The 72,089-nt window shown below is 41.6% G+C and overlaps 1 protein-coding gene across 1 annotated transcript; it reads left to right on the top strand.

Moving 5' to 3' along the window:
• Positions 1-19,237: 19,237 nt before the first annotated feature.
• On the top strand, positions 19,238-32,280 carry thbs1b (thrombospondin 1b). The gene is made up of 23 exons (XM_069161759.1): positions 19,238-19,476; positions 19,637-19,721; positions 19,935-20,494; positions 20,748-20,823; positions 21,171-21,254; positions 21,415-21,524; positions 22,356-22,481; positions 23,491-23,587; positions 24,464-24,637; positions 24,826-25,002; positions 25,107-25,280; positions 25,514-25,641; positions 25,770-25,922; positions 26,201-26,419; positions 26,567-26,674; positions 27,084-27,243; positions 27,370-27,488; positions 28,639-28,873; positions 29,014-29,241; positions 29,407-29,678; positions 29,769-29,866; positions 29,973-30,112; positions 30,234-32,280. The coding sequence occupies exons 2-23, from the start codon at positions 19,658-19,660 to the stop codon at positions 30,239-30,241; spliced, it is 3,510 nt and encodes a 1,169-aa protein (XP_069017860.1). The 5' UTR covers positions 19,238-19,476; positions 19,637-19,657; the 3' UTR covers positions 30,242-32,280.
• The last annotated feature ends 39,809 nt before the right edge of the window (positions 32,281-72,089 follow it).

Below are 72,089 nucleotides of genomic sequence, written 5' to 3' on the forward strand. Positions count from 1 at the left end.
TGTTCTGGTATGTTTTAGTTTGTTGTGTTTCCTACTAATGATTTTGTATCCACAAATGTGATAATTGCAAGTTAGGTCACATGAGGAGCCTTCGAATAGATAATATCCCAGAACATTTAACCAGATGACTTCACAGATACATAATGCTCCCCTGTATTGAGATGCATCTTATTTCACATATATTTCATGCTTACAGTCTCATTATATCACAGAAAGTAAGAACCTGCCACTTTAAATACAGTTACCGTATGAGCACACACATTTTCTTCTTTAAGATTTACAGTGCTTATGGGTGTGATATATTTTCTGGCTTTGACTGATGACTCCCCATAATGAAAAATAACAAACACTAAATGACCCACCGATTTGCAGCTCGGCTAAAAATAACTTCCTGCCCCGTTAAGGAGGCTTGACGAAAAGCAACGGGGAGCCTGGCAGAAACAAATTCAACCTTGCGCCCTGTGTCACACACTCTGGATCAAAGCGGAGGACTTGACTGCTATTGTGCGTAAATCCTGTTGATATCCACACAAACATGACCCCTGTGACTCCTACAGCACAGACGCAGGGCCACAAACCTCTCCGCAGACATTTCCATTCAGCGTTCTGCTGCTGTTGGGGCTGGGCCAGTGTGCCATGAAGAGTGATTATTTTGCAGCTTTTTTTTCCTGAAGAGACCCCCGTGGAGAAGATGAAGCCGGCTGGATGCCAAAGAGACTGCAGAGAACGGTGCACAGTTGGTTTGTCAAAATCAGGACATAAAATGTAAAGAAGCAAAAAAAAAATTACTTACTTTAAATCAAATGTTGCCTTTAAAATTATTTTACATTCAGCTAAATAAGTAGCTTTCAGGTCAAGTCAGAGTAATCGAGTTTCTGACTTGTAAATAACATTTACAAAAACGGTCTGTTTGGTAATAAAGTGGTAATTATTTCTGTTAAACCCGAGTTTGTCTGAAAGCTCTGATATATCTAACTGTACACTTACTATGGAAGTGCTTTAAAAACAAACAAATTTACAAGTGAGCTGTAGTTTTTTTTCTCATATAAATTACAGAAAGACTACATTTTTAATAATAATTGTAGTAGTGGATTCTGATTTCTCTTAAAATCCAGGAACAAACAATAAACACAAACAACAATGGACTGTAGTGTGGCGGCATGAGTTGCCACACAAGGTGCTCGCCCTCCATCGGAAGCAACTTGGGGTTCACCGTCTTCACCTTCTGCATGTGGACGGGAGGAACCGGGGATTGAACCGTCAACCTTACGATGAGTGCGCAACCTGCTCTTTAATCTGAGCCACAGCTGCCTCTGTTTGTTGTTGAATGTAATCAGGGGCTTTGCAGGATTGTCCATTAAACAGTACTTGTTATTGTCTGGCAGTAGGATTGCATAATCATGGCATGTCAGGATGTTTATCTGCTGCATCTTCAATTTTATTGAGCAAAACAGACTCAAGGTCTCATCTAAAGCTTTAAATGCTCCCAGACAAACAGAAGCTCTTCTCTTTTAGCAGTGTGTGTGCTGCTGTGTGTGGGAGGCCCCATAAAATGGACGAAGCAAAATAAATACAGAGGGAGGCCTAATTATATTAAGATTAACCCCTAAAGCACCAGTCTGGTTTTTGTTTTTTTTATTTACACCTGAAAAAGCATCTCAGTCAGGAACAGCTACAAAACTCCAAGTCCAAAATGAACAATCTTGGGCTTTTTGGACAAGAGGCACATGGGAGAATTTTTTTTTAAATATAATATGTTTAAATGTCCTCATTAAAAGGACAGAGTGAGATTTAAAAACCTACAGTGAGAATTTACATTTTTACTTCCACCAATAAAGTGTCAGTGACACTGATGCTACTGAATCTGTTCTACTAAAGTTGATGAAACAGAAATAAAGCACGACAGATTCTGCATCCATTTTTAGTCATAGTAGTTCTGGCGACCTCTTCATGCCAAACTTGTCAACCTTTGAATAAAATGGCGCCGATTGATTGCAGTCTTATAATACGGCCTTGTCCTGATACAGCGACCTCCAAAGAGGAAGGGAACTATGCGTCTGGGTGCATAAAACCTGAGCAACTATCAGGCTGTGCTGTTTGGTCTCTGTATTGACCAAAGCTTAGTGCTACTTCTGCTCTAGAAAAATGATTAAAAGAAGCAGAGACAGTGGCACCAGTAGGACTCCCATTTTGCAGCCATTAACCCTTGTGTTGTCCTTGGGTCAAAATGACCCGCAGCTGTGTTCAACCAAGTTCTATTTTATTTTCATATTTTTTGGGATCATTGGTGACAAGGAGGCTGTGAGGGTTTCTTTTAAAGAATGATGACCAATGATCCCAAAAAATATAGAAATAAAATAGAACTTGGTTGAACACAGCTGTGGGTCATTTTGACCCAAGGACAACACGAGAGTTAAGTTCACATTGCATTGGTTTTGTTGACAAGAGCAAAAAGTCTGAAAAGTGCTTTTGAATCATCACATATCGGGAATGAAAATAAACTGATTTAGAGTAAAAAAAAAAAAAAAAAGTAAATAAAAAAAAAAGTAAATAAAAACATTCTGTTGAGTCATTAAAAGTCACAAGGGGTTATTTGGATTTTGCACTTGGTTCCAAAAGCTGTAAAATGCATTGCACAAAACCGCAACAGCAACAATTACTGAGATTCTTACTGGTTTTATTTGCTTCCATGCGAATGTTCAAAATGGCATTAAGAGTCACTCCACCCAGTCGTGTTTGCTAATGGCTCCTTCAGGAATGTAATAACCAGCCTGAGGAACCAACAGAACAAAAGAACATGCTGACAACTTAACGACAAAAGACATTTACATCTCCTAATGCGTGTCTTTACACAACAGCAACACTTTGGTTTTATAAACCACAATCTAGCCTACATTGCAACTGATTAACACTTTTTTTTTAATTACATTTGCGACTTGCACTGGCCAATAATTCGTCAAGTCATTATAAACATCATTAATGACTGAGATGTTGTGTGTACGGAACAAGTCAAAGTATGCAACATTTTATCTGTCCTATAAACAACTAACTGCTTATGATAACGCATGGCTTTGCTTGTATTTATTTAGGGAAACAAATTTTGTATGACACATCACTTCCTCTTCAGTTTTCCCACATACCAATGAAATAAGTGTTTACAACAGTGATGTAGAAGCTGTTAAGTGAACTAAGTGAGATTTATTCACGTAAAAATAAAAACTGCTTGTTTAGGGCAACCATAAGGACAACATCAACATTTATCATGTCTTCTTTTGGTATTACCATGCAACAACAGACCAGAAATAGGACCGCTTTCAAAGGTGATGGGCTGTACGTGCCAATGAAAAGACAAAATAACATTCAGTGAGAGTAATAAATCCATGCGCTCGAAGCCAGATACCAAAACACTACATAAGGTCAAATACTATTACAGCCCTTAAAAAGTTATCCTGACTGCAACCGTTTTATCCTGTTTGTACAACTTTAAATATAATGAAAAACGATCTAAGAACAATGTGAATATGTTCATGTTAAATCATCTGAATCTGAAGCTCCCCTCAGTTTTATAGGGAATTTCATTTTATAGTTTCCGGATCACAACTTTACGCAATGTCATCGCATATTTTTTGTTTTTAGCCATAACAGGCAGATGGATCCACTGCCCAGGACCTGATCAGCTTCAAATAGCTAGTCTGACTTTTAGATGCTGGATGTCGGTATAAACCTGCCATTGGCCAACTATTTTAGACAAAATTGTCCTCCCCTTCCACTATATCTGTTTTACCGTTTTCAAAATCCCTGTTGCTACCGGAAACGACAACAACGACAACAATAACCTCCGAGCAACAACCTACTGCTAAAAGCGGAAAGATCTGATTCATACTATAGGGCGGACCTGCTTGGCTCTCTTGAGCCTTTTGTAGTGTTTTGAGCAATTTTAACTTTAGGGCTCGCCTCCCCCACGTGCACATCTTCCACCAAAACAAGGCTCCTCCCAACTCTATTTTGCAAGGGCACCATTGCTGTACCTTGGGGTCAGCGTCGCCCAAGTAATTTCTGACCGGTTTAAGTCAATACAAAAAAGCCAGAGAATCCCCCCTCTTCCCCCGCCCCTCCATATATAGACTGATATACAGGTGCAGCCAGCCAATTCTCCAGCACTGACACAAGGCGGTGAAGCTACGTTTAGCTATACGAGATTATTTAACGGACACAGTTAGTGTCTCGTCGATGAACATAGTAGGGCATTTACAGTAGAGATCAAAACACAGCTCAAAGAGAGAGAACAGTGGACTTGCTTTTGTCAAGTAGCCAGAAAACACAACTCCCACTGAATGATAATGTTGCTGTGTAACTACTGGATAAGATAAATAAGAAGCTGCATGGCAACATGTTTAACACATCAACTTAGAAGGTGATGATATGCTGTGATTTGTCTTGTTTCCGCTGAACACATGTAGTCAAAACAATTAGTTATTTCATGTTTAAAAAAAAAAAGGCAGTAGACATATTCCAGAAATGCACGCCTGCATCTATTTGGACAACGCAGTACTGTACACTGATGGATGACACCGCGTTGCACTGCTTCGTTCAACGACGTACTTTTTTCCAGGCTGGCTCCTCCACTGTGTCAGTGTAATGAAATAAAGGTCGTTGAAAGGATTGATTAAAGCTGTACTGTGTGACATTATTGTGAATATCCTTAAGTCTCAGCTGAACATTTATGATTGGTGAATAAATGAAATTATCCCACCACAAGACATGAAGCACGACTCTCTTCTGACAAGCCACATCCTCCGCTCCCTGCGGCCCGGATACACGACCTCATTCTCGTTGCGGTGCAGGAAGTGGAGGCTGACATGAAATGACCTTTGCTGCTTCCTCCCGTCGCAGCACCGAGTCTGACACGCTGAACTCGTGACCTCAAAGAAAAGGCCAGACCGGCCCGAAGAAACGTTGGGAGATGGGCGGAGAGGCAGGGGAATGCAACCAGGACAGGTGGTGGTGTTTGTGCTTCACATGAGAGGTCAGAGCATTGGTGCTGGCTGTGTCAAGACTGACTGACCATATAAAGTGCAGACGGAAAGCAAAAAGTGCATGTTGCAAAAAAAAACAAAAAAAAAAAAAAAATATGACAAGCAGGCTGCAGCAGTTGATTAAACAAGTCATTTTGAAGACTCCTCAAAACATGAACATAATATCGCCGCACGGTCAGGTGGGCACAAGGAGTATCGACATGAACATCCATTTCTGTGTCACAGCGTATCCTCAGGAGAGGTTCCAGCGGATGAAAGGAAAACGTCAACTTGGCTGACGTGTTTTCAGTGACCTAGATCTGTTAAGGAGCTTTAAACTGGACAAGTGACAACAACTTCAGGTCTGATGGAGGAGTAATAATGTCAAGAGTGGGTGGCGTTACAGGGAATTGTCTTAAGGAAATATCAAAGACATCAAAAATGAGGTTATAATTAAATTAGTACAATGGAGTCATTCAAGCCAATCTCTTTTCATCATTTTTCGATCTCAGGCAGCACACTGTGTCAGATTTAACCAAATATTTCAGACTGACATACAATTGGCTTGGGCTGGTGACTCTGCTGCAGACACGGGTTCATTAGATCACAGATTTTCATGATATAAAACAGAGATAAGCAGTGAAATGTGATAATTGAAGCTGGATCCACAATACATTTTGTGTATTGGTTTGATAGTGGACTTGTGAAGAAATTATGAAAATTGTTGTAAAGTACTCAGCACTACAAGCAACACCTTTCTTGACTTCTGTTTTTTTCTTTTTCTAAATCTCATCCTTATACGTTTAGAAGATTTTGGGAAAACAGTGAAACATAATGGGTAATATACACGTCAGTAAGACAGCTTTTCCTATTTATTTTCCAAACAGACTGTGTCAATTCGAACTGTTTAACTGTGAAGTTTACTGAGGTCAAGCTCAAACTCCTGTTTAAAGACAAGACAAGGGTGTGCTGTGTACGTGTCAACATCGTCACCCATCTCTTTGGGTTTGTGCCCTTTTCTCTGAGGTCATGACCCTGAAACAGCTCCCTGTGTCACCCCCGCAGTCCATCCCACTCATTCCCTGTATCCTGCTGTTGCTTAGCAACCTCATCAACAGAGCTGTTGATACGGGCCTGGTTAGTCTCAACTGTGGCTGAAGAGGAGGAAAAAGAGGAAAATATTTTGTGAAGCACTTCCTGAAAATATTTTGGCAAATTTGAAGTGTTTCCAAAGTAAGCAACTCTTTACTGAGAAACGTGGTTTTAACAGATATTACAGTAATCGCATCACTTCACTGTCGACGAAGAGTTTGATTGATGAAGCCCAGAATCACTGACACATTTCCGCAAAGATTTCTTTTTTTTTTTTTTTCTTAATGCAAACACTATTTCACATGAAGATGATACATCAAACTGAACTGAGGCAGGAGAGACTGAGAGACAAACATCAAGGTGAGATGTGAGGAAAATGTTAGAAAAAGGCAGTAAACAGACCAAACGAGTTAAATGTGACTTTCTGAAGCAGCTATAAAATCTCCCTGCCTGTTACCTATCATTCCCAGGGTGTCAAATAATGCCTTCATGTCAAAGCCGGTGGCGTCAGTGAGATGCACACAATGTGCCCTTTGGCATCTAAATTATACGTACAAGCTAACTTATGTTTTATGCACCGTGACGAACTGGGACAAAGAAGGTCACGTGCCGAAGCACAATGACGGATTCGGTCCGTGCGGGGAGGAGGTCGGGGTGGTTGGATATGGGAAACAAAAACAAAAACAGGACGTTTACACAGGACACAAGGGTCCATGTTCTTGACAAAGGAAAATCATAATTTTTTTATCTATCTTATTTCTTATATCTTATACGTATTTGTAAATTTTGTCATATTGTGTGCACCTTTTGTTTGTTCTGTGATGCTGTGACGACCCAAATTTCCCCACTGTGGGACTAATACATTTTAAAGCTAAATCTAAATCTAAAAGTCAACCTGGATTTCTTTGAAGCAACATGTTGTATTTAACTTATGTAATGTACATAAAGTAACTTGTGTGACGTACATTACGTTATTTATGTGAAAGTACTTGTTGTAACCCAAACCATCATCTTTTCCGAAACCTAACCAGGTGGGTTTTGGTGCCTAAACGTAAGAAACCTTGTGTGTCTGCAGTATTTGACACCCTGTAGAATGAGAACGGGTTGTCTGTGCATATGTATATTAATAGATTCTGTATATTTGGATGTGCGTGTGATCGGACCACATCAGGCATGATGCGTTTACGTGCTCGGTAGTATATTTTATTCATGTTTTCCCCAATGACTCTAACGTGGGAAGCTTGAAACTTAAAATAGATCAAAATAAACAAAACAAAAAAAAGCTTAATTATCACATCATGTTACTCAGAACGAGGCCTACTGCAGGCAAGAAGAAGGATATTGCGTTAAATCTTTGGATAGCTGCAGAGCCTTCGCTTCAAAACAAAACAAAAAAATACATCAATATATATCAAACGATTTAAAATAACGAGAAAATGTCTGATCACTTAAAATGGATCATTTCGTTCCTGCATAAAACGAATCTGACGCAGCGCCAACAAACGTGGAATTCAACAACATAAAAAGAACGACTTTTATTCTTTTGAAAGTTGTGCATTTGTACAGGATGTCAAGCTTGTTTCTATACACTTATGAGCATTACTGCCCCACCACCATCTATAGGAGGTTTGGTAAATTGAATAAGCGGACAAGCCACTAAATAAGCCGGTGCAGGTTTTTCTAAATGGTATGGGAGGCCTCAGGTTAATCCTTTTACCTTAAGAGGGGACGTTAGCAAGCACAACAGTATTTGTTTGATTTTCAATGGTTCTTAAGAGTCACAGATGTGGAAAAGAATAGCTGCTTCCAAAGTCTGTCAAAATCTTTTAAAACTCCGTCAACAGAGCCTCGTTTCCTACCTGAATAAGTCGAGCCGGGACAAAAACAACAACTTTGGAAACTGGCCGCCGACTGTAGATCGAGCTCGCGTTTTTACGCTAAAGCCGGAGGATGAAATGACTAACAAGGATCTACAAATAGGGAAGCTTTAAATAAACACATTGAATGAATGTCTGCGTGACAGAAATGTTAACATCTGTTTTGTCAGACGGCTTTAGTAAACAAAGGATTTGTCCCTCTGAGACCAAACACGCCGAGAGGTTCTCAGCGTCAGAAACAGGCCCCACGTAAGCCTTTTGTGAAGACATTAAACTGCAGAACATGTACACATAACTTTCGAATGTCCCTCTGAATCTTTGAGGCCGCCGTTAACATGAAGTAACATGACGCCCAGGATGTTGCCTCCAGCGAGCAAACATCTTGATACTGAATGGCTAGTGTACAGCGGATCGAAAACAAATGGGAAAACAGCACCAAAGTAAAAGTTGGGGGCATTTTTGTCTACGACTCCCCAACGCATTACAACACGACACTGTGCACTACATAATGAACAGCTTCAATGCTCCTTTTGATGACATTAAACTTGCTATGTCGTGTAAATAAGTTTTGACTCGATCTCTTGTTGCACATTGCCATCCACCACTCCATATAAAAATACTGTTTTAAAGCAAAATGTCTGATAGTATCTTGGAATATCTTATTTTTACAAGATTATTTATTCAACAAGAAGACCCATTTAAGATATCTCATTTGAATTCCCATATTAGGATACAGTATCGATATCTCAACATTGTTTGTGACCGTGAAAGGATGTTATCCTATCACCAGGCAGCCACTGATTCTCTCACGAAAACTGTTGTGTCAACAACTGCAAATAATACAAACAGTCCTCCCATCCATTTACATTTTTAGTCATTTGTTTAAATAACTGCGATAGCCCTGGGATACTGGGACACACACACACACACACACAACATGAGACTTCTGCATGATGCATCACAAACTTTTACCAGGTAATCTCAAGATTTTCGTCGACTTAACCAACTACGATCTGTGCCTAAACCGAACCAAACGTTAACCGAAGAAGTGTCAGATGACAGAAACGGAAGGCAGACGATGTGATCTACCGGTGAGATGATGCCTATAACGGTTCATTTTTGGAGGAACGATCACCAGGCAAAGTATTTGGTCGCTACAAGCTGGGTGGATTTTTTTTTTGGAATGAGCGCCGGGACGCTAATGCCTCCCAACGAGCGTCTCCTGAGCGAGCAGGTGGTCGGGGGATTCACTGAATCGTCAGTTGTTCATTCATGCACTAAATAGTTGCTGAGAGATGTCGTCTCACTCGGAGGCTCTTAACCTGCTGGTGATGACCCTCGGAGGGAGGTCACGTGGGGGTCAAAGAGAAGGTAAATAAAGCAGCAATGAAAAGTATAAACCGTGCAGGAGAAGTGATCATACGCAGCAAAAGAAAGAAGAAAATGATGGTTACATTGAAGTATGATGTTTCATAATGCTGTAAAAGATCAAAACAATGCCCTGAGACATTAGAAAACCAAATAATCTCTCTTCTAAGTGAATAGACATGTTACAGCTCCCAAATGGCAAAATGAACAAGACAAACTGGTCCCTGAACGTGATAGGGCCACTAAGAATGATCTGCAACCGCTACCGACTGGGTTCAGTACGCTACAAGGATCATGACAGGTTTTACCGTGAGACAAATGAGGTGTGGTGCACATCCTTCAGTAAAACCATTACATGATGTAAACAATCCACAGGTGTCGGCATGGGCGAGGTGCGAAGTGTCTGTACCTGCAAGCAGTCTGCACACACACTGAGGTTGTTTTTTTTTTGTCTTTGCTCATGACTGCCAGGTTCTGATCCACACCTGTTCTTCTGTAAGTGCTGGTATTTCACACAATCATCTAATTGTGTGTTGCTTGATTTTGGCTGTGCAGGTCTAGACCAATCCTCACCTTTTGTCCATGCCCCCTAGTCTCTGTTTCAACACCTTTTTTTTCTTCTTTCTCACAACTCCTGGAAATCAGCTTCAGGGACATGGTACCATTTACATCTATAGCCAAATTATACGGTTAAAAAGTGTTTCCTCAACAAAACTGTGCAGGTTCTGAACGTGACAGGCCTTTTATAAGAAATCCATCAGAACCAGCTCTGTGATGACCCCCTTGATGAGCTCAGGTTTGCTTTCACTGATGACGCAGGACAAGGAGGGGTATTGTAGTGCCTCTGGTTGTGTTGAGTGAGCTGAGAGGTAATGACAGTGATTTCTGTTCAGCTCTGAGACTGATAAACAGCGATAGCATATGGAACAAGGCTCTCAGGATATTTATGTACGCTTCAAAAGTATGCCAGGAATGTAGACGTGGCAGGTGACCTCTCTATATCTCCAAATAAAGCCGGCTGACAGTTGTTTATTGCTGCTCTTGCTCAGGTCACCAGAGTTTGTGTTGGTTTCCCTGAGGAATGTGTGTGGAGCCGTTAAAGGACAGCCACTGTTTGAAATTCCCCCCAAAATGATGTGTATGGTAACAAAAAGCATTTCGTTTTTTTAAACTACTGAGCATGAGGTGTTTCAAGGTGTGTGTGTGTGTGTGTGTGTGTGTGTGTGTGTGTGTGTGTGTGTGTGTGTGTGTGTGTGTGTGTGTGTGTGTGTGCCTGTATGAGAGGAGGGGAGGGAGGCAATATGCTATATGCAAGGTATTGAGACTGAAGATATGTGACTTTCCACTTGTATGAACAAATTCCCATTTATTCTGCTCCAATTCACTACTGATGCCTCAGCAAATACGAGCAGAAAAAGTCACCAAGTATAAAATACTGTGATTTTCTTTATGATTGTCCTGCATTTACTGTATCTTTTTTAATCTTGAATTTTCTTCTGCAGTCCCTGGGGAAAGCTGAGCAGTAACACTCCCACAAACAAACCCAGCACCACCAATAAGATACGAGGTGCGGTCAAATAAGTTCAGAGGTTGTTCCTGGCATGTACGGAGCAGGTGGATAAGAGGGGTGATGGCACAAAAACTACAATTGTCACTCCCCACCTCTCCTATTTGCCAGATCTCCCCCCTCCCCCCCGTGATTTATTTCTTAGAGATTGAATTTATCATGAAAAAGACACCAGTTGATATCCACGAAACTTGTAAAGCTTGAAATGTTTTTTTTTAAACTGCTAACGTTTTACAATATCTCCTTCTGAGGCACATTGCCTACAGGTGGTAATTTACTACTTAGTGAAACCAATAAAAACGGTGGATCAACGACATGATTGCACTTAAGTAGAAGAGCATGTGTCCCAAAATATTCAACGAAAGTAATATTTACTGCAGCGAAACGACCGACTGATTGAAAAGTTTTCATTCCTGTGCTGCTGCCGGTGAAACTCTGTTATGATAATCATTTTTTTTTTTTTTTTTTTTTTTTTTAGCAGTAAACAGCTGGTTAACAGCTGCGACGTCACTAATGGTCGAAACAGGCCTCGGTATTAATTCACCAAATTTGGAGAAAACATTTCATCGGAGGCCCCGTTAGAATTAAATGGAATCGGCAGTTACGCTCTCAGCAGCAATTATATCAGATGATTCAGAACACCCAAACGTCTTTTTCCCCCAACCCACTGAGCTCTGGAATGCAAATTACATTGTCCATGGAAGCCCATGAAAAGAAGCTGGCACACCGTGACCTCCTAATAGGCTGAAGATGGAACTGGATCAAGACTACATTCCTAGACACTATTAGATATTTAGAAATCACTGAGCAGCTGAGCCTGTGGCAACCAGTGTCTTTTCCCGTGCGCAGGACCCAGCTAATGATCCTGGCTTGGGCACAGCAATGTCATGGGTGAACACTCCAATGAGTAGTTTATTGGGAATTAGTGGAAGCAGGAAGGGGGGGCTCAAATGAAAGAAACGCACAGGTGGTCATCGGAGCGTCCCTTTGCTGGAAAATGGATTTTGAGCCCAGGAATGCATCAGAGTTAATTGCATTTGTCCCAAATGCGCCGAAAGTGCGGCCGGGTCAGTTTATTGTTCATGATTATTATCCAAAACATTCAGTGTTTTTGACCTAAAAGCAACATACATTACGACTGCCAAGACACTCTTTTTAATAAAGGGAGATTTTTTTTTTTTTTTTTTTTTTGATCTGCCGGTGCTCACAAGTGAATGTTTATGTGTATAATTTAGCCAGCGAGGCTCTGCGTCTGTGTGCTTTGTGTTGGTTAATTGCCGTAAAGAAGAAGAGGGGGCTGGTGGTGTTTCAGAGTGTCTGTCTGTCTGTCTGTCTGTCTGGGTTATGTATTGTGCATACAGAAGTGATAATACCAGTAATTTCCAGTGGGAGTGTGTGACCTCAGGCAGAGCCTGAGCAAGTTGAACAAGTACACAACACTTCAACATGGATTATTTCTGATTCACTGATTAATTATGGCTATAAAATTTCAGAAATAGTAAAGAAGAAATGATGTGCACTATTTTGCCGTGTTTAAGCTTTATGTGTTTTCTGTAAATAGACCAAAGATACAATAAAATGAGGGAAAGCAGCAAATCTTCATGTTTATGTTTGGCTTTGTCGCTTCAGACATGAATTAAGGGCCAAATATATGCTAAATGCAGAACGATATGGTGCATGCAGTTCTATATTACTATTTAAATCTTTAGATCTTTAAATTTTGTGCTGTGAGCAGACCCTCACTGACATGAAGATGGCAGAGGATTAAATTTACCTCAAGATGATTCTTATCACCGTGCTCATCTGGAAAGGATAAATTTGGCCTAAGAATGATCTGAGAATTTTCATAATGACATCTAAACAATGCAAAAGTCCAAACTTACAACTTTATATAACAAAGAAAAGCAGCACAAACATGGCTCGATGAATAAATTCTACAACAAAAATTTGTCCTCCAAAAGAAAAAATATAAACCACAAAAAGCTCCAGGTTCGCTGCTCCTCGGCTCTCCGATGATGGAGCAGGTGAAGAGCATATGCAGAGTTCCTGCCATGTTGGATTTACTGTAAATATGAACTGCTGACTGGGAAAAACTCCCCATGTCATCTTCTCAGTAGTAATTGCAAGTAGAGCGTGGGAACAACTTTTACGAGGCTGCGGTTCATCCCGATTGCAGAAGTGTGACAACACAAGCGGCAACTGTGAGAGTCCATGGGGAAAAGTTAAGATCCAACTGTTTCTGTAATTTGATATAAATCAGTTCTTGCTCTTTAATCTTAATCTGACCATCCGATTTGAATGTTAGCAGCCTTTTAAATGGCCGCCAGTTGTCATCACGGCCATAATTATGCCTCAGAGTGGATAAACTGCACCTACTAGTAAGCCAGAAGGTTCTGTTTGTTGCGACCGCTGTTTATAGCCCGTGTGAAAACAAAAGTCAACATTGATTTATTTCAATTCATGTCTGTAAATTAACATTTAATGTAAGTAATTATATTTATGTGATGTCATGTAGCTTGTGTAATTAACATACCTTTTTAACTCTTAAAAAATAAATAAAAAAATTATTGAATCTAAGCAAGTAGTTTTGATGCCTGGACCGAGCAAGACTGAAGCTGTGTCACAACGTTAACCACGTGTTTATTGTTACCATGACGAAAAAGGTCCAGCACTCTCCAATAGTCATATCTTGTAGATGACCTGCTGACCTTCTTAGCAGACTAGGAGGTGGAGGAGGGCCCTGATAGCCACATCTATGGTCTCAATCACGGCCAATTATTTCATGGAAGAAGCAGGTGATCTGACAATAATATTAAAATTATGGACAGTAGATTAACATTAATGGCACAAATTAGTGACCAAGAAGGCAAATGGCCATTCTGTCCAACCAAAGATAAATCCATCATCTATCACTTCCTATTATCTTGAATAAAAATTTTAAAAAATCAACTGTGTACCTGCAACAAAGTACATCATCCATTTATGTTTTTTTAAGCAGGCACGGCACACCATTAAGCGTAAATCAAGCTGGCCACATAACTTTGACAGCTAATCAGTCAACAATGAAACCAACACATTTCACCACCTTTTGTTGCTAACCTTTGAGTCATCATCCCTCTGATGCCGCATTACGAGAAAATGACTTCCAGCTGGAAGGTGTGTCCGTTACTGAAGAAGCAGAGAGCGGGCCTGAGGCCGGGTCAGGACCCGTCACGATGCTGAACCTCAGCAATAACAAGGGGGCTGATGGGAGGATAGGGGTTATGGAAAGTTTTGTTCAGCTGTAATAAAATGTTACTTGGTGACTCTCTGTACCTGAATTAATGTGCAACAGCAGCTGGATTAATCCGTTCAGTGAATTGACAAGCATGTGCATGTGCTGTCATTTACTTATTTCTGATTTTATCTTTGTTTGTCTGCTTCTCTCTGTTATATCCACTCCTTCATACTCATCCTTCCATCTCCTCTCACTTTCTTTTCTCCTCCTTCTTACGGTTTTCCTTTTCGTTTCCACACTTCTTTCTTTGCTTCTTCTTTTTGTTCATTTGCTTGTTAGGGCCCGAGCACCGATGGTGCGAAAGCCCACTTGTTATACAAGCGATTGTTATGATTCTCCGTAAACAACTGCATTTTTGGAGGCTTTATCATATTCAAAAATTCGTGAAAGTTGGTCCACCCATCTCTCCCGGCGAAAAATTTTGTATTTTAGTGGAGTCGCGAGTGGGCGTGGCCAAATGACTCGCTAGCGCCCCCTAGCTAGCGGCTCCATTTAGCTACATGCATGAAATTCGGTGGACATATGTATCACACCGAGACGAACAAAAAAGTTACATTGCACCATTACGTCAACTCAACAGGGAGTCCGCCATTTGGAATTTAGTCGCCATTTTTGGCGAGTCGCACGTTTTACTTTAACAAACTCCTCCTACAGATTTTGTCGGACCGACTTGAAATTGAGTCTGTGTCCTCTTTACATGTTTGGAATTAAAAGTTATCATAAGAATTTGTTTTCATCGATGGGTGTGCCCGTGGCGTGGCGGCCAAAAAGTGACTTTTAGGTCACTTTTTGCTGTAGTATGACTTTTTCTTCATTTGGATGACATGCTATAGTACGATTTTTTTTTTTTAAAGTCATTACAAAGGGGGGAATTAAACCCCCAAACCTCTTACTGAGAGGCAACAGTGCTAACCACTGCGCCACCAATCTTCCCAGGAGTTGGACAGCATTATGACAAACCTTTGGCTCACTGCAACCTATAACTCCACCGTCCACAAATATTCATTCAAATGCGACCAAAATTGCCGCAGACATTCTTAGTAGATATACGTGTTTTCAAGGGGGTCTGCACTGATATTAAATGTTTTCCTGTAATGTGCAGTGTATGCAAAACTTTTTCAGTTTCTCCAAATGTTTCAACTTCACTAAAAGTTGAATCATCATCAACAGGCCGAGGTGGAATCTGAACCATTAATAAACCTTGGTGAAGTAGAATCTTTTACCTGTTGAGTTAACCAGACTGTCGGTTGAGTCACTGGAAGCTCTGAGTGAACTCCTTGAAACTCTTTCTCCTGCCGCAGCTCCTCCTCCGGTGCCAAAGATAGTCCAGCGGTCTACAACGCCGACTCCAAGCTGGAAACGACCTCATGAAGACACGGGTTCGAGCCCCGCCAAGGTAACACACATTGGTCACGGTTTACCCGCTGAGGTAACACACAAAGTTTACGGTTTACCCGCCGAGGTAACACACACAAGGTTCACGGTTTACCCGCTGAGGTAACACACACAAGGTTTACCCGCCGAGGTAACACACACAAGGTTCACGGTTTACCCGCTGAGGTAACACACACAAGGTTTACCCGCCGAGGTAACACACAAGGTTCATGGTTTACTGAGGGCGAGTCCCCTTAATAAGCCTCACAGTTCACAGAGAGCAAATCCCTGTAAGGGTAAGCCACACGGGTTTGTACGTGCAGTCATACAATACAAAACAAAAAAAAGTCCAAAAGTGGCTTCTTTTTTTTTCATATTTCCAGCATGATATAGGATGACACAGTAGTGTTAGTTGTGAGAAGTAACTTGAGCTAGTTCAGAAAAAGGTCATACTCCAAAAAGTCATGAAAAGTCATCCAAAATATCCAAATTATGTTGTCCAAAATATTCAAAGAAAAGTCATGAAAAAAAAATGTCTTCCAAAAAGTGACGCAAAATTAATTTAGTATATAGTATATAGTATAGCCAGGGCGATGCGGCTAAGTTTGATGTTTCGCCGTGAACCAGGAAGTTGATGCTTAAGGTCAAACGATGCTTCAAACCTCATGAAACTTGCATCAGGTATCAACTTTCATGAGTTTTTGAAGATGTTAAAGCCACCAAAAAAAGCCTTTTTTTTTAAAGAAAAATAAGGAACAAGATCGAGAAAAAAAAAAAAAAACTGCAAGCGGGAATATGCTGACCCTCGCGTGCTGCACGTCGGAGAGCCGGCCGCCCTCGACCCGCTGGACCCCCGACGTGAAGCTGCGAGGGCCCGCATATCACTGCTTGCAGTTTTAATTTTTCCTTTTCTTTCCATGTTTCTTTTTCTCCAATGCTTTTGTCCCCTCCTTCCCTTGCTTCCTTTCCTCGTTTCTTACTTCCTTGTCTCATTTTACTTCTCTTCTTGTCTTGTTTCTAATTCTCTCTCTTTTTTCTCCTCACGTTTTGATGTTCTCTATCTGCTTCCCTCTTTTTTTTGCCTTCTCTCCTTTCCTTGTTTCTCCTCTCATCTTCTCTCCTGGCCATGTCACAAAAACAGGACAGAAATGGAAAGAAAGAAAGGAAGGAATATGTGCAGCATCCATGTGCTCACGCCTGTTTACTGTATACACACAAATCTGCACGACAGTCTGTAGTGAATGTGTGTATTCAGACAAATTTCCCCTTGATCCTTTTATTTACATTTTCCGATGCCAAAATCAGCCACACATTTTTCGACCGAGCATGTTCTTTCTTCTTCACAGGCTGAGCTTATAAAATAAAAGCCAAACACTAACAGGAGCTGTAAATGAGCTGAAACAAGCTACCGAATCGTGCGTCACTCAAACACGAGCCAGCCTATTGCCCTCACTCAAGTTAACACCTTTCCAAACTGACAAATCTTTATCGGTGTACACTGCAGAAGATTCAACTGTCCCGGCACCTGAGGCAGTGACAGTGCAGCCTCAACAGGCTCAAACAAGCCACCTGCAGTCTCCATCGAGGGGTCCTGATCCGAGACAGACTCCCAGGCACCAGAGGAGTCAGCTCAGCTCTGACCTCAGGACCCCTCAGGCTACAGCTCCATCCCCAGACATATCAAGCAGCTTTCAGCATCATCACGCACCTGTCTGTTAAAGTCAGAGCTCTGAAAGCCTGTCGCATTAATATCATGTGTCTGATGCATCAAGTAGATACATTACACTGATACTGACACTGATACAGGCAAAAAGAACGACAGTTTCTCCGCCAGTGAACAACTCATCTGTCACAGGGGGAAACATCTATCAGATAGTCAAAACACACACCGTCTTCTTGCTCTTCCATGTTTTAATATGTCTCTGTTCTAAATCTCCTTAATACAGATGTAAAAGGGAAACATTTGGATCCTGGCAGATGATGGATGAATGTGTGACATGTCAGCCAATCTTCGACACAAACTATGACAGGTATGTCCAGAGCTAAGAGAGCATGTATCAACAGACCAATTAGTGAGCAACACGGATGAGTTGGATTAAAGCTCTACAGCACCAAAGCAAAGCAATCTGCAAACAAAAGAATCTCCGCCAGCAAACCATAGGCTGGAAAATATGTCCAACAGATTTAGATTTGATAGACTGATTGTTGTGCTCAGGTGGAAGTGAAGAGAGTGAAAGAGAAATTAACTGGAGATAAACAAAACGTGCTGTAAACAAAACGGAAAATCTCCCGATGTTTTTTCTAAAGTGTTTGGTTCTACCACATGAAATATGAACTAACATCTGAATGTGTGAAGTGGGCATCTATAAAAAGTCGGGACTGAGGAACAGCTGCATCGCTCCTGCACTGATTAATCACTGACTGATAATGCCAGAACACTACAGTATAATCTAATCTAATTGTTTCTTTGGGGGCATTTGTGCTACTTGTGTAAAAATTAAAACTAAAATAGCCTGAAAATCTTAAAATAGCAGCGTTGAACTTCGATCTGCAGTATAACCAGGGAAATCGCATTCATATCTTATATGGTAACCCTGAATGAGCCTGTGTGCAAAAACAAAATTTACTTTAAGTCACAACTTCAAAGAAGCTTTTGCCTCATTTTATATTGAATTTTATATTTTCTTGATGTGTGTGTCTATACTCCTTTAGCATGAATGTATCCTTGCTCGATGACACCTAACCATAGAACTGAAGCTACCCTACAAAAATCATTACACAGATATTCTGAATATTATATAGATCATATTATTTTCAATGATTCTTTGGCAGAAAATCTCAAGACAACTGTGGAAATCTGCATGTCAGTTCAGGTGTGCTGCAGCAACACCTTGAACAGCCTCAGGCATTTCTCCAGTGAACTCATGTCGGCTCCTGGCGGTGGGCGCTGGAACTGCAACCAGTTTAGGATAATACTCTCCATCTGTGACTGAAACTCACCTTATCACACCTGACATGTAAGCTGACATGTAACCTGATGTGATTTGATAACCTTGTCAAATCAATGCATAAATGAGAAAAGGAGACGTAAAGCATGAGAAATAACATTTAAAATGCAGATATAGAAAGACCAGAAATGTATTTGCAAACATATATTAAAAGAAACAAATGCACACAAACTTTCCATAGAATTGCCAGGAATATCATAGTCTGTGATACAGCTATTCATACTACAGGAAATAAAATGAATATAGTGCCATGATCTCTCTATTGGGGACTGTAGAGTTTGTGGAATAACAGGAGTGATTTTTTTTTTTTTGTGACTTTAAACTTTGAAGACCAGACAGAAGCTGCAGCAATATCATGTGAATATTACAGTAATCTGTAGAGTTTCTCTGAGGTGGAAAATGCCTCTGAGGACTGATGGATGGACGCTGAGGGAGGAAACACTGGTCCATTAAGAGTCTGAAGGAAACACACTGAAATTGGTCGCTCTTGGTCTCTCTCTCTCTCTCTTTCTCTCTCTCTCTCTTTTTCTCTCTCTCCCCCCCCTCCCGCTGCACTAAGAGGATAAGCTCGTCCCTTTTTCTCCCCTCACCGTGATTGGACGAGGCCACTTCTTAGGAATGGCATCAAACTATTTAAATAGCACTTTGTCCCCCTTCGGCTTAAAAGGGAGTTTTTTAGCTGCCGATACCAGAAGAGAAAAGTTTTCAATTAAGAAAGAAAAAAAAAAAAAAAAAAAAAAAGAAAACAAGGGAGATTTTATACGTTTTCCTTATTTTCACGGTGGAGCTTTTTTACTTTTAAATAAATTGCCATAACTTCATTCTTGGGGATTATTTCTGGATTTCTACACATTTTACGGAATTTAATTACTTTGGATCTGCTGTTTTGGTGAAGCAGGTGAGTAGCAAATATTCTGTGCGACAATTTTTTTTTTTGCAGATGCGTGACAGAGAGCATGTATATGAATTCAACCTGTTGCACGTTCTGACTTTATCTGACTGTGACATAAATGTTATAAAAGGTGAGCTTTGTTGGGTTTTGTCGTCATTTGTCACAGGCAGCAGGCTGTTGTTTCACCATGAAGCTGACAGGAATATTTTTGCTTTTGATGCTTTGGACCTGCGAGAGCGTGAGAGTCGCAGGTGAGTTTGGCTGAACTGACTGACTCAACTTGAACTTGTTCAACTTCTCAGAATATAAAGTCTTGTCATAGATAAGACAGTGGTTATTATTGTGTTAAAAAAAAAATAAGCTGGTGTGGCTTTATAAAGTTTGCAGCGCATTAAAACAGAAACGGCAGAAGTCCAGAGCGCTGCCAGACAAAGGCTGACTGCTTCTTATTATTCCCCCTGCAGAGAGTCGAGACGACAATAGCGTGTATGACTTGTTTGACCTCGTCCAAGTCCCCAGTACGAACCACGGGGTCACCCTGGTGAAAGGAGACGACCCGTACAGCCCCGCCTACAAGATCCTCAATCCGGACCTGATCCCCCCTGTTCCCGAGAGCTCCTTTAGGGACCTGATCGATTCCATCCATGCCGAGAGGGGCTTCCTCCTCCTGCTCAACTTCAAGCAGTCCAGACGGACCAGGGGAAGCCTCCTGACCGTGGAGAAGCAGGACGGCTCCGGACCTGTGTTTGAGATCGTCTCCAACGGCAAGGCGAACACCTTGGACTTAGTTTTCTCCACTGAGAACAAGCAGCAGGTGGTTTCCATCGAGGAAGTGGATCTGGCCACGGGCCACTGGAAGAATATCACGCTGTTCGTGCAGGAGGACCGGGCGCAGCTGTACGCGGGATGCGTGGAGGTGAACACCGCCGAGTTGGATGCGCCAATTCAAAGCATCCTGACGCAGGAGACTCCAGCCAGCGCGAGGCTCCGAGTTGGCAAGGGAGCCGTAAAGGACAGGTTCATGGTGAGAACACGCGCCACTATAGACGGGAGACTGAGTTTGAAGTTTGGAGAGTGAATTTGTGTTTCAATTTGATTTTCATTTTAGTGTTGTCGGTAAGACGTTTTTGTTTAAACCGTTAACAGTGTCCGAGTGCGTAAAGACGCGTATGCCAGGACAGAATGATTGTGTAACACTGCACGTGTAATACAGTGATAAAAGTCTTTATGATCCGATGTACCGGATTACAGCTTAACCTGATCACTGATACTTGCAGGGGGTCCTACAAAACGTGCGGTTTGTGTTTGGAACATCACTGGACGCCATTCTCCGCAACAAAGGATGCCAAAGCTGTGAGTAATCACTCCCTACACGTCTTGTGTGTTTACTAATCACTCATCTGCTTCATGCACTGCCAAGTCCAAGATAGTATTTATCAAAGAAATGTGTAGATACTTAATCTGCCTGCTGATTTCTACATAGAACACTCCACAAGAGGCTGTTTACCACAGAGGAATGTCACTTTACAAATATCTCCGGGTGCTGCGGTCTTAAACCATCTCCTCTGGGCTGTGCTTTAACTAATTACTTTTTGTAATAATTTATAGTGGTGTGGGATTAAGTACAAATACCCATCTTTATTAATAAATTAATGATTATGATGAGTGTGCAGATTTGATTTATACTATCTTTCTTCCAGCCGTAATGACCGACACCATGATCCTGAAGAACCTCAATGGCTCCTCAGCCATCAGAACAGAGTACACTGGACATAAGACTAAAGGTAAACACTGATGCACGAGACCCTTCTATTATACTGGTTCACATATTTTCATTTGTTCTTGGTCTAAAGACTGACTTGCCTAGAACAGAAGGAGAATAAACATATTCACCTGAACTAACAACTAATGACGGGCCTGCCTGTTTCTTCTGCCCTGGTGAAGACCTGCAGATGGTCTGCGGCTTCTCCTGCGAGGACCTGGTCAGCATGTTTAAGGAGCTGAAGGGCCTCGGTGTCGTGGTCAAGGAGCTTTCCAATGACCTCCGCCAGCTGGTAAGGGGGAAAGCCAAGAGACCGTCTCCTGTCTGCCTGTCTGCTGCCTCTGTCTGTGTGTGTGTGTGTGTGTGTGTGTGTGTGTGTGTGTGTGTGTGTGTGTGTGTGTGTGTGTGTGTGTCCCAGGGCTATCGCAGGTCAAAAATTGCTCATTGAAAGTATTTAAACAAATGACTAAAAATGTAAATGGATGGGAGGACTGTTTGTATTAATTGCAGTTGTTGACACAACAGTTTTAATGAGAGAATCAGCGGCTGCCTGGTGATATGATAACATCCTTTCATGGTCACAAACAATGTTGAGATATCGATACTGTATCCTAATCTGGGAATTCAAATGAAGCCAAGAGGCCTGTCTGCCTGTCTGCTGCCTCTGTGTGTGTGTGTGTGTGTGTGTGTGTGTGTGTGTGTGTGTGTGTGTGTGTGTGTATTTTAGATGTGTATGGTCTCTAGTTCACCATCACAAGTGTGTACAGCTGTCGAGCAACAAACCACGATACATGATGCTGTATATTCATAATGAGATGTGGTAACTGTAATATATTGGTCCAAGATTTGCAAGCCTGATTATGGCAACACTTCAAAACTGTTTCCAAACTTATGAAGTTTTACTTTAATATATTTAAATATATCATACAATTTTGTTTGAACTGACGTGAACTTGTCTTGCATATCGCCTTCTTTCTGGATAAAAGTGCACAAACTACACTGGTGCTTTTTCGTGTTTAATTGCGCCGTACATTTTAGTACCGACCCTGAGAAAAGTAGTTTATTCTAAAGGTGACAACTTCTGATATCGAATAACAAACAACATCTGTCTCCACACCCCCAGACGGATGAGAACAATCTGATTAAAACCCGCATCGGCATTCACAGCGGCGTCTGCATCCACAACGGCATCGTGCGCAAGAACAGAGACGAGTGGACCGTCGACGACTGCACCGAGTGCACTTGTCAGGTGAGATCCTCCGGTGTGTTTCCATCAGTGTCTATTGTGTCATAAGTACTTAAACACACATCTGAGAAGATTCACTCAATTGCCTGACTTCGTCCTCGTATGTATACACACACTCTGGTATATAAAAGACAACCACACTGAGGCGCACGCACACTTAACCACCACTCAACTGCTCAGTAATTAGTAGCGTGACGGCTTGGCAGACGGCCAACAGCCTCTACAGCTGTAATGACAGGTCTGTTGTCAGAGGTTCAACTTGAGTGTGGCCTTCAGGGACTTGACCAGACTTTGAGTGAGGCATTACCCGTAATTAAGAACAAGACCTTGGCTCTGACAAGTGGAAAAAAGGGATGAGTTTAGGTGCAAAACACTTGGCAGGGAAGCTCTCTGAATTTCACCAGTGGCTTTATTTAATGGTTTCCTCTTCTACTGATATACTCGTTGTTCCGCTTTTCTCTTTCTTCCCAGTCAATGATCAGATCCAGGAGGGAGAACATTAGCATGAAGTTGTTATGCCCGAGTCATTCGCAGTACACTCCACACAGGTTTTGCTGGCAGGCTTAGCTCTACTTGTTTGGGGCTCAGTGCCCAGTCCGGCTCCACATTGAAACCGACATCCATTATTAGGACTTTGGCCTCCTTCCCAAACTCCCCTGACCCAGTGGGCAGGTGCTTGTCTGCAGGGGTCTCCATTCTCAGCCAGAACTCAGCGTTTTACTTCTCTCGGGCATGGTAATTCTGCAAACTCAAATACTGAATAGGGAATTTAATGAGTTGGTTGCACGGACATGGACTAAAGACTTGGATAAAAAAATGATCTTGCAACACGCACTGATTTAAATAGGTTTACACAACCATTACCTCCGCTGTACTGCAGTGTCTTGATTCCATGTGGGAATCAGGATCCGACCCAGCACATGGACTGAATTTCGAATAAAATTGCTGCAACATTTGGGTGATATCCATATATTTGAGCTTATGTCTAAACATGAATTTGATCTCTGTGCAGAACTCTGCTACTGTGTGCCGCAAGATCTCCTGCCCCCTGATCCCCTGCACTAATGCTACTGTTCCCGACGGAGAGTGCTGCCCACGCTGTGGAACACGTAAGCTTTTCTTTTTCACTAAGTCCGACACATTGTCAGAGCCGGCATAAGTACACTGTAATTACAGTTATGTAAACCTGCACTATAAATGTCTCCATGAATGGCCCCTATAAGCGAGAACGTATACGATTCAACTAACAGACGACGCATTGAAACAGCGTCCCGTTCCCTGAGAGAGCCGTTTCTGTTTTATTTGCCATATAAAATAAAAGCCACAGATATTCCCCCGATGTAAAGGTTGCTATTCAAGAGAAAAGATGATTTAACTTCAATAACATCCGAGTAAATGAAAGGGATGCTTATGTGTTTGGAACATTGGCGCTTTGTGCTCTGAAACATCTTTGAATCTTCAAGTTGAAATAGCTGCAGTTTGCCAAATTGGGTAAAAGTGAGGATGGAAAATTGGTTGGCTGTTTAGTGAAGCCATCTTTTACATGAAGAGAAGTGACATGTTCTTCATACCTATGCGGGCTTGGCTGCAATGCTTCCCCAAAACCTAAATAAACAAGCGGAGCCGCATTCATCCCGACCTCAGCCACTTGTTGAAGTCATTACACACCAACGGCCGCGTTTTCGAAATCTGTTTCCTCTTTAGGAAAACATAAGCCAATGGGGCATCCCTATGCATCCCGGGGACAGTGGGCCTTTCTGTTTCTCCCAGCGTCTCTCAGTGTTAGTCCTCTGCCTTTGCTCTCAACAGAAGGCCTTCTCTGTGTCTAAGTCCCAGCTAAATCCACACTATTAGCCCTCCGATTTAAGAGCTTTCCCTCCTCATTTAGGCTCGGGGGTGTTTGCGAGGGGGTGCCGCCTCACTGGAATAGCTCTTTTATTGTCTCCCTCTTCCCCTCTTTCTCATATTCTCTCCCTCCTGCTCAGTGAGCGACTATGCAGAGGACGGCTGGTCGCCGTGGTCTGAATGGACCCATTGTTCCGTGTCATGTGGGCGGGGCATCCAGCAGCGGGGGCGCTCTTGCGACCGTATCAATAACAACTGCGAAGGCACCTCTGTGCAGACCCGCGACTGTTACCTCCAGGAGTGCGACAAGCGCTGTGAGTCCATACAACGTATACCAACAACCACACACAAACAGCAAGCGTGTCATGTCATGTGATTTTAGTTGTGCGTCATCATCTGTGTGACGGTATTTGTTTTTATGATATAATGCCACAGTGGTCCAACATGTTGCTTCCTGATAAATGACCTCTGACCTTTCTTTTTTTTTTTTTGCGGCCCTCAGTCAAGCAGGACGGCAACTGGAGCCACTGGTCACCCTGGTCATCCTGCTCAGTCACCTGTGGTGCTGGTGTCATCACCCGTATCCGCCTCTGCAACTCCCCCACGCCCCAGCTCGGCGGCAAGGAGTGTGAGGGAGAGGGCCGGCAAACAGAAAAGTGTCAGAAGTCTCCGTGTCCCAGTAAGTTTCACCATCCTACGGTCACGGCATCGCTGGTTTTTTGGGGGTTTTTTTGGTTAGGAAGGATAAAAAAAATTATCATGTTTTCTTCTTGTCTCCATCAGTTAATGGCAATTGGGGACCCTGGTCACTGTGGGATACGTGCAGTCTCACCTGCAAAGGAGGTGTTCAGACCCGCAAACGCCTGTGCAATGATCCTGCACCAAATTATGGCGGTAAAGAATGTCAAGGCGACGCCAAAGAAAACCAGAGGTGCAACAAGAAACCCTGCCCCATCGGTGAGTCATTTTAATCACTCAGCGCTTCAACATGCATCTGTAATATTTTATTATTTATCTTTTTTTGATGTGTAGCAATAGCTACATTACTGTTGGTTTTAATCATTTAGTTACATTTTTATACCCTTAAATCTACCATCACAATAAGATCTTGACTGGAATGAGATTTACTGGATTACGAAAAGGTTACATGTGAAGGAATATTGATAATGAGACGGTACTGCGGTTTTCAGATGGGTGCTTGTCCAACCCCTGCTTTGCTGGAGCCAAGTGCACCAGTTTCCCTGACGGTTCCTGGAAGTGTGGAAAGTGCCCAGGTGGTTACGCCGGCAATGGCATCAAGTGCAAAGATATTGATGAGGTAAAAATTCCTCCGTTCTTCTACTGTGACTACGTCAACTACAAACGTGGCTCGATGCTTTGCTGCAACGTCTACCAGGTCTTCAGCTTAATGATCGCAACTGTCACTCTTTTTTATCCTGAAAACAGTGCAAGGAGGTCCCGGACGCTTGCTTTGAGTTTAACGGCGTGCACCGCTGTGAGAATACAGTGCCTGGCTACAACTGTTTGCCCTGCCCACCTCGCTACTCGGGACCGCAGCCGTTTGGAAAAGGTGTGGAGCAGGCTACTGCTAATAAGCAGGCAAGTACGGTCCTGTCTTTGTGTCATCCAATCAGAAAGCAGGACAAAATGGCTCTGACAGAGAGAGAGAGAGAGAGAGAGAGATGCAAGTAGATGAATAAATTCTGACAGTCAGTGTGAAGTTCGAGTACACTTGTATCTGCGGGTCAGAATCTTGCTCAGTTATTGTGATGAATGTCGGTCTCTCTGAAGACAGAATGTCAAGAATTTGGACAATGCACAGCCAGTGTTGATCACCGACAGTTGATGAAACTATTCATCCCTCCTTCAACCTGCAGGTGTGCACACCCCGTAATCCCTGCCTGGATGGCAGCCATGACTGCAACAAAAACGCTCGCTGCAACTACCTCGGACACTTCGCTGATCCCATGTACCGCTGTGAGTGCAAGCCCGGTTACGCTGGCAACGGCCACATCTGTGGGGAGGACACGGATCTGGATGGATGGCCCAATGCCGACTTGGTCTGTGTGGAGAACGCCACCTACCACTGCAAAAAGGTACATAGTGATAAAGCTGCAAGAAGAGGAAAAGAAAAGAGGGAAGTCATGAGTAGTAAACTTACTCAAGACATTACTGATGCAGGGTTAAAGTTAAATTTCTTGCATTATCACGTCTAACGTCTGACTGTGTTGTCTGTTATTCAGGACAACTGTCCCAACCTCCCTAACTCCGGGCAGGAAGATTACGATAAGGATGGCATTGGAGATGCTTGCGACAATGACGATGACAACGATGGTATTCCTGACGACAGGGTGGGTACACATTTCCGGAGGTGGAGTGCACAACAGAGTTTGTGTGTGTGTGCGTCCTGTGCGACTGTGATTTCACCATTCATCATTCATGCTGTCTAATAAGAAGGCAGGTGGAGGGGGAGGAAGTGAGGGGGAGGGAAGGCGGGCCGGCCGGCCGGCCGGCGCAGCAGAAAAGCAAATGTTTCTTCCCAGCCTGAGCCAAAACCTCAAATTCCAACACTGGGTTAGAGCTCTGAAGGAGCTGCACTGTGTGCCGCTAATCCCAACATTACATTTGGGATGGGGCTTAAAAATAAAGCACCTTTTCATTCTGCATCACTCCCATACCTGGTAATCGACAGCCAGCAAACAACAAGCGCTGCACCTAAAAACATCTCATCAACTCTTTGTCTTTGTCTTTTGGAAACAGGACAACTGTCCATTCGTGTACAATCCCAGGCAGTATGACTATGACCGTGATGATGTGGGTGACCGCTGTGACAACTGCCCCTACAATAGCAACCCAGACCAGACCGACACGGACAACAATGGCGAGGGAGATGCCTGTGCTGTGGACATCGATGGAGATGGTGAGAGCTGGAAACTTTTTGTAAAAAAAAAAAAAAAAAAAGTGCTCTGGAAATCAACATCTTTGCAAGTATGATTTTGCTTTTTGACTATGATATTTTACTTTTGTGTTTCCATTCATTCGCCAGGTATACTGAATGAGAAGGACAACTGCCCCTACGTTTACAATGTTGACCAGAGAGACACAGATCTGGACGGAGTTGGAGACATGTGTGATAACTGCCCTCTGGAACATAATCCTGATCAGGTGTGTGGACACACACACACACACACACACACACACACACACACACACACACACCGCCTTTCCCCATTTCCTTCCGCCTCACCCGGCAACAATAATCCACATTCATCTCCCTGCCTTTCTCTATAGCTCAGCATATATCTCTCTTTCAATTCAGAGAAAGTCTTAGTGATTAGCCCTGTGTCGCTGTCTAAGCTTTATCACAGCATGTAAAGGTGGAGTAAATCCTGTATGCAGCTCAAGGGCACATCAGTTCAATAAGGCGTGGTGGGGGGTTAGGGGTCTTTTCAATGGCCCATTGACGTTAGCTGACTAATGTGAGGGGAGAGGCCCTGGGTTGGATATTACTGAGGAATGGACTGGCCCTGGGGTATGTGCGTGCCCTGTCGGCGCAGCCCAGGCCTGCTCAGTCCACCTGTGCCATGCTACACTGAGAAATAGGAATGTGTTGAACAACGGGAACCAGGAGAAGGATGGGGGAAGCAGGGGAGCATCAAAGTCTAAACTGATGTGGGTTTTAAAGAGTGAAGCCCACTGCAATTAAAGGCCAAAAGAGACAAGTCCAGACATGGATGCAGAAATGTTATTTATTTATCGAAAGCATACAAAAACTAAACAAAAGTGCCACTTACTGATATTTTAAACAAAATAACTTTTGACTCTAGAAATCCCACTTGCACCTATTCTTTTTTAGAGCCACAATATGTTAGCCCAGCTCCGCCCAACTATTACTCCAATTAGTTAAAGGTTGCACCAATAGTTTCAAAATTAACTCGAGGTCTATGTCCATTTGGATGCAACAACTGGAAGCAATGCTCAGTGGAGAATCAGCAGACCTATATATTCACACAATTAAAATTGGTTCCGGTAATACCTGCCAAGTAGGACGAGAATGATTTTTCTTTTCACTGGAGATTACGGTAGTGTTTAACAAGCAAATCGGAGTAGAAGGAACAATGGTCTTGTGGAGTGATGATGTTTGATCTTGGACCAATGGAGCTTGGCAACTTTATAGAGGTGATTGGACCCTAAGGAAGTCCTCAATGAAAGAAGGATACAAGAGTTGAAAGGATAAAGGCAGCAGGAAACACAGCAGTGAAAGAAAAGCATCTTAAAACTTCATAACTGATGAGAAAACTCTACATTATAACAGGTGGATTCAGATGATGACCGTGTGGGAGACAAGTGTGACAGTAACCAGGACATCGACGAGGACGGACACCAAAATAACTTGGACAACTGCCCGTACATCCCCAACGCCAATCAGGCTGACCACGACAAGGACGGCAAGGGAGACGCCTGTGACCACGACGACGACAACGATGGCATCCCTGATGACAAAGACAACTGCAGACTGGCCTTCAACCCTGATCAGCTGGACTCTGACGGTAAGCTAAAAGTGGCCGCGCCTAATCAATACGGCTTTTTCTAAACTGTTCCGAGGGAGCAGTACGCTGAAACACAGCTCATAGCATGTTTATGCACCTTGGGTGCTATTATCAATTTACATACAATGTATACTTTTCAGGTGATGGCCGAGGAGATGCTTGCAAAGATGATTTTGATCAAGACAATGTGCCCGACATCTATGACGTGTGTCCAGAGAACTTTGACATTAGTGAGACAGACTTCCGCCAGTTCCAGATGGTTCCTCTGGATCCGAAAGGAACTTCCCAGATTGATCCTAACTGGGTCGTCCGCCATCAGGGCAAAGAGCTGGTTCAGACTGTCAACTGCGACCCTGGCATTGCTGTTGGTAAGTTAAAAAGAATGTGTCATGATCGTCTGCACGATTCATAGAGTTTTTTTCAAGTTCACCTGGAGAACTATTAAAAGGCCGATAAGAATACCCATTTTCAGTCCGGTTTTTTTCTCTTCTTCCATTGACATCCCTCCAACTTGCATTTGTTTCCTTCGCCAGGTTATCATGAGTTTAATTCGGTGGACTTCAGCGGGACTTTCTTCATTAACACGGAAAGAGATGACGATTACGCCGGCTTTGTGTTCGGCTATCAGTCCAGTTCCAGGTTCTACGTGGTGATGTGGAAGCAGATCACACAGACCTACTGGTCAAACAAACCCACCAAGGCACAGGGCTACTCGGGCCTGTCCATTAAGGTTGTTAACTCCACCACCGGTCCAGGAGAGCACCTCAGAAATGCCCTCTGGCACACAGGCAATACCCCAGGACAGGTAGGCAAGACTACTGTTCTTCTACGTGTTGTTAAAATGTTTAATAAGAAATCCGATTAACCCATTGTTGTTTATTTTCTCATACGCCAGGTCCGCACTCTCTGGCATGACCCCAAGAACATTGGATGGAAAGACTTCACTGCCTACAGATGGCATCTGATCCACAGGCCGAGAACAGGACATATTCGGTGGGCAGAGGATACTAATGAATCCCCAATTCGCTTCACATGAGTTTGAAGTTGAAATATCAAGCTTTCGACCTCATCAACTTTCATTTTGATTTTATTCCCACAGAGTTGTGATGTACGAGGGCAAGAAGATCATGGCAGATTCTGGTAGCATCTATGATAAGACATACGCCGGGGGCAGGCTAGGTCTTTTCGTCTTCTCGCAAGAGATGGTATACTTCTCAGACCTCAAGTATGAATGCAGAGGTAAGCATTTATTTAAAGTCAACTAATATGTACAATCACTTGATGTGCTTCTCTTAAAATTGATGCCACAGAGGAGGCCAAATGCAAACTCTCTTTACATCGTGTCTCTTTGTTTTAACAGATGCATAAATGCACAGCGCAGGAAGCTCTGAGGAATGCACCTTTTTTTGTACAAAAGTATGAACTTATATATTCTCATGCAAAGTCCAGGGACCGATTTATTTCCGCGACTTTTTCTTCTGTGGCACGCACACTTGGACGAGGCGAAGGGCATGTGGTCAGCCTCAGGGTAACTTGAAGCTGGTTCGGGCAGAGCACCAACCAGCTGACTGCCAGTTGAGGATCAGAGAGCCCCTTCTCCAACACCTTTAGCATCCATGAGAGCAGGGAGGAGCTGGAGAAAAAAAATGTATAATTATCAAACAAGTTTTTCATAGCTTTGCCGGTAGGACACCAACACCTTTCTATCCCAGCTCTGCCTGCTTTCCCGCTCTCTGACAAACCTCATTCATCTCTGTGTGGGAATGGCTCCTATAGACAACTATGCACTTCCAAGCCTTTACATCTCTCTCTGACTTTCTATCTTACTTCTTCAGCCTGTGTGCCTTCCTACCTTACTTTCTGGATGGACATCCCAAAGAAAAAAAAAAACAACTGAATAATCCCTTTGCTTTACCAGACTTGCCAAGGATGTAGATTCTGAACGATACAACTTTTGATGACTCAGTGGATGAAGACAGCGTTAACATTTTTTTTTTGTGATTTTTTTGTTGTTGTTGTTGTTGTTGCTAAGGATGTGCAACGTAAGGAAACTGTTGGGAGTGGAACGAGTTAGAAATTGGGGGAACGTGATGTTGTGGATGTTCATGCACGTGCTGTGTGGAAGACTAGCCATGAGTGGAGCAAGAAAGTTCTTTTACCTATCTGCCTAAGAATCTCTGTAGAGAAGAACTGTGGCGAGAAGAAATTAAATTTAGGTCAGGTATCTTTTATATACAGGGATCATCGACTTTGCTGATGTTGTCTGGTTATATAAGCAACTCTCAGGATTAAATGGAAGTGGCGATCTTCCCATGATAAACCAGTGAGGAAAAATTAGGAGGATTATTTTACAAAACAATTGCCTTCAATCTTAAAGCCAGGATTCCCTCCCAAATAACCCTCATCTTACATCAAAACCTTGAAGAAATTTATCTCCCTCAGCTTTTGAGGATTTTAATATGAAATTATGTAAATACATGTAATTTATTGACTTTTGCCTACAATGTAGGCAGTTAACAAAATTTAAATACTTTAAAAAAGTAAAAAGAAATCCTTCCAATCACAGTGAAAGCTGACTTAAAATCAGGTACAGTCGACTGTCGGAAGCGGGATGCATGCTCTAGTCATTGTCTATCATCTCCCGCTGTACAAAGTGAATTTGGTATTGTTCAGGTAGGGCTATTTAGTATGAAGTGTATGTGACTTGTGTGTCTTTTCTTCAGAGAGAGATGAAAAACAAAGGAAATATTTGATGTACAATTATTACCTCATTGCTGTTGTATAATTTGATCAAACAAAAACACAACCTAAGTACTTTTTTTTTTTATTCATTTGAAATGATGGACATCTTAGTGCTACTGTAGCATGAGCTGTAAATAATATGAAATTTCATATCTACAAACACAGGAGAGCTCCCGATCCCATGATCTGCCCCAGTGAAAATGACAGTAAAATGGGAGATTTCTTTTTTTTTTAATAATTTTGCTTTATCATTTATGTCCAATGCGATTTTTAGCAGATAAATTATTGTTCTGTTTTCTTAGCTGTTTGTGAGAGATTGATATGTGTGTGTGTGTGTGTGTGTGTGTGTGTGTGTGTGTGTGTGTGTGTGTGTGTGTAGATAAAGGCTATTTAAATAATTTATCAGGATCTGTTGCCTCACAAAAGGGCACACGTCCATCTGTATAAACGGTTTGCACACTGACGTGAGGATGTTCTGTTCTTTATCGTTTTTACCTTTTTTTGTTTTGTTATTGTGTATCAATGTTACCATTATTTTTTTGTACAATTAGTTTTGCTTGTCTGTAAACATTTTCTTAGTTGTACAAAGCAAAATGCTGTTTTTATTCATAGTGACTATTTTGTTACATACTTCAAGACAATAAATAGTTGTTAAAATTCTCAAACCTGTCTGTGCTTTTGTTTGTCACACTGGAGCGGTTTTGCCTCAGACTCCAGCGGTGATCAAGTCTAGAACTTGTTTAGGTGGCGTGGAAATAGAGTCAGGATTTACACGATGACTCAGAGCAGACTTACAGTCAGTCTCTTCCCTCCAGACTACATCACAAAAAGGCAGACAGACTCGACCGTAGCTTCACTGCTTAACACCTACAATTACTCAAAGTGGTCTCCTACTTCCCCTGACGCTCAGACAGACTTGTACTCTCTCTGCATGGAGGCAAACATGGTCTCTATGATGAAGGCCACATGAGGAATGTGACACGGACATCTGCACCTCAGCTTGATCTCAGTGACCTCTCCGGGGTCTGCAAATATTAGGTTGACACAAACCTTGACATTGGCTGAAATGTGGTAGAAGGGACTAAAATAATCCAGCGATGGACGAAATAGATTCTGTTTTGTCATTTTTCTGCTTTTTGTGCGGCAACACAAATTTCTTAGATTTTATTTTCCATTTTATTTTGGTGATACCATTCCCCTAAATATAGACAGGGGTGTTTTTGCTGTCTCCTTCTTTGGCATTAAAAAAAAAAAAAGTCACTCTTGTAATGTTGCACTGGAATTCATCGGTCCAAAAGTCAAGAAAAGCAATCGGAAATGGACTTGTGAAAAGCCTACCTGTACTTGATGTGTATACAGTAAACTCTGACGACTAATCCAATCAAAACTCAAGGAAACAATCCAAAATGCGGTCAAATGGAACAGAACCAAAACAGAGAAAAAACACTAAAACTGGTAATAGCCTCATGTGCCACCAATTAACGAACAGCAGGGTCCAAAAGAGCAGAACTACTGGTGATTCTTTCCTGCACAGTTCTATTCTCGGGTATTAAACATACTGTATTGTCACACAAATGTGAGACCCGGTATGCAGCAGGAGGTGGATTCGTGTCCTGGGTCAGGTCTCAGATACTACAAACCGAGTGGCCATATAATCACTGATCCAAAAATGAGTCCTGCACATTGGTGTCTTCTGACAAAGACTCTCTGTTGATGTTTGACTTTTTGCGACTTTGTTTAAACACGGTGGCTACATCTCTGTCCATGCAATAAACCAGCCTGTGCCTCAGTTTATTTTATCCTAAGGGCTAGGGCTTCTTTGTCACTGAGAAAAGACCAACCAGACTACTCTGTTTAGACATATTCACTGAAAGCTATTTATGAAGTCAGTATAGGATGACTCATTCTTATTCTGTAGCAATCAAATGTTGAGAAGCAAGTAGACATTTATGGGCTACACTATAAAACAAATTAAAAAATTAGCCTTTTTTAATCCAGGAAGTCAATCATAAAGTCATTCCTACTAACAATGGCAGCCCGGCATGGGTTATTATGGATTATTACAATGTGGCAACACTGAAGACCAGACATCTTAATACCAGCTGCAGTTCTCACAGGTCTCTGCCAGCTGTCTGCAAACACCCACATGGACTCTAAGGCCCTATTTAGACTGTGTCAGGATGTGACTGTTGCCACATTGAAAATCCCCACCAGTTTATAGAAAACTCCACTTGGTACACTTGGTTCTTGCATGAATTTGGTCCATTGTCTTATTTTACATAAATTATTCTCTATAAAATATGCTACACCTTCTTGTTAGTTGGGAAGTGATGAGTAGATGTCCCATTCATTGAGTATACTCTTTGTCTTTTCAAAATAAAACGGTCACAACATGATTTTTGGAGACTTGTACTTCAGATACCTTACTTTTAAGTCAATATTTAGATGGCATGTTCATTTGGCTTAATTGATCAATTAATTAGAATTATTGTTTTCATAATTAGTTGATAGTTTCCTCAAACATTCAGCCAGTTGTAATAAACTTTAATCAATAGTAACCCATCACAATAGACTACAGCGACATCCAATTGGCTTATTGGGCAATCGGCAATCCAAACCATCAAAAATTTAGTCACAGACATCAGCAAATTCTCAAATTTGAGCATGAGTACCAAAAAAAAGTTAGGAATGTTTGCTTGGAAATATAACTGAAATGATTACTTGGTGGCAAAAGATGCTAAAATAAATTTCTGTCCATTAACTAATTGAATAATAGCTCTAAAATGGGACTATTTCAAGGAGACGACAGTTTGCAGACACTGCATTGAATTTAAGTAAGAGAAGTTGCTGTCAGACACGTCGATGTTTATGAGAACCACAATGTGTTACTCACAGTATGCGACGGAAGTGATGACCTGCCGGCCCCTCAGATTTTCCGAGAGCGACCAGGACTTCAAACCGACTGCTTTCCGGTCGGAGGCTACTTCCACGATTACTTACTACACAACTGCTCAAATAATGACAGACCAAAGCTGAAAAAGACCCGCCCAATTACCTCCCGCACCTTTAACGGGTCTGCAAAATGCACCTTTTTGCAGTAAAAGGATACACGCATCAGCCTTGAAGTGTAGTGACTAATGCAAAGTGCTGATGAACAGAACAAAGGCCATCCACCCTGGAGTTACGACGGCTTCATTTAGCTCCTGTAATTCGTCCAGCCGAGTGGTGAGGCTGCAAACCATTTACAGAACCCGCTGCCACGACTGGCCTCAAACCTCAAAACATCAAACCTGAAATGCTACATTTGATCTGGCCTTCCTCCTCCTCCTCCTCCTCTGTCTGTCACTGCGCACCTTTCCGCTTCATGCTGCTGTGCATAGAGGTGTTGAGGTGTTATCTTAAGATGGAGGACCCCACCGAAATATGCGGCGTTTCCCCCACCATCAACCTCTGTGAGCACAGGGAGCTGCAGGATACCACCTGTACATACAGTGTTTGAGACTTAAATAAGAATAAAATAACATTTTCTTCAACAATAAAGACTTAAATACAAGTCTGGAGTGTGGTTTAGTCGAGGCATTTCCTCTCAGTTGTAGTTACTTGGGTGTGTAGGGTGGGCTCAAAATAAAACCTCAGTGACACCTGCAGTCTGTAACTTAGAGAACAAAATAGCTACAGGCACCAGAGCGGTTATGTAACCAGGCATTTTATTTATTATTATTCTGCACATGCTGCACTTTGTTGTTACTAAAGCACAATAGAAAAGCTTGACATGGATGAGGCATCCAAATGCAGACAAAAAGGTTGCGTTCAAAATGACATACATCCCTCAGTACGCTAACAAATAGTGGTCTTGCATGTTAGGAGTCTTACATGTGTGGTACTGAAATTTTGACAGGGTAGCGTTGTCTCAAACCGTTCTGGACTTACCGGAAATAACCGTAGAATTTGAAATGCATCAACCGTCCAACCGGCTTTAATTATTTTACCTAGAAATGACAGTGTTTTTGTGTCCTTTGTTTAACACGCAATAAACACACTGATCGCTTCTGTCCAACAGCAGTATGGTGGTACTTAGAGCAGAATAAACACTTTTGTGCAGTGTTCTGCAACAGTTTCCTCAGATGCCTTAAAATTGAATATTCTTTACGTCGAGTGTCCAACGTTTCACACTTATTTTTTGGACTGTTTTGAGTGCACCATCCGAGTACTTGTAGCGCACTGCGTGTATCTATACTCGTCACAGTGAACGCACTTATGCTCTCAAAATAGTGAGTGTTAGTACGCAAGTACGCCATCTGGAACACAGCAAGAGAGAAGAAAGATCAGTGTGAACGAAGACGCAAACGATGTCATGCTGCTTTGTTGCCTGTACATTGTGCTTGCCAACATCAGAGGTCCTGCAGCAGCACCAAACCACAACTTTAGGGACAGTCGTATGAGAATTACAACAATCACGGCATCAGTGAAACAAAGATAAGGCTCTTGATTATGTCAGGCTTAATGGCATAATTGCCATAAAATCGCATAACCGCACTGGCTACTTTTCTGCAATTCCCCTCTGTGAGGCCTCATAAAATAATTCCCCACAGGTAGCAATATGGTTCCTGTGATTGTTGGCAGACTTGATGGGATTCCTGACTAGGATGTGCTCTGACCTCTGACCCCTGAGCTGCCTGCACCTGGTGAACTCAAACAATATTTTGATGGAAAAAAGGTGACCTCCGTTACCTTTGACGCATCGCGGCGGGGGAAAAAAACATTTCTAAACATCATTGTAAGGATGTTACACATTCCTGCTCTTCAGGTGTCACGTCTCTTAGGCAATAAAATGAAACGCAGGTCGACAATTTAAAAACAACAAGGGAAAAAAACGGTTGATCACTTTCTGGTATGACAACCATGCATTGAAATCCAATCAACAACAACCAAAATTTTTCTTAGTTTCTGACTGAGACGTGTCATACATGTTTTTCAGCTCTCGAACTCTGTCATATCTGTGTGGTGTGCTCTCTGTGCGTTATGAGTGAGCCAGGGAAAACGTTTGAATAGTCAAGAATCGAATGTTCCAAAACAACCCAAAGAGAATCGTGTTGGCAATGCTGGGAAAGTGACCAGGTTTCTATTCTGGATCAAATTCATTCTTGTTCCTGATTTTATTGCTTTTGTGCTGAAGAGTGGAAATACCAAGTACATGCTCTCCAAGACTTTTATATGCAAGTTCTCCACTGAGACAGAAGGTCACTTTCATGAGTAATAATAATAATAACTTTATTTATATAGCACCTTTAAAAACAGAGTTTACAAAGTGCTCTACAGAGAAGCAAAGCATAGTCATACATAACGTTGATACCGGTAAACATTTAAGAAAACAGGAGGCAAAAAAGACCATACCATAAAGGTAATGAATACAACAAAACCAAACAAATAACCAAAACCAGCAAATAGAATCGAAAACAAACAAATAAATAAATGAATAAAATAAACAAACAAAAACAGGGGAACAAAAGAACCGCATAAAAGGACATAACAGGACATAAAAGGACGACATCACTTAAAAGCAATTCTATAAAAATGTGTTTTAAGAAGTGATTTAAAAGAAGTCAGTGATTCTGCAAACCTTATCTCCTCAGGTAGTGGCTTGTTTTTGAAAATGTTCAGAATTTAAAATATATCTCATCTTCTGCACTGGATCCTTTTCTTTGCCGTGATTCATTATTTGAAAGAGGTGACCTACATTTGTCCCCAACTCTGTTTTGTTCCCCTCATTGGTTACTTTGTTACACCTTATTTTAAAAAGTTAAGTATTAGTGGGGCTGAGTATTGCAAACAAATTTTCAATACCTGTACTGATACTATGACATTGACACCAGTTTCACAACAACACTTTTGTTTTTTTAGACCAATTTCAAAAACAAAAAAAAATTCAAGGAAAAGAAAATTGCAGTTTAGAAGGGGAGAGTGTGATCCAGGTTATTTTTTGAGTAGCTACAATTTACAGATGTCCCCTGGAGGTCTCAAGAATATCGCTAGATGCAACAATAGATGTCCCTTAAACACCTCACATGCCATCAAAGGATGCTACAATTTACTGATGAGCCTTAAACGCCTCAGATGCTGAAACCAAGTGACTTTATCGATGTGGGCGGACCGCGCAAGTAGTCGTTTGAAGTATTGCTGTGGCAATTATGGGTTTTAAAACAAAAACGTGTTGGTGAGGATGTACATATCGATGTTTTGCACCCAACTTTATGTATCATTATTATATTTGAGGGCTTTTATATCAAAATCTTAAACTCAAGGTGTATAAAAATAACGTAATCAAATGTGATGAGCAAGCTAGGTACGGATGCTGGCAAAGCAATATAATATTAAGGGTTGGAAACATGGATCATTGTGTGATAGGCAGCTGTCTTAACCCACTTGTTGTAGCAATCACCGCCTGCATGTTCAGCCAAAGCACCAGACAACTACAGCAAACAACTACAAAGACATGGTACAGTACTCATTAAGCCAATACTAAAATAGGAGTGTTTCATATCTGTAAACAATTCTAATCCCCTTTGTGACAATGAAATATTAGTAATAACAGTATTCGGTTTAATAATTGTATAACACTGAGGGTCAATGTCCTGTATAGACAACAGCATAAAAGAAAGATCCCAGACACTATTAGTGTGCTATTCATTAAGTAAACTGGCAGCAGATGAGAGAAGATGTGCAGACTGAAGGAAGAAGCAATAGCTTTTAATTTCCTGAAGGGAGCACGCCCTGCTGCTGCTCTGCAGCTTCTGTTTATCCGATGGTCTGTAATTCCTCCCGTCCTCTCCCTCGTGTCGAGTTACAGACTCTGCTTCAAACACACCATCTCTGCCACAGCAAAGACACTGTGTGCCCATGATACAGCATACCTCCGCTATCTGTACCAGTGTGACACAGCTGCACATTAACCTCACAGGTCTAGTAATGACCACGAAACCCAGCGGACCAGCTGTGGAGATGTAAACGCACAGCAAATGGCGAAGTCAGAAGTGTACAGTCCATACAAAAATCTAGTAATTGTATGGCTACGACCAAACTAAGATCATTGAAATAACCCCAAAATGTATCTTAAACTATTAGTGTTCGAATTTAAATGTTTTCTATATCCTGGGAACATATTTTTTTTTGCAGAGTTGCATTCTTAATCATTATGTTTTCATGGTCCTCAGAGAATGAAGTCTTATGACACTTTCCACCTTCCTATACTACCACTGTTGGTGGTGGTATAGGAAGGTGGAAAGTGCTTCACAGAGTTCACTCAGATCTTTCCAGTGACTCAACCGACAGTCTGGTTAACTCAACAGGTAAAATATTCTACTTCACCAAGGTTTATTAATGGTTCAGATTCCACCTTGGCCTGTTGATGGTGATTCAACTTTTAGTGAAGTTGAAACGTTTGGAGAAATTGAAAAAGTTTTTGCATAAACCACACAGTACAGGTAGATATTTAATATCAGTGCAGACCCCCTTGAAAACACGTATATATCTACTATCCAAAGAATGTCTGCGGCAATTTTGGTTGCATTTGAATGAATATTTGTGGATGGTGGAGTTATAGGTTGCAGTGAGCCAAAGATTTGTCACAATGCTGTCTACCTCCTGTGAAGATTGGTGGTGCAGTGGTTAGCACTGTTGCTTCTCAACAAGAAGGTTAGGGGTTCAATTCCCCCTTAAACATGTCTTTAAAAAAAAAAAAGTCATACTTTAGCAAAAAGTAACCCAAAAGTCATTTTTGGGTCACATTTTGGACAACATGCTATAGTATGACTTTTGGATCATTTTTAGGCCCCCACGCTATGGGCACACTGATCGACAAAAACAAATTCTTTTGATAACTTTTAATTCCAAACATGTTAAGAGTGCACAGACTAAATTTCAAGTCGGTCCAACAAAATCTGTAGGAGGAGTTTGTTAAAGTACAACGTGTGAATCGCCAAAAATGACGACTAAATTCAAAATGGCGGACTTCCTGTTGCGCTGACGTAATGGTGAACACTCATAGCAATTAATGACTGCCGACAGGAAGTCAAGCATTCTCTGTGTTGTTGACCACAAATCGGCCAACACAACTCTCCATACCGGTGTGAAATATTAGCGATGGCTGTGGCAGACAGATTTACACACACACACACACACACACACACACACACACACACACACACACACACACACACACACACACACACACAAAACCTCCCCACAGACCGGCATTGCGTGCGAGACAGATGTAAACATTTGGGATGAAGGCACCCGTGTTTCATTTATGTGTCAATGCAAAGTTTTTGATGTCCGACGGAGTCAAGGGTAAATTGGACTGACAGATGTTGTGATGTTGCTGTTTGGCAGCTGGTACGATCGCCGGCTTATGTATTAAGTAGGTCAAGAGAATTAGGAGTAACCCAGTGACACCCTTCAGTAATTTATACCATTTCATTGGTTTACAGGATTGTTTTGTCAGCCTCTTGGCCGATTAACACAGCATGAAATTTACTAATCTTTAACATTTTCCATTTCAACTATCATGTTAGATAACTTCTTTTTTTTTTTCTTGTTTTCTATGACCGTTTTCTTTTTTCACTTCAAAGTTCTTATGTCAATCAAGTTTCTGTAGGCAACTTTCTTTTTACAGAAACGGTTTGGTATAGATTGACATATGGCCGAGCTGGTTGCAGATATTTTGCTGTGCTGCCCATGAGAGGAGGAGCTCCGCTGGCTAAACTGAGGCCAGGAAAGAACAAACCGAGGAGAAACAGAGACGGGGCAAAACTCCAGTCCAAAGATCTCGCTGACGCTGTGACAAGGTTTACAGAAGTGACTCATGTGGGCTACAAGGCCAGGGCAGAGCCCGGGTTTCGAATCAGGCTGCAAAAGCCTCCCGGGTGCTGGTGCCGGTGCCGGTGCCAGGCTTCCATGACAGCTGGAAGTAGAGAAAGTTGACGGAAAAAGAAAAAAAAAAAGCTCGCTATAAATGAGACCGGCTTACAAATGGGTGCCAGTCTGTCAGCGGGCGACATGGAGAGAGAAACCAGAGATGCCATCATGCGTCGAGGGCCAGTCTAAGGAATGATGATTCAAATATTATGAAAAGATATTTGTCTGTTTATTTGAAGCTGTCCAGAACAAAACACTGTGTTCCCTTGTCCCCTGATCATAAATTGCCTTGCTCAAGGGCCAGTTATTACAAGTTTCCAAAGACGAAAACTGCATTAGTTGCAGTCACACGGCTGCTTACTCAATTAACAGAAAAAAGTCTGGGATTTAAACACATCCATTTACTCTGTCCCATACAAGCAGGATTCACACAAAGTCCTTATAACATTAGGCACAAAACATACCTGCCATATATTAATATTAACAGAATATTAAATCAGTGTATTTTTTGATGATAACACCGTAATTAAATACACATGAACATATCTAGAAACACACAATTACTGATCCTGTCAGCTGCTGGCATGTGACCTCAAGCAGATACCGGGTCCGTTTGAAATTGAAGGTCAGACTTGGTAGCACACATATCTAATAGTGAATCTGTGTTTACCAGCAACATTCCTTCACCAAAAAGCTCCAGTTACAACCGGCCTCGGTAATATTCTGCTCCATTGCTTGTAGAGCAGAGCTACTCAGAGGAAGCCATTCTGCTCACATTACTAGGTCAGTGGCATTGCTTTACCGGGCAGCACACCTGGGACCGTTTCAAGTGGAAGCGGGAAATACCTATTTAAAAGGTTACAAGGAGATGGTGTATCTAATATCAAGATTACAGTTAGGGATGTAAAAGTTGAAGGTATATATATCTATATAGATATATATACACACATATATCTATATAGATATATATACACATATATATACACACACACACATATATATATCATATATATATATATATATATATCAATTTTATTTCTTGTATGCACAATGACTTAATAACTGCAAAATTCATTAGATATTGTCTCTCTTTATGAAACCAGCCCCCACCCTTTTTGTTTTTTTCAATCCTTTAACTGTAGCTTGGACAGAGGCGATGAGAAACGTGAGGGTGCGGTGTTGGGTTCCCTCCAGACCCATTTTGTGTCCTCAATCGGTGGCGCGAGACAAAAGGACCACAGAAACCAGAGCTCGAGGTAGTGCTGCACTTTTGCTGCGAGTCAGGAGGGGTAGAAGAATGGAGTCCTTTCTCTGCTCAGCCTGGCTGGCTGTACTGTACACCTCGGAGAAGCACTCAGCACCGAGGGGAGATGGGCTGCCTTGATAATAGACACACACAGACACACAGACAGACAGACACACACACACACACACACACACACACACACACACACACACCTCCTCTTCAGGATCCCCTCTGCTTGCTAGAGCTTGAGAGGGAGAGAGAGAGAGGGAGGCAAGGGAGGGTTTGAGGTATTTTGTGTTGGTGTGAATTCATCCGCTCGCTGAGTCACTACAATCGCATTTGTCTGGCTTCAGTTCAAACTGTGAGAGTGAGAAAGCATCGTCCTCGTCTCATCTGACACTGCAGCCATTTGTGGGAAGAAGAAAGAGAAGGACAAAAAAAAAAAAAAACACTGTTCATCGCTGCTTTTTGTCAGTTTTGAGTCCCGACACAAATACAGCACTCAGAGTCGCTGTAGCTATTGAGAGCTGCCTCGTTTTCTGTGCTCTCTTTTCACACACACAAACAATGAAAGCGCAGAGATGCTTTGAGAGAGAAACTGGCACATGTATTGTGCTCAAAGCCCAGAAGTTCTGCAGAACATCGTGATCGTCCCCATGAGGGCAACGCCATCCGAAACAATGGTCCTCACATCGAAGCAGTCTGTACAACAAATCAGGCAAAACAAAATGAAAAATTGCAGCGACCTCAGTCAAAAAGAACAACAGGATCCTCTTGAGGAGCTGCATTGGAGGACTCCGTGCTCTGTAGGAGACACCTAATGTGTTAGGATTTGATTTTGCTTTTGAAAATTCCACATTACTGTCCTCGTCTGCCTCATCATAAAAAGAGATGGAGGTTGTAGGATTGCCTGAATCACAGGATTCATATGCGATGATATCCCCCAGAGGGAATTTTCTTAAATTTGGTACAAACGTTCACTTGGACTCAAGGATGAACCGATTCGATTTTGGTGGTCAAAGGTCAATATGCCCTCATGAAACACGACTGTGGCCAAAACTCATTGTTCAACACCACAGCTGAGCAACAGAAGGGTAGATCGTGATCATATTTCTCATTTGTTCAGGTGTGGAATTGGTGATAGTAATCTTATTCAGTGCTGTCGGGTTTAAGATGTGTGTGAAGCATCCACGCTGTTGAATTCGAAGCTTCTTTGAAGCAACGTCCATATTTGTAGCATTGCCTGCTGTCATGGCTAAAACTTTTCTTTTATCAGAATCAGATTTATTGGGTCAAATTCCTTCAAAGTCTTCACTACATATGTTATATAAGTCTGGACAGACATAGATGTAAACTGTAACTTGACTGGTTGGCGGCTTCATACCAACGCAAGGCGTTAAATCTAGTTGACCAATGTGTTGAAGTCAGTTTACTGCAAACACGTGATATAGTGAAAATGAGTGTTGATAAGGTATATTCTATTACTTACTGCTGAAACAATTAGTTGATCGATCAATTAGTAGAAGACACGAACCTTCAATAAACAACATTTCACTAAATCTTTTTTAGGGAAAACCAAATAAAATTTGCTTTTACCAGCTAGTCCTTTACAGCCTTTCTGTTTTTTTGTGTGTTTTTTTTACTGTTGGTCAGAAAAAGCACGCAATTTAATCATATCTGTAAATCAACACTTTCTTCAGCAGTCCCCGTCGTGCTTTTAACATCAACAGGTGGTCAGTTTTCAAGAAGTAACACAGCAAAAAGTTGATTCTTTGCAGTTCATCGTGAAACCCAGTTAGGCTTCTTCAAGCCAGCTCCCTAATTTGCCTCGCAGTCATTTCTATTACACTGTTGATAATAGCATCTGCTAAATGCTTCAAATTGTAACTGCTCAAGGCTGTGTCAGTTTACTGTGAAGTAGATTAAAACTTGTTCCATTTCTAATAAACTGAAAATATGAGTCTTTTGTTTCAGCCTTTTGATTTGAGGAAACCCACATTAAACTGAAGAGGTCTAATCTAATGGCTTTCGCAGGCCTCGACTTAATAGAAAATAGAACATTTAAAGGGGTGTGTAGCCTCAATATCCACTTTATTGTCTGGTTACCACCGATTCTGCCCACTTTTTAGCAACAAGGCTACTTTGAACGCTTTAAGTTCGATTTAATTTTTCTATTAGCTGTCCTCTGACTGCGCTCCAGCTATCCACGTACGGTGACCTGCCGATGTGTTGCGAGCTTTCACTTCACAATAAAACCAACCCTCTAGAAAGCCAAAGTCACGCAGACAGAAGACTTTCACACAGCGATAAAGTCTGTTTTCCTGCAGATTTCCGAAAGCTTGTGATTACTAAGCTAATTACTGACATTCCTCTGAGAACTTACAGGCTACTGCTCAGAACGTGGCAGCTTATGAGAACAGTGGGCTCCTTATATAGTACTGTAGCAGACATATGCACACAGACAATATGCTGTACTGTCTTATAAGAAGTGAATGAACCGTGTATGGTTTATAAAAGAAAGAATGTAGAAGACAAAAGCCCGTTTCAGGGTAGCTCCAAATTGCTATACAGTTTTAAAGCTGCATAAAGTTGGATTTTAATATAAAAATACACCTGCCTTAACCTAAATTATTGCACAAGAATAAACGTAGCCCTAACTTGTACCACTGTAGTTGAGGTCAACGAAATTATTCTTGGCACCGTTCAGACCAAAGATTTGTGACGCTAAGTTGCAGCAGCGTGAACTGGCCCAGAGAGCTGCTCCAAATTCTTGACCATTTTTTAAATATTTTAGCCATTTCATCACTACAAAAAATTCAAAACCTTTTCACCTCCATTCAACAACAAATTTTATCCTTTTGATTGTAAGTTGAACCAATCATAGCTGAATGACATCAGGCTCCTTCGGCAGTATTGTGTTGCATTGTGTGATTGGTCAGTGGGACAAACTGACAACGAGGCTAATTCGCTGCACCATATCCAGTTAACTTAATAAATTCATGTCATGGATACACAAAACAATTTTTGTCATAAAGCTCCAAATACATGTTGGCTTATCATGATGTCATAATAGATTTCAAATAGATTAGATGAATCGCTTTCATCAAGCCATTAGCTGTGGAAAATAAAGACAACTTGGACGGGAAACACCCTTTTCTATCATTATTGATAACATCATAAACAACCAAACTAAACCCAGATTCATGTCATAATTTTGCAACGAGATACACTTCTTTCACTGAAAAAGGGAGAAGGAAGTCTAAGATGTCTAACCAATAATGTCCAAGACGAGATGCTCAAAAAAAGAAAAAACTAATAACACAGAAGCATCACTGTTGCCAATAAACTTGTGGACTATCTGTCAGTTGATTTTAACCACCACTGTTTTCTGGAAAAACGCGTGCCATTGATGATGACGCAAAACGTAACCATTTAGCTTCGGGGTTGGGAAATATGAATGACTGTGACATAAAAATGCAACCACTGTAAAAACAACATTACCCAATGGTTTCCATCAAAAATGAATATAAAACCCTTAAATTTGCCATTTGTTAAGACTTAAGCAGTTTGTCAAGTGATCTGAGTTTGTGGTAAAAAGCTTTGTAACACTGATCCTGTACAACATAATCCAAAACACTCGCCGCTTCCAATTCTGGAGACATACGCTGTGACCCAATTCCCTAGCGTCAGGTTGGCGCACTTTGAAAATGACAGGGGAACATCACTACAAACCAACAGTAAGAAGGGATGTAATGGTTGCAATCATGGTCGGTGTCTTTCATCTACTGTACACTTGGTATTTGTGTCATCAAACAGCTGAGAAGAAAAAGAAGAAGAAAAAAACAACAACTTTGACCTTCATCTTACAGAGGAACTAAACTGTGGGACACCTCTCATAATTACATGCCTCTAAAAGTTTACGGCCATGTGAGGGAGGCAAGGTGAGTCTGTTGTGGTGTGAAAAGTAGCAGGTAAAAATTGCTTCATGCAGGGGTGACATTTGCTGTCTTTAACAGAAATCTTTAGATTACGTTGTCAAAAGAAGGAAATTGTGATTAATTTCCATGTTGTCAGAGTTGGTGCTAAAACAAATAGTTGCTCTTGATTGGCATTGTAAAATCCATTAGTCTACTGAATGGCTAGGTGCTGAACTTTGATACTTTTATGGCATGGACCAGTTTGCTCCAGTACCATCTACTATCAAAAGATTCCTTTGCATTCGGTGGCAAATTTGGAAACGTAGGCTTGATGCGCACCAACACATTTTTTTTTTTTTAATAATAACTTTAGCATGTTTACACAGGAGTAAATCTCATCAGCATTTACCGCTTTGGCGGCCAAGCAATTTAACATACTAAATTGATCACAGTACAAGACAATGATGATTTAAATAAGTATTTTTAATAAGCAAAATGCCAAAGTAATACTTTCTAACTTCTCAAATGTGAAGATGTCAATGTTTAATCTCTAAAAATGTTTAACTGAATATGTATGGGTTTTGATTGATCACGACAGATGTTCTTCACATTTTATGACGTATTGTTGATGCTTAATGCTTCAACTGAAATTGAGAAAATAATTGATGAAAATAAGTGTTATTGCAGCCCCAGACATGACTATTTTGTGATTTTAGGTCTTTAGTCTAAAAAAAAAACCTTTCCATCACTTTTGGAGATGAGAGATATATTATACTCTTCATAAACAGGTAACTAAAAATGTATCTAAAGTCATAACGAAGGGGACAAAGTTAAATGCGCTCAACGGCTCATATAGAAAAAATATGGATACAATAACGGTGGATTTGTGTTTTCAGTTATTTGCATAATATTTCAGTTTTCCTGACACTGAAGGCACCAAAACACTTTTTACTATATTTGCTATTTTTCTCCCAAAGGCTGCTGTAATTATATTGTTTAAAGCGTTCCGCTCACTTAGCAGCCATGTATTTATGGTGTTATCTACATGGTAATTTAGCAATGAAAGAGTTTTAGGACACCGACCACAAAAAGGCAGAGAATTGCTGTCATTTTTTCCATCACCTCAAAAGCGTGCCTTCGCTTTAAGACAGTGACCAAACAGTACATACTGGGCTTATGCAGTATGTACTGGCTAGTCAGCATCCCATCAACTGAAGTCATTTAAAGCACACTGCCTGACGAGGTTTAAGTCTGGTGTAACCATCATGTCTGTAAACGTGTCCAAATAAATTAAATTCAAACGTGTCTCCAGCTTTAATGAGGCCAAGGAATTAGATCTAAACTACCACAGCAATCTTGTTTTGTGATAATCAGAGTGGAAATGATCCATTTAAATCTGGAGCTGTTTTTTTTTTTTCTTTGAGGCAGGGGTTTGCCGAGCAGGACATTTTGAGGCGATTAGGTGGTTTCAATGAACCACAAATGGGCTTGATAGGGTTCGTATGAGCTAAAAACAAAAACGACTGTCAGAAGTGTGTGGCCCAAATATAAGTTCAAACAGCAAAGACAGTACACGAACTACTAACTAAAGTGTTGCCTCCCAATGTAAAATGTTTTTTTTACTTTTTAAGACACATATAAATGTAAAACAAAAAAAACGGAATCCTATTTGTTAAATTATTCTCTCAGAATTGTGAGAAACAAATTGCTAAATAATAATACTATTAAAATTGTTGGAAAAAAGGGTAATAATTATAAAAAAAAAAAACAAAGTAGGAAACAAATGGGAGAAAAGGAAGAAACAGAACTATAAATGGCTTTTGCTGAAGCTTTGAACTGCATCTTACAGTCTTCATTAGTCACAAGTTCACAAGTTACTCCAAACAACTCAACTTTACTTTCAGAAAGACAGGCAACCATGATTTTCTTATTGTTAAAAAATAAAAAAGGTTTAGAATGTTTAGAAGTGACCTTATCGCACATAAAAAACAAACAATGCATGCAAGGTTTTATTCTTGATTTTGAGCTGAAGGCCCTTTTGTCAGGTTCATGTCTCAAAGCATAAAAACTATTTCTAGTTGCTTGTCTGCTTCTTTTCATACACAGCACACCTCATCCTCTAGTGTAAATACAACAAGAGATAACAAAGTTTGGTGATCACTGATAAATCTGTGGCCACTCTTTTCATGTAAATATTTTAGTACATGTCAGCAGATGTTATAAATTAGAGTCAATGGTCTTTGTAACACTTTGAGAAAGCTGAAAGTCAAAGCGTTACTGGGTTTATTCTCCTGGAAAGCTTTATTAAAGAGATATTCTTGTGTTTGACATGTTTCTGTCTACACAAGACATCGCTGTGCGTCAGTCAACACTGCCCTCTGAGCGGGGTCACCACGCTACATCAGCTTCAACTTATCTCCACTTCCACTGACATGTCGTCTCTCTGTGTGCTCCACCGGACAGCAACAATGCCCCTGACTGAAGTTTAGCCATTGAATCTTAACACAAATGGGAAATTATCAGAAGTCAGTGCAGTTCTTAATTAATCAAACTTTTCATCCCAAAGGTGTTAAGATTGCACTGACAAAATTTCAGGTCGGTCTCTCAAATTCTGTAGGAGGAGTTCGTTAAAGTGTAACACGTGTAAATCGGCAAAATTCGCCCCTTAATTAAAAATGCCCGACTTCCTGTTGAGTTGAGGTCATGGTGTCATCAGACTTTTTTGGACATCTAAGTGTAATGCACCGAATTCCGCGCATGTACGTAAATGTAGCCGCCGGGGCTGCAGTTTAGGGGGTGCTACCGAGCCATTTGGCCACGTCCACACCTGAAGCAAATTAAATACATACATTTTCACCACGAGTGACACATGTGCCAAGTTTCATGAGTTTTTGAGTATGTTAAAGCTGCAAAAAAGGTGATTCATTTGTCAGAAAGATAATAATAATAATAATAATAATAATAATGAAATAATAATAATAATAATACTTAAGAATAATAATAATAATTATTTTAAAAACAATCGGGCCTTCGCACCACTCGGTGCTCGGGCCCTAATTAAGATTGGGAGTAATGACAGGAGCAATCATATACAGCAGACCTATTCAACCAGCAGCCTGCAGGCTGGATACAGTCCTGTTTAATTGTATTGATGGCTCGCGAGAGGCTGCCGGCAAATCAGGCCGACAAGCATGTGATATGAAAAAAAAACAACTAAGATATAGATCTATGAGCTACTCTGAAAAACATCTGAGCCACAGACATCTAAGAACGTAAGCAGATAGGACTGTGCATCTTGAGTATTAGACAATCTACGTGGGTAATCTCGGTGACAGGATAGCGATGGGGGGGGGGGGGGGGATTACGGGAGAAACACTGTGCTGTGTGAGTGTGTGTGTCTGTGTGTGTGTTTATTTACTTTAATACTCCCAACCTTTTGAATGTTTTGAAGTTTGAGGTTTTAAAATGAAAACATGAACAATACCAACAGTGACTTCTCCAAGGACTTCCATGCCCATAAGATTCCCTTTAACCTAATCTGGATTTTTGTACTGTTACACATTAAATGCATTTGCATGCATCACCTGTCAATATCAGGCTACCTCATGTGTATGCACAATAACACAGCCACTGATATGTTCAGCAGGTTCACTACACAATGCTGAATTATCAATTAAATAGAAGATCAGCGCTGATAGCTGTTAAAGAGAAATTTCCTCCAAAGATGCCCTCTTCTTCTTCATGTTGGGAGTCATGCAGAGAGCAATATTTACTTTTCACTGTAGGCCATAAAATCTGTATGAGTGAGAGTCTATGTGTGTGTGTGTGTGTGTGTGTGTGTGTGTGTGTGCGTGTGCGCGTGTGTGTGTGTGTGCGCTTGTTCGAAGCTTAGCACGTGTGTACATAACAGCATCTGTGTTTTCCCCTCTGCCATTCACATTAGTTTGAGCGAAATGGAAATGCTGCTGGTCCAACTCTCTGGACGCGCCTGAGGAAACCCCTCTCCGTCGGCTACTGGACGGCCTGGATGCAATTAAAGTCCAATATGAGAGAGAGAAAGCGAGCGAGCGCGCGAGAGAGAGAGAGGCAGGCATGTTGGATGTACCCTGTAGAGCCAGGCTGTGGCTGCAGTGGCCAGATGTGATCCTGCTCAGTCCGCTTCGAGCCTGGCACAAACCCCTTTGCTATTAATGGTTGGACAGCGCCACAGCTGCAGGGTGTTCCAGGTGGCGAATGGGTGCAAATAAAACCCCCAAAGACCGCACCCCCACTCAAGGCAAAGGTTAGCCCACGACTGGTTTCACACACCTAAAAACAAAGCTTATGCACACAAAGGCCGAGACTAAATGTTTCAAACCTGTTTAAATAACACGGGTGGCTGTTGAATCACTTTTTTTTTGGTACCAACCATCCAAAAGACACCCAAGTTGCAAGTTTGTATAATAATTCTGTAGGCCAATACTTCTTAATATAAATATACTAATATAAGTTTAGACCGTATTTGTCTATGTAATCGTGTATGGAAGTCAAAAATACTATTCAAATACACAGACAACTATCTGAGCTATTATACATTAATGCGGTTAAGCCAAGTGGAAATATGAGTGAAATAACTTTCTTGAGTTTGGACAATGTTTGACATTTGTTTGGCTTTTATGTAGGTTTATATTTTTGATAATATAAGGTACAGAAGTATAACTGCATACAGGCGTCACAATTTTAATACTGTTCTCACATGATAATATGTCATTTTGGCAAATAAGCTGTTGTGTTGTTTAGGTATGAGGACGTGTTGGATGTTTAAGATATGCTTAAGATTATTTTGTGAAAGTTTTGTGATTGTTTCAGCTGCCATCTATTAAGTGCTTTTTGGGTATGAATCCAAACCCCGGAACCGCAACAGCAAGAGGTGTTTTTTTTGTTTGTCTAACCCTTTTTGTCGGCAGATTAAGGCCTTTGTTTCAGGCTGCATTCACTGGGAGGGCCCTTACTTTGACACAAAGTAAGCATATAAATAAGCAAAAACACCTAATTGCCAAATGCATGTCACATCAAAGGATCAGATCAGGATAAAAGACTTAACCAGAAGTGGTTAATGTCGCTTCATTACACAGACCCACAGCTTAGGGAGGTGATTGCAGTCGGACACTGCTCTACCAGGAAGTCCAAAAGCACCCAGGTTCACCGTTTACAGAAGTCCTGTGGAGATTAACTGAGGGATCAACACGCTTAGCTACTGTGGTAACACAAGCAAATCAGATTGGCTCCCTGGAGCATGCAAACACATTCATTATTCTAAACAAAGGGTCGTTTAAGAGTACAAGTATTCACCCTTTAAACAAGGACCTTATGTTTTATACGAAGGGAACAGGAGTGCCTTCTTGGGCAAAGATTTTTATAACTTTGTGCATTTCAACGCTGTTACATAAAGCGCTCATCTAGCATTAAGAGCTTGACATGCAGTTCTTATTTACATATAACCGTGGGATTAATGAAAGAAGAAAGGCTTCTCAAAATAGTTGCTGAAATGATTTGCACTATTTACTTCTAGCAATTAAATCTTTTCATTTATACGGTTGAATTTGAGTCTAGTTTTCTTCACTACTTTTCATTGAGTTTTATGGAAAACTGAGGACTGATTCTGTTATCAAGATGCTTTCTCTTGTTTGTCTGATTGAGACAAAAATACATTTCACATATGTTTCAACAACATCCTTTGTGTGTAGAGTCTGAAAGACGACCTTCGGGACCCTTTGTGGTCTCTAAACCAACCTCAATGCCAAGAATTCCCACACAACACATGAAAACTCACAAATGTCAGCATACAGAGAAATCAGGCCACTAATCGTCTTTTGTCACCCGGCGACATTCCTGATGTTCGCCCCTGGCAACCAGGACTTAAGGAAGCGCTGAGATTTTGTTTGACAGCCGTGTCACCGAGCTTAGTGCTTCTCAAGGCGGGGCGACCGCCTATGGACTTGTGTTTGGGTGAAGAGGGGGAGCCAATATCACAACACAATGTGGTCCAGCCGAGGGCTCACACATGGTCATTCTGCACAACATCAAAACAAGGTAACGAATTTGATTAATGAACGCAGCCTTTTTATGCACTTCGAGCCCGTGTTGACAGCTGAATGACATATTTATGTGGGCAGCGCCATAAACAGAATACATTCTTCACGCCAACTATTCACTCTTTCAGTCTTCAGATTCAAGTTCACGAGCGTCGAGCAGCTTTTCCACTGTCGGTCACTTTATACCTCTGGATCCTAATAATATAGGTTAGAGATATTGTTGATGTTTGATTGTAAATGTTTCACAAGTTCTTCAGCTATAGACGGTCACATTAGAAATTTTAATTTAACTTGAAAAAGTATATTTTTGGGATATTTGGAGCATAAATCTCACATGCAAACCACACAAGGACTTTGCGTGCAGTGAAAAGAAACAACCCTAAAGCAGTTTTCAATGATGCGAATTTGTCTTGTCTTTTAAGATGATGATGGTTGCTCAATGTTTAAGTTCTTTTAAGGATGCAAGTCACAACTGGAACCAGCTGCAACGTGCTGAAATAACTTCCAAAACAAATGGTGTACATTAAACATGTAAAACTGAAAACCAACAGAGAAAAGGGGCGTTTAAATCTTGGCGGTCTTGTCAGCTCACATCAAACGATGATAAATGCGAGAATTTAAACTTCAAGAATGGTAACGTGAAATGTCAACCTTGCCCCTTGTTTTATGACTAAATATGAAAAATATCTTATCAGCATGTTTTCCTCGAAGCCCGAGCGGCCGTGCTGAAAATCCTTCTACATCAACAAGTCAGCAAAACCTTCAGCCGACGTCTTTGATACCATTTTTATCCAGTTGGTACTATAATTGCCCATTTTCAGAATAAAGCCGTTTTGATCCTTTGATTAGAGACAGAGCCAGTTGGAAAAGCTCTAAAATGAGCACAGAGGTTCCTGACCCAAAATAGCCAAGTCTAACTCCAGCTACACTCTGACCAGCAGAGGGCTGTTTCATGTTATACTGCCATTGGCTATTCCTGTCACTTCTCCACGGGCTTCAGATAAACACTTCCATTCCACAATCCCAAAGTCATAGTTAGGAGACCGCGATTATAGCTTTAGGAGTGTCGTATAAATATCTCCGGTGGGAGGGAGTTGTGTCCCGACAGCCACAGTTTCTGTTCCTTGTTTCTATTTCGCGTGGTTTCCAACAACTTTCCTCTCTCCGGCTTGTTGATCTGTAAGGTGAACGGCTCCTTCACGTGCTGAGTTTCCCTTCGACTAAAAGTAGGTCTACTCAGACAGCGCGGCTCCCTGTCCATGCCTCTGCCTCATAACTTTAAGAGCAAAGTTTCTATATTTATTATTCTTACCGAATGTTGCCCTTATGCACATCCTCAAGTATTCCTAGTTTTCTATGTTTGCGTGAGACTTTATTGCAAATTTATAGTCAGTGTGCACTGAACATGCAGTGTGAACCAACGTAAACGTCATGTTCTTTGGCATAAAGCATGTCCAGCAAGAGTCTCCACCATCTATGCCATGCACTGCAGTCTTAGCTTGAATCTTGACACATTAAAAACTCATTGCAAGAACACAAATCCAACATTACATGGTGCAGCAGGGGACATATTATGAGAAGAAATATGACCAAAACCCAGGCTGCATGTTGCCAGGTCCAAGCCTGCAGCTGCCAGGTCCTGGAGGAAAAACAATGGGAAGCGGCTGCGTAGTGAATGCGGTCGGCGGCAGAGAAGCAGCCCCATGTCCTCTAATGTGGCTTCGAGCTGTCTCGCTGGCCGCCAGCTCTTTGCTGATTTACACCACAGCAGCAATTCACAACCCAAACAAACCCCAGACAACTAATTATGTCAGGTCGACTCTGTCAGCTGATCACGGAAGCAAAACAGAGGAGAAAACGTTGACCGCAGAGGCCGACATCTCTGGAGTGTAACTTCAGACATTATGGTGATGGAGCCCTGGGGCAGTCTGTTGTGGCCTCTTTGTGGATCTACTGTACTTACAGTGTATAAGCTCAGGGAGGTCTGAGGAGACCGAGCTGTATATCCTATGAGGGGAAAAGGGAGGACTGCAGAATAACGTATATTCCATCTCTCGGGAGGTTTGGAGTGTTTAAAATCCACAGAGATTCATATCTCTGCACAAATCACCAGGGCTCACGGAGAAGGCTGTGTTGAAGCCAGGAGGCCCAGAGAAGACAATTTTTCTTCCAGTTCTTCTTTAACAGCTCTCAAATGTAGACAGTAAATGAAAATGTAAAAACCTGTACACAGATTTTTTTTTTTTTTACCCTCAATTATTAAAATACAGGGTAAAGTAATGCCCTAAAAGAATGAACACTATTTTGATTGAATATAATAATTTATACATCTCTGAAGAAAAACTACTTAAAAAGAGACAACCTGCATTGTTAAAGCTTATGCTGTTGAAACGGCAAATATAAAGTAAGTGGGAGGCGGATTCCTGCCATCTGGCTCCGTGTCCTCTCTGCATCCCTTTGGCTCTTGTTCAATCCACCTCTCTCCTGTTATAAAAGGTCCTTTTACTGCATACCTTCCTATACACTCCTGCCTCGGAGGTTTACAAGTTCCCCAGCCTTTATGGCACCACAGAGCCACTTCTTTCCCCAAAAATAAATAATAGAAATATGTGGATCTATCAGAAGATAACCATTCTTAGATTTGTTTTCTTTAGCAAAGACTGTGCCTGGTTATTATTTTCTTAAAAGATTAAAATTGTGCAAGACATTTTCATATCTACACTAAATAATGGTCAACTCAACGTGTTTGTTTCCAAATGAAATGGGAAACACAGCCAGCAGTGCAGCTCACAGATGGTCGACAGCAGAAAGCACAAGAAGCATTTAATATGTTGCAGATCTTTCGCTGACCATCTGCAAATAATGGGAACAGTCAAACTTGGCTTTTACAAGATCTTCCGTTAGTCTTTGCTCCCTTGGAGGCTGAAGAAATGTTATCTTCTCTCCTCAGACACCAGAACAAGGATCACTTGTCCAAGGTAAATGTGCTCATCCAAGTCAAGCAGACAAATTGTCATTTTCAAACTTTTATGAAGACACAAGACAGTAAAGTATTGTATTGTCTTGCAATACCTGATTACTCATCGTTACGATTACTGACAGAGAGGAACTGTCAGGGTTTTCAGTCAAATAGAGGCTTCAGTCACGGGAACAGCACTGAACGACACAAAAATGCACCAAGTCAAACAGCGTGTCTTATTTTGGAAAAACAATCTGATCAAAAGCATAAACATATGTGCAATATGTTGACGGTTGAAAAGCTTGACATCTAATGACTCATAACCACCTTGATGTGGCTTCAGTCGGGGCGCTACTGAGCGTATTCCAGCTTATTCTGACACATCGGTTTGGTTAAATCAGTTTCCTCCTTTCACTGACCTCGAAACTATAAACTGAGAAACCATATCTTAAATGTTTTCAGTGAGAGTCTATACTTCAACAACAGACGTCATTGACTGGGATACTCGGGGAGAACGGTGCCACAACACGCGCCGGCCAAAACAGAAGTTCTAGCGAGACAGATGAATGTAAAGCTGGAAATGCACATCAAAGAGAAGTTTGGGGAAATGTATTCAACCTCTGTTCGGCTTCAGGCAAAAACACAGAAGCAGCGACCATAAACATTTCTTCTAGAAACTTGAGAACAGGCCACGTTGGTTTCTCTGATTCCCAAACAAACCGACACAAACACTACTTTTCAGAGTCTTTTGTTTACTTACACTTACACGAGATGTTTGCCATGTTTTGGTTTATTTTTCAGTGACATCAGTGCCGCGCTGAAAATAAACCGAGGCCTTTTTGTTTGTGCGTCGAACGGTGTTTTGCGCTGCTGCCTCACTGTGTTGACGGAGCGAAAGATGAACGGACGATGAAGAGGAAACTTTGAATCAGTCGGGTATCTCTGAGAATAGGACCAATTAAATAATGATGGCATGAAAGTATCTCAGCCGTTAGGACTAATTTAAAAAAAAAAAAATGTGCTCACATGCAAGAGCGGGAACTTGTGAATGGGTTTAAAGTTGCAGCAGACGTTATGAGTGCAGCGGTTTTAAATATTTAAAGTCGCAGGTCCTGACAAACTTACATGAGTGTGCCGGCTTATCTGCTTTAAAAACTGCAGCCACGACCATGAATTCCTACAGAGACAGATTGAAGGAAGCGCCGGCTCCTCGTTCAGGTCCCACTAAAAGTACCGGCCTGCTTCGTAAACACCTCGCTGTCCTGTTTTAAAGGCTAACGAGCCCTCAGCTCCAAATCTGCTTTATGTTGGGGAAGGCTATAAATCTATCCATACAGTAAAGATGTATGACCCTGCATGCCCCAAGAAAAATCACGGCAATGCCTCCGGCTCTGAACTCCGTGAAGTGCCGGTTGTGGTTTTTCGGTCATGTGCGAGGGCGTTGTCACGTGCTTCGGAAAGATTCATGACCGGTGGAGTTCAGTGACTGCTGCCACGGTGGATGCAGAGGCTTGAATAAACCCACTATGGTGGTGCTTTTATAAAAACACAGAGCTGGGATGTCACTTCTTCTTCTTCCAAGGGAAAAGAAAAAGAAGGTGCTTTGTGTACATATTCATTCTTTAAAAACCACAAACAGTCTCTCTTACTGTGCAGCTACATGTTAACAGTGGATGCTGTATTAGCCGCAGCATGTGAGGAATGATTTTGCAGATATTGTGACGCGAGCAAAATATAATCTTTGGACTCCTTTTAGTCCAAGTGTATAATTCTCTCGTACATTTTGTCCTGCTCTCGATGTTATAACCACAAAAACGGGTTGATTCATTTTCTGTTTGTGTTGAGACTTGCCCTTAAAACATTATCATATTATTTGTAAACCACGCAGTTGGAAAACAGATTTAAATATTTTAGAGCACGTTGAGACTCGGAGAATATGGAAGTACATTAAGAGGTACAGAAAATTGGCTTAACTAATGCTAACCAGGCAACGCAAGAGAAGGGCAGAGTCCTGCTTTTCATTAGCACCACCTCGCTAACTGGCAAGTACATCCAGCTTAGACTTTCCAGATGCGCCTGTCCTTGGATGATCCTCCGCTCTGCTCCGAGATCTCACCTCGGGGCTGGAAACCGAGACAAGGAAACACGCGCAGCAAGGGAGCCCGCTCAGCCAGCCGACCTGACAGAGAGTCGTATGTACGCAGGAAGCCGGGCAGACGTGGAGAAGGAGGGTACGCCACATGAACGCCACATCTCCACGGTCGATGACTGGCAACGCTGCCGGAGAAGATGCCAGGGTCAGCTTTTTCACTGTTCTTTCACATGATATTTATTGCCCGGCGTTTTTTTATGGGTTGTTGTTCTTTCAAGCGCAAGGGAAAGAGAAAACATTATCCCAGTATGAGGTCCATTATGTGGCATATTGTGTTAATCGCCTCTCTAAACATCAACTTAAATAGTCACACATTAAAGTGGAGGATCCTGAACTTTTCAGACCACGTGGCACTACGTGCCGAACCAAGTTTCCCCCAAGAACCACTTCCAACTGCAGAAACCAACCAATTGTTTTGCATAACAAAATTCACTGATTTAACCATGCGGTGACCTCAGAAAGGCTAAAGACAAACTACTTCAGGCTACGGTTTCAAAAATCTAAGAATACAGCTTGCTGTGAATTTCTGCTGCCTCTCTCTGGCCCGTCAGGTCCGGCATTGTTCGCTTGCCTCACTTCCTTAAAATGCGAAACTGAGGAGTCCGGATCGAACTCAAGCTTGCGTAAGCATTATGCTGAGTCGGATGGGACATGATTATCATCAACTAATGCCAACATCACTGTGCTGCGACGTTTATAAGTATTAAAATGAAATCTGATGACAGTGCAACTGGTAGGCCTTTCAGCAAATTTCTCACACATCACCAGTGGTTCGCATACCACAGTTTGTCAGCGATGTGTCTGAATCCTTTCATGCGGTGATTCCCAACGGTCTTCAGGCCCCCAGACACTTTCATTCCAAACAAGCCTCGTTAAACTAATAAAAATTCCAAATGTGATTTGGAAATTTGGGTGGCCTGGGATGCTCCAAAGTCTCTCAACCCACCGAACTGTGTTAGAAGTATGAGCCAGATCACTTCGGCTCAAAGCGACTCATCACGTCAACACTCTCCACAACAACGCAAACGAGTGCGCTTCAGTGAAAGAACATAAAAGCTTGTGTTCACTTGAGAGAAGTGTTGGGGATTTCAGGTAGATGGCAATCGGCCGACGCTGCAAGGACACCAGCTGCTCACTGCTCGGCGAGCGACGGTACGACGGCAGCGTCCCGGAGATGAATTGGACCGGTGAAGACATCCAATACAGTCTCAAGGTTATGTGTATCTTAATATGACAGTAAACAGAAAATTAAAAGTGAAAAAAAATGATCTGGTAATTAATAATGGGGAAAAAAAACACTAAAGTAGCACGATGTAAGGCGTCTGTTTAATGTTCCTCTTTCCAAAAGTGGAGAAATTGTGACCAACAAATAAAAAATTTTGCAACAAGAAAAATAATGAAAATGCTCCAATAAACTCAGACTGAACTAGAAAAATATTGAACACCGATTTTAAAGAATTCCAGTATAAAGTATGTTGAAAACAACCCGACTGAGCCAGAACACATTGTGTGCAAAAGCAACAAAGCTAACTGACATTTGGATAATATTTAAATGATTAGCAAACGGATCTGCCAGACAGTGACGAACTCTGGCTGCACAACAGAAGTCCTCATAACCAACTTTTCATGTTTGTCCAAAGCATTAAGATCACATTTATTATTAATGCCATACGGCCAATGTCTTCCAAGGACAAAACATTTGTCAAAACTGCCCCATATTTAAGATCCTGGACGAAGCAGAATTATGCCGTCATGCTTCCTCTTTACCAACCAAGCAGGATAAAATTAAATGATTAACAGGCACAGAAAGAGGCCAATCAGGGGGGGATGAAATGATGACATCACTTCCACAGAAGCTATTGAAAAATTTATGTTTATGGTGAAAAAAAAAAAAAATTCTAGGTCATAAGATTATATATTACACAAAATGTTTTGAACTGGTGGAAATATTCTGGTTCACTCTGTCCAAGTGAAGTCAAACTATTCATTGTCACATTAAAATAGAGCCGCCGAGTTTGACGAGTTGTTTTGGGTCTTATTCACTTTCTGCACAGACAAAGTTGGAGACTAATAGTTGGAGCGCGTCTACGGCTTGAATGGAGATGAAACTGAATTTGAGAACAAAACACGCAACTGTTTTTGAAAATGTGTCTCTTTCTCGGAAATACACCAAAAGTACAAGATTGTGAGAATTAAATCATGGCCATAAAAGTTAACGATACAAGTCGCAGTAAAAACATGAAATCAAAGCTAAGAATTCAGTTGTGAGGGATGTTTTCATACTTCAAACTGGAGCTTAACGGGCTTCTGGGACTATATGATGATGAGCACTGAGGACTGATATGAACTTTTCAGAAAGGAAAAATACTTCCCAGGTCTTTTATTTGTTTTCGTCTACATTCTTTGTTTTAAGTGACCTCATTGCATTATTTCCTTGGCACATAAATTGAGCAGTTTTCACCTCATCTGGCTCCGGCTTTGCCTTCAGTGCATTTTTATGCTAAACTGTCTGAGGAACTTATGGATATCAGATGTCAGCATCCATTTCTGCACATTCATAGAGACTGAGACCTGAGACTTATCTGGTCTAACTGATGATAAAGATTTATATTATGACCATTAAAAAAAACAAAAAAACAAAAAAACACAATTAAAACGCCTAACATGTAAGATTACTCATTTGACCTCAGTCCAGCTGTTGCACTTCATGAAGACTTGTTCTTTTTGGGGGAAGAAAAAAAAACACTTTGGTGAGACACACCAGACACGGATGTTGTCGTCAACCGTTCCCCGCGTCTATTTAGGACTATACACAAACCAACCTGCCATTATCATATACAGTAACGTCTCCATGAAAACACATGCTGCTCAGATTCCTGATGCGTCTCGTGTGTGTGTGTGTGTGGGGGGGGGGGGGGGGGGGGGGATGTCGCACCACTGATTACACAGCGTACAACCGCATGGCTCGCATTTTCAAACCGAAGCGGTTCAAAGCGTCTCCCGGCGATCCGCGACGGTTCCCTGGTGTCACGGCGACACAGACAAACGGCGTTTCGTACAAGACCACACAAACATAAACGGCCAGGAATTCATTTAAATCTGCAGATTCATGATGAAAACAGATGGTTGCTGATATCGCTGGGAAATATAATTACGGCACCACCTCGTAAATAGTGAGGTCACAAACACTGCAATGACACCGATAATCAAGAGTCGCGTTTTTTTCATCATCATCACAACTTTCTCCCGATGCCTCTTTACGCGTTTGCGTGCGGTGGTAATACGAGATGAATGATGAGACACTGTTCCCACTTTCACTACCGTTGTTGATGTGTTCGCGTTATTGAGTTGTCAGCCGTTTTCCCACCCCAACAGTGATTGACGCAAGCACTTACGCAGACAGCTGAATATTCAATGAAGATTAAATAGGAATAAAGTGGATGGAAAACCCAATGGCTAAGAAAGGAGTGTTATATAGGGCTGCACGATTAAACATATTAAAGATGCATTCTCGATTCATATCTTTATGCGATCTCATTAATTAAATGACAACGATTCTGACGCATTTTTTTCCATTCAGGACAACTTCTCAGTTAGTTTTAAACCGAGCCGAGTCAAAGGAGAACCGTGCTGCCGATTAAAGGTCGCAAACCAACACTGTGATGGCGTGCAGGGTGGCGAATAACAGGGGCTGCCGTCTGTATGGCTCACTGAGGGATTTCAGCGTGGTTGAGGGGCTGCAGAGCCGAAGCGGGGAGCTGCCCGTCATTCAGCCACAGCTGGGCAGATTACAAGAGTGTGGATTAGAGGCCAGAGTTTTGATGTGAGGGAGCTCACGCCCGCGTGGACGCCACACATAATGAAAGCGTCAATGTCACCATCAAGGTGCAAAAGATAAACTGACCACGAAAATGTACCTTTACGATCCAAGTCATGCCTTTTTAGGCAGAACGTGTTGCATATAATTATGCTTTATGAATTTCGAATAGTTGTTTGAATCTCTTAAATCGATCAGTACATGCGACTTTCGTTCTTCCTTATTTTCTACTGTTTTTACTGGCGTCTGGGTGTAATGCCTTACTCCCGTCAGAAGGTGGCGGTGATGTGCCTAAAAGCTAAAAACTATCCTGGTATGAGAGGTCCACGGTGCAAGCGTGGTGGAAACATGCAAAGACGACTAAAGCCGTCAGAAGGTTCTCTGTAGAACTTCTTCAAAATATTAATAAAATCAAAGAGTTCAGAGCGAATTTTGAAGAGGAGTTTTGTTTGAAATACTTATCCCTACTTTATGAAGTCACTTTGTTGAGATATTATCCGCGAATGATGAAGTGATTTTGAGCAGGTGTCTTCCTCATTTCTTTTTAATCAAAACGGTCCTCACAAACTCCAAGGCCAGAAAATAATGGAACAGAACCGACAAAAGAGCTCAGAAATGTTTTATCTTATTTGGCACACCATCGTTTTCAGATAGATAATAGCTTCTCGTAAACAAAACCGCAATATAAATGAGGGAATGAGAACAAAAATCTGCACACCACATTGAGCCTTTGGCCTCCGCTGGTAGTGAATGAAAGCGGCATGAAGCGAACCAAAATGAGCTTTCCGATTGTCTTTTCCATTTTGAGCGTGATCAAATCACTTCGTCACAATGAGAGCTGTGATCTCTACCAGGAGAGGATTAGAGCATTTCACATGATCGCCACATGAACATCCTGCTGTATTTCACATCAGAATCTACACAAAATGGATAAATCACTTCCCATCAGAAATGCAATGCAAGCGTGCAGCAGGTATTTCTTTACTTAAGCATAATAAAAGTATTGAGAGGATAAGCAGCAGTTATGTGCAGGATACGAGTTAAATGAAGTGCAGCAGCAGTGCAAACAGTAAGATTAGATGTAACTGGTGGAAGAAAAGCAAATAAAGCGTATTAGTTGTTCCCTGATGTGAAGTGCAAAAGGAAAAATGTGAATGCAAGTAGCTCCAGGACATTACTGGAAAATATTTCACTGATGTGTGAATAGACCGTGTTTCAAGATAACACTTCACTTGTCCCGAAAGCAAGAAAGTTCCAGGAACAACATGGAAGTACACTGCAAACCAACAATGACACCTCAACACGAGCATCCATATTTCACAACAAAAACCGACAGCAAATACAAAGCATGGCTTTGTAGTTATCTGCAGCACGCACACGGAAACATTTGAACCCAATTGAAAAACAAACACAACAGAAGAAGCAAACACCTTCAGTGATGTTCAAACACACATGCAGGTAAGCGGCTCTCACCTTGGTGAAGTGAAGGTTGATCTCTGCACCTGAAAGTCCTTCAGAAACAGCTGACAGCAGCCAGGACACCCCAACTTCCGACGTGTAATGGCGTTTCAATCAAACAGTCGGTCCAGTCATTGAAAATTTGCCGCCAGGTGCGTTCGAGCTTAACGCAACTGACGTTCGCTAAGCCCCGCCCCCTCCCGGGTGACGTTTGCATTTTAAGAGCAGCAAAAAAAAATACAAAAAAAAAAAAAAAAAGTCCTGTTTCATCCGGCTATGGTGTTAATTCACCACTGAGCTGGAGTTCACCTGAAATACCCCGCCAGTTTCCTTCATAAATGTCCCATAAAGACTGAAAGCTCAAATATCATGGAGATTTTTGCAGTCCAAGAAATCTCCCGAATGGGTCTTGTAATAGAAATAAAATGTAGGCTAGTATTTGGAAATCAACCATAATATGTTGCAGTATTTTCCTGCAGAGACATGTTTCAGACCTCCTTCATACCTGTGACCCTGACATTGGTATGACCTGAACCGTGGTCTAAATAGAGGTTTTTACTGCACATGAGCGAGCCACTGTTTTATTTTAATTTTTTTTATCTTCTTTTTTTTTCCTAGTCCTTTCAGGACTTTTAGCAGCCAGTTTTCAGTGACAGGCATGATTTTGAGCAGATGCTGTCTTCACCTAGCTCCTCCAAGAATCTGACAGAGAAAATGAATTAATTTTCGCCGGCTGGCTGGAGTCTAACTGCCCTTTCAACAGCAATTCAATTTGCACTTGACCAGGAATGCAATCTTAGATCCACCGGAGCTGGAATATTACATTTCTGCCCCTGACTGACACGGCGCTGCGATAACGAAGAAAATGACGCACTATAAAAGATTCAGGTATCTGATCGCCGAATGGGAGAGACAATTGAAGCTTTTCTTACACATGCAATACGTGATTTTGAGTCTTTTGTCTGCTCACAATTGTATCAGCTTCTTTCTCCATGAATAACATTTTCCATAATGTCTATATCGAACAAGCCTGTTATTATCTCGACGATAGTGCAGTATGGACTGGTAAAAGTCAAACCCTGGGATCATCAAATATCCAGGATAAGTCAGTGATAGAGGTTAAACAGGTGGATGATTTCAGGCTGCTGTTGACCTTATTGTTGCCCAAAGAAGATGAACTCCACGAGAGGAAAGACAAGATGATATCTGAATTGGGAAGAGATGCACACACAGCAACATCCATGCAGTTTTCTGATTTACAAATCCCTTAAAAAAAAATGGACTTTTCTGTAAGAAAACCACAGTAGGGATTTATCTCACAATATTGAGTGGGTACCAATAACTAATGTCAAAGCCGTGAATCTCCCACCAACAGGTTTAGTGTATTTTAAGCCATCTAAAGTGATGAAGAAACTAATCTGAGCGTAATGACACAACATTTGTCAACAAACTCTTTGTTTGTTGTGTTTCTATGAAGATTTAAGTTTCCGGACACATAATTATGGTCAGCTAGAGTCAAATGTTAATTGGGCGCTGCCAGGCCGCTCCCCACACCACCCATTCACTGAGCGCGGAACCGTGACTTCATAACCACATGTAAAAAAAAAAAAACACGCCGTCAGCAACAACAAGGCCTCAACGAGGGCTCCGACATAAACGCCTAATTGTTTGTAGGGGATTCCCAAACGCTGGCGTTTTGGCCACGAGGCAGTTTATAAATTCAAACGTGCGTGAACGTGACTCACATTGACCGCTGCTGTGTGTTTGTGCCGCGTGACTTTTTCTCTCCAATAATACGACCCTTGAGGTTATTCGGCATTTATATGCAAAGACGCCCATTTTATCAGCCAAATCCACGATGTTGATCCGTGTTGTGAACTATAATCGCATCGTGGCGCTCAGTCATAGTCACTGGCAGAAGATCTTTCGCAAGCCGAGCGACACGGCAGCCGAACGCTGGGAAGACTTCCATGTCGAAGAATACTTGCCATTTGATTTTACAGGACTTTTGGGCAAAATAGTGCAAAATGGGAGAATTGCACAAGCGTAACAGTTTTACTCCATGTAGACTTTTGTCAGTGCAAAATGAGGACATTGTGCAGAACAATATGTAAATCATAACTTTTGAAAAATGTCCTGTGGTTCTTGATTTTAGTATTTAATTTTTAGGTTTGAGCTTTGTGTTTACCCTTCAGGACACACACAACGTGGTGTGTCGCAGTGGGCTTAAAATGTTCTTTTGTGATGCATGCAGTCACCCGAACAAAAGAAAAGAAATCCATGAGCCTATCTCACGAGATACTGTATTTCCCAGGCCAGGGCCTGGAGTCTATTTGTGTTTTGTTTGTCTGAGGTTGTCGTGCATGATTTTTGACCATCCTTGTTGCAGTGATAACTACACACAAAAACAAAACAACCACGGCCACCAGGAGCCAGTTTTCTGTATTGCAACCCGACATTATTCTTCCTTTAGATTTCTCAATGCATTACGTTTTACTTGCCAGAGAAGTTCCCATGTGGGCACAGCCAAGTTTTCCAAAATAGAAGTCGCAGCGTACCACCCAAAACCAGCAGTCCGCCTGCCGTCTCGGTGTCTTTTCCCCATATTTTACAGATTTTGCCGCCCCCCCCCCCCCCCCCCCCCAGACTTGATGTGGCACTGAACAGAAGGGCGGCGGCACTGAGACTTCCCCTGACACTGTGCATGTGGACTTTTTGATGTATAGAGGACAGGATAGAGTTTATGGGAAATGCGGTTTTCAACTGGAGACGTTACCGATCATCTCAACTTTGACCCTGCAGGATTTTTAACAGTCACACAGCGATGTGTAACAAACAAAGAAGCGGTCTTAGTTTTCATTTTAAAGCAGTGCCAAAGCCTTGGAAAGGGAGCCACAGTCGTAGTCTTACCCCAGGAGTAGAGAAAGACCTTGACTCCAAGCAACGTGATTTGATTACAAATGAATGGTGGTTCTAGAGCAACAGATGTGGTTTCACTGGTTTGCAGCATCGTAACTTACGTGTCCCCTCCGCCTTGTAAACCTCGCTCTCTCTCAGACGACATGTGACCTTGAATCCCCCTTATTAACCTCTGTTCCAAGTCCCTCAAAAGACGGGAGCTAATTGACGTAGACATCTGAAAAATTGATAATGGCATGAGGCTGCTCCCCCGGACTGTTTCAAGAAATCCTTGATATTATATTGAATGTCATCGCTCTGGGGCTGGAATGCAAAGACTTCTTTGGAAAACAGAGCAGATACGCACAGTCTGTTGGGGGAAGCTACCGCCGGAGAAACTGTATTTAAAAAGCAGTGTTTCTTGGGTTTCTGACTGCAAGGGAAGCTCAAATATTTTCAGGCATCCTCAGATTTTCATATAAAATAAAACTATATACTTCAAAAGTTAACATATCAACATTTTCTGTGGCGTAAATGACACCTCCTGTAAATTGTATGCTTAATAAAACTGCAAAAATCGAATTAAACCTGTTTTTTTGGGGTATTTTCAATTTGACAATTGTGTCATTGTTTGGATGTATGTACCACCTTTGTAACCACCAACATTTTGAATAGTAACTAATTTAATTACATGCTTTTTTTTGGTAAATGTAATAGGTTACATGGCTTTTATTTTGCAATTTAACTACATAAATCAGTTACATGTAACAAGTTACTTCCAGCACTTTAACTTGAATATTAGATAATAATCTAATAATAAGAGTTGTAAGAGATGTGAGTTTAGTTTGTAAAGCTGTGTGACCAATATTCTGTAAATATAACCCATAAAAGTATTTAATGCACAAACACATTGAGATTCAAAGTGCCCTTTATATTTTCTGAAAATCATCTCAAAGCTCTGACTTTTAGGCACCAGTCACCTCCCACGGAAGTGTTTTTAGCAATAAGAGCAGAGGTGATGTCCGTTCACATGACACATCACAGCGTGTACCTGTGGAGAAGGTGTCTGCAGGTTCGATAAACAGCCGTGGCTCTGCTCAGGATCCTGCCGGGCTGAGAGGCCGCGGGCCGCTCCGTGTTGTTACCGCAGCTGCAGCCCAGACATTTCCTGGACGTCCTGCACGTGCCATGGAAAAACAAAATCACTGTCCGCTTCCAACGTGAAATCCGCTGCCCTTTACCAATCCACGAAAGAATGCGAGTGACGCATTAAAATCACAAAATTAAAAGACAGACATACCTGAAAATGAATGGAAAAACAATAAAATTGGGGACAAGAGAGTCCGATCTGTAAGATGTTTTCAATTTGGTGGGTCGGTCACGTGATGACTACTGTGGAAAAGTAGAATGCAGTGTGCAGCCTTCATTATTTCATTACATTTGATTTTATGGTGGAACACCTGTGGAAAATAAAAACCATAAGTCACACTGTGTGCTTTAGCAACCGTGTTTACATATGCAAAGAGATGTCAGTCTCAATTTATACCAATTCTCTGATGACCTGAGTTGTTATGCAAATGCCTCAAATTATCCAAATCGGATCAATATTTTAATTGCAGGCACAGTTTTGCATTGTTATCATATTATTTGTTTTTTGGGTAATATTTTCAAAGCAAATCACAATTAACTGTAACATCAACAACCAGCAGACAAAAGTTTGAGTCCACGTAAAACCAGTAAGAAAAGATGGCTTTACTTTGTGATGCAAATAAATAAATGATTAATCAACAGTCTTCACCGCGAAGTCAACTTAACGTGATGAACGTGTACACCATCATCTTTGTGCTCGTGTGCATTGCAAAGATAAGTGTGCTTATGTGTCTGATTAAAACAGAGAAGAAGCCATTTTGATGAAGTGATTTTTATATTTAAAAAAAACTGAGCAATGTGCTCAAGTTACTGTTTACATTCAGGCAACAGCATCACAAGAAGCCGCAGAAGCTTTACAGATACAAGTTGTATTTTGAAATGTAAATCCGTATGCAATAAAAGCAAAAGACTTATCACATATGTGAACAAACATCATGTCATGGCGGTTCCATGTGGAGCACAGAGGGCACATGTGTCTGTGTATGTCCTAAACAGCCAAACACATCCGCTCAGGGCATAAAAATGACATCAGTGACATGATGTTAGGTTTGATCCGATTGGTTGATTCCATGTCGGGCTGCCAGAATAACTGGTGATTACAGCCCAGCGTTGGCTCCATCATCTGGCCCCGGACAGACCGCCCAGCCCCCAGCGCCACATCCCCGACCTTTGATAGTGATGTGGCTGCAACACCTGCCTGTTTTGTAAGAAAAACTCTTTGACCCCGAGGATCCATATTGAACCAGTTTCTGCTCTGCCAGGTATTTTTGCTGAAACATAATCTCAGTGAGAGCTCGGTGCGCATGGAGGGCACTCTGAGGCGTTGTGCGGTACGGTGGCACAAACGAGTCTTTGTTGCTTCGTGGGTCTTACATCATCTCCAGACTCCAGTTCCTGGACTGACGGCTGGAGGGTTCTGGTGGGGCATCCCTGTGGTACGTTTGACCCCAGACTGAACCCACTAGATGTTTTTTGTTTTGTTTTGTTTTTTTTACCTTTCTCACAGAAGCTGCTGTTAGCTCAAATATAACCTCATATGTTCCCATTCAAGGGTTTTCCTGATTCTGTCAGAAATCTGAGCCTAAACTCTCACCGCCCTGCTCGGCCTCGGAGCCTCGTAGCTTTGGATCAGGATCTTCTGGGAGCCCCGCTGGCTGGCAGGTCAACAGCCTCAATGTTGAAACAGTTGCTGCGCGGCAGAATGGCTACCGATGCTGCTCCATCTCACCCTGCCCGCCTGCCCGCCTGCCCGCCTGCCTGAGCTCAGCTTTTCCAGCCGTCGCTCATGCCTGCTAATTAGGACAAGGGCTCACGCTGCTCCGTGAGGGAACCACTTTCACATGGGAAGCCCTACGTTTCTTTCCAACCCCCTGTGCCCAAGCACGAGTTAGCAGTGTTATGAGACAAGACTCCAACTGAGGAAAACACAGACAAGAATAATCTTTCAGCTCTTCCCTGAGGTCACCTTTGCTTGGCAAAAAAAAAAAAAAAAAAAAAAAAAAAAAAAAAAAAAAGTTCCCCTCCACGTGAGCTGTGCTCAGCCAAATGTATAAACATAAACAATCGATGGAAACAGTTATGAGCTGCTCATCCTTCATCCAACACACATTTTGACGTGATCTAACTTGACACCGAAAAAAAAAACCTGAATATATAAATTACTTTCCTAAACCGCACAAGCTTCGAAACAAGGAGCTATTGATCGAAAACCAAACTTGGTACAACTTGCTGACATGTTGACTGTGACATTAATGACTCATCATTTCCAAATCTACACTTAGTTTGTCTTTACCTAGTGGTAAAATGGCTGCTACCCTCAAATGAGGCTCTGATCAAGATTTACTGTATGTATGTATGGTGGCTCTCCAAAATTAGAACAAACAATGAAGGTCAATTCCTAAAAAAGCTGCATTTTAATAGGCGTCAACATTCACAGTTTATGAGCTTGAGGCAAAATAAGTTTGTTATTTTGGAACCTTTTAAACATGTTGTATTTAAGGCTCCCGCAAAAAATCAGCTGTAAACCTAATATTTTCACCCCATGAATTTGTTGTGATAAACTTGTTGCCACTAAAACAGTTGAATACTTACACATTTAACTTGCTCCCTTTTAGCTGCTGAATGCTCCACTATGTCATTTACTAACTTCATCTGTCCGGGCAGAAGTGAATTAATCCAAATTCTGTCACTAGAAACAGCTGCCAGCTGTGGCTGGAAATGATGCCGATGAGAGCGGCGACAGTGAATCAAAACAGTGAAATGCTGGCCTATAAAACCAAAACAATGAACTCAATGGTGCTAAAACGCTATATAGAGCTGAGGGGGCGGTCACAGTTGGGTGCAAATTAACGCGAGCCATCATTTTTATAGTAAGCTTTAATTTTAGATGAAAATGAAAACGCACAAAACCATCATAAACTGCAATGTTTTTCTTGGATAATATGGATTGTTTTATTCTTTTATAAATACTACATAAAAGTTCAATCTAATTAACAATATTATAAACACAAAACAAATTCCAGTGGTTTCAAGTGTTTTTAAACAGCTGTGATGCAAAACAAAAGAGTAACTTTAATGTTTTCCATTTAGAGAATTCCATGCAAATACTTAGATTGAATAATCTGCCAGACACCAAGGACACTTTGTATTGGCCCACATCCACCTGAGGAAAATAACTAGTTAACTTTGAACTCAAATGCAGCTTTAATCATGTTCCTTGTAACCTTGGGCCAACAACAATACTATAACCCTGCAGGCACCACCCCTCTTCTTTTTTCTTTTTTTTTTTTAACATGCCACAAGGTTTCCAGCTGATAAAACTGTACCTTGGTAGCAACAACACTCTCCCCCAGAAATGAGACTCTTAGAGGCCATTGTGCATGTTTTTATTTGAGACACAGTAAAGCTGGTATGTGGCGGAGTGAGGTGACTGGATGGAAACAACAAGAGGAACACACAGCCTCAGCCACTTGAGGGGAACGGAGAACGCTGGCAAACCAGAAAATCACCCCTGAAGTTACAAGAAGCCGAAGGAGCGAGAGGCGTGGAGTGGAGGTCGGGGAGCAGGAGAGGCAGAAAAATAAAGTCCGAAAATGAAAGGAAGGAGCCAAGAGACACGTTGTAAAACCTGGAATACACCCTGCAAACTCCCAGACAAAAGCCTATTCTCTGCAGAAATTAAGAGGAGCATCGGTAAAGACCTTTAATTGGGGCAGCCTGGTGATTTGCCTGTATTTAAAAATGTATATTGTTCCGTTGGCACCGGGGTTTACGTAAAGCTCGCAGCATTATATCCCTGAAAACAACCCCGGCTTTCTCTGGCCGCTGTGGTCAGAAAACAGTTCACCATACTGGCTGGAATTTTAATGCTAATGGTGGTTTTATTACATCATAATAAACACATGCACACACAAATGTAGAGGCAGGCAAAGGGGAAATTAACGGCGTGTTGATGGGCTTCTAAAATTATAATTATCATGCTAATAAAAGGGATTTCTGGGTTCTTTTTTTATGACGAGGGCTGATGTTTCTGCCACCGAAGCCATCAGAAGTCTTGCGTGTTCCTATTTTCTGCAGGGCTCCTGCTCATGTCTTTTTGGCACCCAGGAGGAGTTTTTGGCACCGGGACGAGAACCTGTTCAATGCTAGTTGTAAATATCCATTCTGCTCTCTGACCTAGAATAACAAATTTTCTGAAAACAGACTTCTCCCCAAAAGCAAATCACTGGTAAATCTTTCATCATGCTCATGCAATAAGGCCATAAATCAGCATCTTGCAGCTTCTGAGGCAGTGCATGTATTAAAACTGTGTCAAACGGTTCTATTTTCACGATCTGGGTTGATGTCTGTCCTGTTTTTCAACCCCTGCGGTGACTCAGAGGTCTGCTCTCATCCAGTCCACACGCACGTAAAGATGACACCATACTCGAAAAGGCTAAAACGCAGCTGTCAGTGCACATTACAAAAAACAACTTTCTCCCTGCAGTTTGTACAAAGCAGTGATTTCCCAGTTTCACCCAGCAGATGGGGTCAGAACTCCAAACAAACAGGAATCTCTGCTCAGGGATAATTGTGACTTCAATCCAACCGGTGAGAGCATCACATGACAAACCACGCTGAGCTGAGTTATTTCAGGGATTTTCTATCTCATGTAAATATAAAAGTATTCTCACCAAAACCCAACAAAACCCTAATTACATTGTGATGATAAATTCTTCTCAGCCCCAAACCTGAGAAAATGTACTGGAGCTCATCCGGTGTTACTGGATCCCACCGAGCATGGATCAAATAAATATCCATCTCTGTGTGAGGACTCACTCAGGAGGACGGCCTGCATGACTGCGTGCAGCAAAGCATCAGGTTGAAACAGATTACAGGCAGCTACGTGCATACGTGAGCGCTGACTTCATGGATTAAATAGGTCTTTTTAAAACACCGTAAAACTTTTCTTGCAACTCTGAGTTTAACTGTTTTTTTTTTTTTTTTGTATGCCTTATTTTTCCAGAGAAAAACTAAAAAATTACAAAACATATAGCATTGTAGATTTTTTAAATTTAATTATTGGAATAGATGCCAGTTCATCCATTAAGATACACAATCCATTTGCCCCAGTGTTTCACAAACTTATCAACCCGCAGATTTAATACAAAAATCATTCTCTCCATATCTTGAATATTAGTCACGATATCTATCCGGTCTAGTTGTAAATATCCATTCTGCTCTCTGCAGATGGCTACAGGTTCAGACTGCAGCCATTTTTGTGTTACGGCCTTCTTACAAGCTGCTGATAACATCTTTAAAAGATATTTGTCCTGCACTAAAGTGAGCTGGAATATTGCCCAAATAAACCGTATGGAAATGTTGGACTGTTCTCCGCGTTTCCTCCGACGTAGACCTCTTCCTTACTCACCTGTCTGTATGCATTTTAACTTTGGGCTTAGAGTTGAACTGTTTCAATTCTCCTTTTATTAAGATGATATCATTATATCATATGTTCTTTTTGTCTACACTGCCCTGCGTGACTAACACGTGCAAAACGTAGCTCCTAACAACATTATAACATATTTCCATTTTGATTTATGTGACACGCGTTGCGTCAGGCTGAAACTGGTGCCAGACGCTGCGCGACATGGGTTTTAATGAGAGTGAAGTGTAAGCCCCCTTTTTTTTGTTATGGCAGATTGATGTGTCCCCGTCAGGAGTCTGCCAGCTTCTCCAGTTTTCTTTTTAGGTAAAAACAAAAACTGGAGCAGGACCGGGTCCTTTCTCCCTCCTTTCATTTCATTCCCTCACTTTTCTGTTCCTCTGCTTTATTTTCTCTCCTCTCCTTCAATAAAGTCAAAGGCCATTAGTTGTCTTTAGCCATAATGGATGATATTGATCTGTAAAGG

This window comes from Embiotoca jacksoni, unplaced genomic scaffold (genome assembly GCF_022577435.1).
Source record: "Embiotoca jacksoni isolate LCO1_2020_lvr unplaced genomic scaffold, fEmbJac1.0.p SCAF_29, whole genome shotgun sequence".
In the NCBI taxonomy this organism is placed as follows: Eukaryota; Metazoa; Chordata; class Actinopteri; family Embiotocidae; genus Embiotoca; species Embiotoca jacksoni.

What these genes read in the sequence shown, in the direction of transcription:
- thbs1b (XM_069161759.1), top strand. Translation starts at nt 19,658, where the DNA reads ATGAAGCTGACAGGAATATTTTTGCTTTTGATGCTTTGGACCTGCGAG. An exon ending in ATGGTATTCCTGACGACAGG is followed by an intron (nt 26,675 to 27,083) that starts GTGGGTACACAT and finishes TTTTGGAAACAG; the next exon opens with GACAACTGTCCATTCGTGTA. An exon ending in CCGAGAACAGGACATATTCG is followed by an intron (nt 29,867 to 29,972) that starts GTGGGCAGAGGA and finishes TTATTCCCACAG; the next exon opens with AGTTGTGATGTACGAGGGCA.